This window comes from Colius striatus, chromosome 3, assembly GCF_028858725.1.
Source record: "Colius striatus isolate bColStr4 chromosome 3, bColStr4.1.hap1, whole genome shotgun sequence".
Taxonomy (NCBI): Eukaryota; Metazoa; Chordata; class Aves; order Coliiformes; family Coliidae; genus Colius; species Colius striatus.
Genome location: NC_084761.1, coordinates 22,645,385 through 22,717,473, shown reverse-complemented (window position 1 = coordinate 22,717,473; position 72,089 = coordinate 22,645,385). Strand labels below are relative to the sequence as shown.

Here is a 72,089-nt window from a genome sequence, read left to right as displayed (position 1 = left end):
AAAGGACTTACACGGGCTTAACTTTAAGTATGTGCTTACATCCCCTTGAAATTATGTCATTAAGTACTTTAGTGAATGTAAATTACTCAAAACTCTAGTGGGACAGCTAATAGAGATAGTGTTTTTGCAGGACTAGAAAATGTATATTAACGGTAGATTACAGGTATGTATTTCCTGTCCCCACTGAATTCCTCTTTTGTATATATATTTGTATACTGTAACTGGAGTTCAATGCCAAACCTCACCTGCTGTGCTCTTTCAAAGCTGGATGATTGGTCAATGTGTTTGTTAAAAAAAGCTTTTCCTGAAATCACAGAATTGCTAGATCATTTTGACAATGCACTCATTTTTATCTGAGAACACAGTTTTGGACTTCAGCTCTGAACTTTGGATACTGAATTCCAGAACTTTTGATCTGACAAAATACTCAAAATAATTGGACTTGGGTTCTTCACATGGAATAATTGACATTAACCTCTCTGTGTCAGTAGAGCCACAGAGCTCACAAAATTATAAATATGAGCTGTGGAGCGACAAAGCCTCACTTCTTAATTAATTTTTTTTGCCCTTCAGTACAATGCTTCTGCTATTTTTAGTCTTGAAGTTTTATACTTCTTTCTCTTGCTAATCTGCATCTTCTCCCTGTCAAAATGTCTGTGTTCTACTGTACTTCAAACATTTGTCAACTAAATGAGTGTTTGAAGCTGATTTAATCACATTGGCATGAGATGCCAATTAGATATTTGTATAAAGATTTTGCTGAATGTTATTTCTTGAATAGCTGAAGAAACTACACTGGCCTAAAGTTATTCAATTCCAGCCAGACTAACAATAATGTAAACCAAATCTCTTTCTGCATGGAGTCACTGCACACAAAGAATAAACAGTGGAGGCACTTTAATTCAAGTTGTCTCGTTGTTTTAATCATTAAAAAAGATAAACTTCCAAGAAATGTCCTCATTTAGTTATAATATGCCTTCATTTTTATATGAAGCCTTGGCAGAGAGACCAATTTTAGAGATGAAAATTGGATAACTTAGAGCAAAGGACTTAAATTCTCTTCCAAATAGGCTGTTCATTCAGAAACAATATATCAGAAGCTGTGTTTATTGAAGTTAGACGGAGATAATGAGAAAGTACAGCTCTCGCGAAGGCCAAAAGCATACATTTCCTAGATCATTTCTGGGTTTTATGCGGAGTTTCAAGAATGGAACTGAAAGTCTAACACCCATTCAGGCTGTTGAATGATAGTGCTCTGATTTCAGTAATGGCTTTTCTCCTAGTACTTCCCAATAAATCCCACTCTACATCCCTAAAGGCTACAGGGTGTTCAGCGGGTCTAAAATATTCAACTTTTATTTAGGATGCTGGTTATGAATTTCAAAGTCTACCTGTGGGTGCATATTTATGAAATGTTTCACCACAAGTAATTGTAATGGTACTGTTATTGAAGCAAGGCAGGGCACCCTCTCTATAGTTTCACCATGTCGCTATAGTTCATGTTTACATATTGACCTGTCTCTAAAGGTGCTTGGAATCATATTAAAATTAATGAATTAGAAAGCATTTTGGTAACTAGTATGAAACCGATGGAAGACTTTTGTGTATAGTATTAGGTACTGTAGCTACTGTTATTCTTTGGTGATGGAAAGTTTGTCTTTGGCATTTTGCACTGGAAGAATAAAGAGATTTGCACAAAGGTACAAACCAAGGCAAGATATAAATGTGATATAAATAGCAATGGCCTGTGTGGGTCCTTTGCTGTATTGCTGCTAGAGTGGTTGAAGTAAAAGTTTCTCATCTATGATCTTTTGGCAACACCCTGCAAAGAACCATACTATTGTATTTCACAGCCTGTTGCTATGGAAACGAAAATATTTTTAGTAGAGCCTTTCAGCTGAAAATCTTATATTTCTAACAAAGGCTGACTGAGTCTCGTGGCACCTGAGGGGCAGGTCGGTGCCCCACAAGTGAGAGTGATAAGGGACCAAGGGCTAAATGATTTTCCAGATTCCCAGAGATCTTTCCCCTGAAAGGGAAACCCCTGTTTTTTGGCTCCATCCCTTGCTGTAGCTGCCTTTATGGAGCAACTTTGCCCCATGGATGGGAGCTAATACGCAAGGTAAAAAGACAAGACAGATTTAACTAGTAATGCCATTTATTCATACTAATTTTTTTTAATTTAAAGTAATAATAACTAAGTTAAATGTTTGTCTACGTTGACTGTTCACTTCGGTTTATAGAAATGTGAAAATACAGGATGTCTTCTCATGAGAGAAAAGAAATCATTTCAGGTATGTTATTAGTGGATTAGTCTACTGTTCTTTTAGCCTTTTCTTGGAACAACTTGATCTTTGTTGAAAGTGTATTTTTGCTTCTCAATCCTAGTTCTAATCTAAGTAATTAGTGCCGGTATGAAAACCTGCTTCTGATGGTTCTTCACCCCCCTGTGTGCAATGCCTGGTATTTTTGGTACAATTGGGATGCCTTTCAAAACATATGCCAGTATAATTGCCATTAATATTTAATTTCATCAACAGTCAATAGAGATCATAGAAAACAACCTATGTCTTATTTGAGAACAGCATATGCAAAACAAGGCTTACACAATATATGGCTGAGAAACCTGTGTGGATGCTATGTTTTGTTATTGTTGAGGAGTACATTTAATTTTTAATTAAATTCCTGCAATGCTACCTTTAAAAACGTCTGAATTTTCTCAAAATCAGAAATAACTGCACTCTAGAAGTCATTTTACCCACTTATAAAAACAATTAATGATAGAAGCCCAACAATTCTGACCCTGTTAACAGCTCAAGGAGTGAAATGAGTCCAAAACATAACAAAAAAAGCAGTCACAAAACAGTATTTTGTCTAGAAGCCAGTAAATTTGTTAGCTATTCTGCATTGATACGGTTGTCCTCCAAGAACTGACCTTAAAAAAGAAAAGTGAGAGGATATTAAGGAGTGGAAAAGTGATAATTTTATCTGTCATAGCCAAATTCTGAGGACAGCATATAAATGTTTGCAGAGGCAGAATAAAAGACCTCGCTTGACAATGACCTCATCCAGAAGAAATCTGACTGCCATGTGTTCATTTGGCCTGCATTTGATACCATAACAATATAATAAGATACATGCAAGGAGGAGAGGGAGGTGGTTTCTCTTAGAGGAAGAAATATATAACGAAGTAGTTGTAAATCTGCGTCTTGATTTGTTCATGCTAATTTTTACTCTGCTCCAGAGTCCTGCTGAGATGTAAAACACAATGCACATATCCTATAGCAACACGTTACAGTTCTCCCTCTGCCAACTAGAAACCATCTTATACATAGCAAGCAAAAACCAAAGCACATTTACTCTTCTATAAACTTGGAAAGCAAAAGCAAAATAAATTCACGATCACACAATTTTGGGATATTGTGTAATAGTTTTTCCACTGATTTTTGTGATCACTCTTAATGAGTTATAGGAATATAATTTGTGATGTAATTTTTTTTTTCCTTTGAGTTTCAATCCAAATACTATGAAAACAATGATAAGGGTAATGCAAATTCGGTTCCAAAATATTTTTCTATTATGGGAGAGGCCTCTGCTCCCATATCCTTTCTAAAATGAAATGGCTTATTCAGAAGCAGTGCTGCCGAAGGGCATCCACCCAAAACACATCAGCACTTAATTAAATTGTGGTGCTATCCGAGAAAAGAGGTGCAGCAATTTCAGTGGCCAACAGCTGAATTTACACACATCGATTTCTGTTAGCTGAGGCCTCGTTTTCACGATGCCCAGACTTTGGCGGCAATTGGACTTGGTGGCACTGTGCCCTCGGCACTGTAGCTCGCTGCTCATAACTCGTGACAACACCATCTAATTAGTCTGCAGGCTCTTTTTGTGATATAGACGGGCTGATGTGACTTAAAATCTGTATTTTTATTCCTCAAATGCTTCTCTAAGACAATTCAGAGCACAGCCTTTCAAACTACTGCAGGAAAGGTGCCCTGGACCTGAAGTAAAAAAAAAAGTGCCAGGAGAAAAGCTGAGAATTGCTGCCAAAAGCCTTTCTAACATGAAAATGTAGCCTGAGGATACATATGCTGGTTTGCTTTGTAAATGGGATTGTGCTTGAAGCTGCCTGCCAGTTTGTCAGGGGAGTTTTCATACCTCATTCTATCATTGAACTTAGCTGTCATTGTTCCTTTAAAAAAGAAAAAACCCAAACTACCCTGAAATGCAAACACCATTCTCTGATTTCTTTTAGGATGTGCCAAAGCTTGTCTTGGTGTAGTAACCTAATATTTTCTTTTAATTTGTTGCTTCATTTCCATTTCTCCTTGTTGGTAGACACTAGATTGATTATTAAAAAATTGGATTTTCCCCAGAGATTTCAGGTCAGGGCAGAGGAGTTGTAAGTGGAGATGAATTAATTCAGGGTTCTCAACTTCACGTGATCAAAGGTAACTCACAAACAAAATCCATAAATGTGTCCAGTTTAGGCTTCAGGGCAGGTGATGTTGAACAATGCAGTCCAATAACATAACTCTAGCACTGAAGCTAGTTTGGACCCCAGCAAAAATTAGAGTAGTTATCAGATCCCAGCAGAATTTCTCATGACTTAAATAGTCTTTGCAAGATGCTCCAGTAGCCAGGAGTTGCAGGACTGCTGTCCTACGATATGAAAGGCAACAGAGACAATAATTCTGTTGTACCATGTTTATGCCATCCAACTTGAGGAAAGCTTCAGAGTGTGTTAAAAAATCCTATTTTCATATTTTACCTTTTAAAGCAGAACAGGGTAGTAAGAGGACAAATTATTTCTTCGTGCACACAATGATTGTTTTGTATTGGGATTACACAAGCATTTGGAAAGTTACTAAACAGTTCACCCATAAAGTGAAAGAAAGTTCATTTTATTTGCTAAATAGACTGGAAAAGAATGGTGTGAAAAAAGGGCATATATACCTCTGTTGTAGTAGTCCTGGAACAGCTTATCATGATAATGCTGCAAAATAAATCCTGTAAACAAGGTGTAATGGCCCCTCTTATAGCCTGGCATCTGAAATGGTTGCTTTTCAAATGTCCTTGGAAGAAAAAATGTAGTTATTCTAACATGATCCAGGAGCTATGGGACTAGAACAAGTCCTAGACTTCATGGATTGCTTTCCCTGGGCAGCCAGATCCCTGTGTAATGTAATGTAAAGGCGAGTGACAAAAGTGAGTACAGGAGGAAGGAAGGGTGGCTTGTCCTCACCACAAGGCCATTTTCTCCAGATCTTCTCTGTCTGCCTGAGGCTGCCTGCTTTGCAAATGAATCATAGGCATCTCAGTGACCTGGACTCAAAGAAGGCCTGAGAGCTGCAAAGCTAGGTAACAGCACTTGTGCTCAAAAATTTGAAGTTATTTCCTTGAAAAAATGGAGTCTTCTGTATCTTTTTTTGAAAATGCTTTTGGTATAGGAAAGATGCAGTGAGGATCTAATTCATTAACAATAACAGCATTTTATTTTTATTTTTTTAGTAGATTTACTGCATTCATTCCTTTTCTCCTCAGAGGGTAAAAATATTCAAAATATTCAAAATTTGTTGCAAAAAAGATTCCTGTATCAATCATAAAACACTGAATCATAAAACACTGAATCAATTTAGATAAGCAACCAGACCTGTCCTTTGTATTCTTTTCTTGCTGACAATTTGTTCCTCACTCCTAGTAAAAAATACCATGTCTCCTTAGCAATTGCAAATGCTATTAATTGCAGATCATATTAAAGCAGTGTAATAATACAGTACCTGTATATGTGTTCTCACTCCTGTGCTGTCTCACCCACGTTTAGCAGGCAGACTGGAATGAAAGAAATCCAGAGAGAAGCTCCTCAAATGCTGTTTTGCCAAGTGAGTAAGACTTTTCACATATTCAGGCTGATGAGGTTTTGCATTACAGGATACATATGGCATTCATCACTATACTTCGTGTCCTATATTTAATAGTTTCTTTTCTTCCCAAATTTTAATTTCTTTACATATCAACACGTAGAGGCTCAAGCTTCCTCATTGTTCATGGGGAAATAAAATGTCCTGATATTGACTGCCATAAAGAGAAAAATTATCAAAGGCAATTATCAATTATCAAAGACAATTATCAAAGACAAAAATTCCACAATTCTTGTGGTTTTCAGCTCCAAAGGTTAATTGCCAGAAAACCGGAAAACTCTTTTTTATTCAATCTTACTTATAGGGAAATGTGAAACTGAGAGTAGGTACCCCAGTAAGCAAGGAGCTCTCAGGAAGGGAGCTCTCAGGAGAGATATGTGATTTATCTCCTACAGAGAAAAATGGGTTGCTAATGTTACATAGAAGCATCAAGGTTTTTGACAGCTTAGTGATGGACTTGTTAAGTATGAGGGCCTGTGCATAGAGAAGAAAGAAGGAAATCTGAAGTCTATGGGAAGAGATTATGTCAAGAGGGTTAATCTCACAAACTACATGGGAGTTATTGCATCTGAAAGCAGAATTTGCTGTTTCTGGATGGGACCCAATGAACCTTCCAGTTTCTCTCTCTGCTTGTTTCTGGAGATCTCATCGTTCCTGTTCTTAGCCTCCCTTTCCAGCAGTTACCTCAGTCTCATTCCTTACACATGCTTTGAAACTTTAATTTGAGCCTAGTTGTAGCTTTAAATGTACAGAATGCAACTGGCAGAACCACCTAGTCTTTTTTTCTGTTCTTTTCCCTTCAAAAAAAGATGTGATCACTAGTAAGTTTGCTAAAAGGAAAGGGCAATCACGTCCTAAATGCCCAAGACCCCTTTTCCCAAATGGAAAGGAGGGTTCAGAAAACACTCCTCAGGAAGTATCTTGCAGATTCAGAATGATATTGTGACTCTATGGCTGTTCAAGAGTACTATGACAACTCCAATAAAGAAAGAAATTATTCTTCTTCAAAACATCTCTGGGTCAGTGATCCTCATGCTGTAGCTCACCCACAACAAATTTTAGGTTTGTAAGGCTCATTGTAACTCATTGGATCTCACACAGTGTATTAAATACACATTAAAATGTGACATGATGGAAGGAATGTTTGACATCTATAAAATCAGTCTATCCTACTTTCTTTCGCTTACCCTTGAAAATGAGAAGCAAGTAATTGTGTTTCTAGTAGATTCCCCAAACAGTTTTTAACAAGTAGCAGTACCAGCCAGTACCACTAATTTTTCTCTAGAGGCCTGGAAGTCTCTGCAATTTGTTACTCATTTACTAATTGATTTGGCAAAATAAAAAGCTCTCATTGTTTCCAGAAATCAAACTGTATCAGCTCAAAACTTCCTTTCCTTTATAATTGATCTGCTTTTCCTCCTTCTGTACTCATTAAGCCTGTGTTTCTATCTTTGCCATAATATTTTCTTAGCATCTGAGCATTCTTATGGCTCTTTTTGCTCATTAGCCACCAATTTCCTATAAATTTTGATGGGTTCCCAAGTTATTCTTTCAATCCATGAATATAACCTCTTACTTAAGAATCTCTACTATTTTTTTTCTTGCTTTGGGTTTGCACACCTGTTTGCCTTGTACCACGTTTGAGCATCAGAACTTGTGCCAAATTGCTCTTTCTTCTTATGTGATGCTATTAATTACTTTCAATCTTGATTTCATTTGTAAAATATTTTAGAACTAAGAAATACCTAAGATTTCCTTCACGTGTTTGGGATTTTTTTAGCAGTATCTTTGTGTGGGAGAAAAAAAAAAACCCAAAACAAAAAAGCTTCACATGGTGACACAATCTTGTAGAGTTGCACTATCTAATGGCTGAGAATCATATGAGAAATCTTTAACAGAGCTCTGAAGTTAACCCTTAAACCCCAGTTTTTTCAGCCATATCCTTTCTTTCAGTAGCATGGCCTGGAGAAACTGTTAAAGTAGAAAATAAAAGGGGAGAAACCTGACTGCTTTATAAAGTAAAACACTCCCTTTGCAATTTTTTTACATTCCTTTCTTTCTCACCTTTGCCAAATATAGTCTCCAAGCCCATGATTCTGTTTGGAAAACCTAAAAGAGACCGCATTGCAATGATCTAAGTCTTCCAGAAATGAGAATTAAGAATAGGCTAGTGATTATCCAGTATTTACTTCTGCCTGTGTTAGCCAACTTTGTGTCCATAAAGAAGCAGAAGGAAGTGTGACCTGATCTGCTTTAATTATGCAGTACTAGCTAGATCTTTTCTCCTATTATTTGCTTTCCTATATATTAAACCTTTTTCTGAGAGATCTTTTTTGCTTAGTGAGAGCATTGTCACTGGTATTAGCATTTGTGATTACAGATTCTGCAATTTGTTTTTACCTGATATTCTTCTGTATTGTAAAATGTCAAAGGACCTGACCCATTTCTAACTCATTGGCAACTAGGTGGTAATCCTGAAGGGGCAAGATTTCTCCTTCTGCCATGTGTGTTTCATTTATCTCACACGAGTAGTGAATCTGTTTATGATAGAATTTTTGAGCACGTATGTAAGCATTTGAAGCATCAGGGTCACAGTCTATGTATGCTAAAGGAGATGATGCAGAACACAAAACCAATTCCTCACCCTTCCAGGTACTGTCAGGAGTCAGCAGGGAGAAGGGGTTTCCAAATGCCTTGAGGCAGCACTCACTCGTATATTGTGAAAATCCTTATTATGCTGACAGCCTTACCCTAGGGTTACATATGTACTGAATTACATGTACTTACTACATTTCTGCAAAACAGAAATGTGTTTTATGATTGCATCAGTGTTTCTGCTTCCCTCTGTGTAGATGGTACGCTGGAGAGGCTGTGTTTGTGTGTTGTGTTCCATAGAAATTGTAATGGGTTTCTTCCATGCCTGTAAGAATTTCTACAGAATTGCATGTATGGCATTTACAACCTGTGTGGATGATGACTATAAAGTTGTTTGTCTTCACAATATGGAATTAAACATGTCCATATTACATTTACCAGCTCAAATATGCTGAAGCAATAAAGCAAATTCTGCTCACATTACTCACCACAGCAATTCCCAAATAATTAGTTTGTTATACTGGGTAATAGATCTGTGATGTGTCTCAATCATAAACCACAGAATGGATGGTATGGACATAAAACACCGCTGCTGCTTGAGGAATGCAAAAACAGACATCAAATCGCTTCCATTCAATAAGGAGGCGGCTTCAAACTTACCTGTTTTCAAACTTATTTGTGCAGCTTTTCTTCCACTTCTAGTGTAAGGAAAATCTAGTTTTTAAAGCTGCCACTGGGTATGCTAGAATAACCTCCCTTGAGTGCATTCCCACCATTTGACATTGCCTAATTCAGTCAAAAAAGTGTACCAGCAGTTCTCACTCTAGAGAGAGCATCAAAAAGTACATGACTGTTGTTAGCTGTACTGTTCTGCAAGCAGATTTCTCTTAGGCATTACTTATGTGGATTTACTACTTATTCACTTCAAATTACTTATTTGTTACTAATAAGCAGTTATTTATATGCACACTTGTTAAATTTTCCCCTCTTTACAAACAGGAAATATCAGTGCTTAAAAGCAGGAATATGGGTGTGATGTGTTTTCCCCCTCATTTTATCTTTTGGCTGACATTCTTCTACCCTGGCACTAAAGACTTCCCAGGGTGTAGTTCAGCCTGTAAAGTGTTGTACATAGTGCACACAGTGTTTAGTGAATGTTACATGCATAGGAAATTTACTGTTGGAAAATAAATCATCCTGAATTCATTCCAAAAGCATTCAGCAAGCATGTGTGTGTGTGTTTGCCCTTGTTTTTTTTCTCCTATATGAATTTAGTTTTTGTAACCACAAACTGGTGTTCAATTACCATAGAAACAGCAATATTCATACATCTACTAAAACTAGTACAGTGCATGATATTACAGCAATTTGCATCAGTGTTCAGTTACATTTCTTCCCAAAGAATTTCTAAAACAAAGAAATGTGTCCTTAAGCAAATCTCTATCATCAGTGCAATAACAAAAAAAAAAGGAGACAGATTGCTTGAAGCACATGTCACACAGTAATTTCAAAAATATTGGTGCTGGGTTTACTTTAACTAGTTAGGTTTCATTGAGGGCCACTGTCCTTAGCTGCTGCCCTTAACTTTGTGTAATTACAAAACCACCTGCTGTTTGAAACTGGTTTTACAGTTCACCCTTCTGACAGGCAAATGGCTGGCAAAAAAGAAATCATTAAATAACAACATTTAAAATGTAGAGTGTGGAAAAAAAAAAAGATCGTAAATATAAAACATATTTGGTTTTCTTAAATCTATGGTAATGACCTCACCAGGTTTTCCAAAATGTCAAATAATCTGTATCTGTGAGTCTACTTTGAGTGTTATGGAAGTCTCAGTGAAATCCCACCAGGAAAGTCATCTTTCTAGTTGATATAATACTACAGCCAATGATAACTGGGAAGAGGGCTGCAGGGAGAGGGTGACACTATCCATTTTCACTGCATTGGGACAGAACCATTCATAGGTGTAATTGGCTCTGACTCAGATAAACTTTGTGTGAGGAAACATTTTGGGATCATAGTTTTTAGCTATCATTGGAGTAAGCCTTTAAAGGGTCCCTTCCAATGCAAACCCTTCGTCAAAGCAAGCACTCCATGTCCCTAGTACACAGCTTTCTGTATCATACGTTTTTTGGATTTACATTTCTTAATTGCCTTAGGCAAATTACAAGGTTCCAGGAGCCTAATTGGTGACAGATGTCGGTATGCATCCAAATTGTTTTGGAGCAACCTATATCAAATTATAGTCACTTTCCTCTCAAGTGGCCTCATGGGGAATTGAATCCATGGTAACATTCTAGGGTACAGATTCCATTTTGTTGTCTATCCCTTAGTAGACAGCTCTTGGCATGTGATATATTAGAATTCTGTAGTTCCACAGCTTGTGTGAGCCAACAGGTGAAGAGAAAGTCCTGTACTTTGGAAATCATAGGAATTACACATTCAAACCTTCAGCAACTATATGTTAAATGATGTAAGAGCCTCCACTGACAGTATGTTTCTGGTTATTACAAGTTAGATCTAACCTTGTACACTTCAGTATTTTACCTCCAAAATTTTATCCAAGGGACTCTTTTTCAGAGTATTATGTTGTACATTGTGAACAGTAGACTCAGATCAGGGCTCCAGATCGAAGTCTGATCAGCTGAATAGCTTCAACTTGAGAGTTAATTTGTCCACAGTATTAGTCATAAAACATGGAAAAGAATCAACTTTCCCCGTTTCATGCCACCAAGCATATCTAAGTTACTGTATCTGTGGAACTGGGGCCTATTTGAAATGAGCCTTCTAAGAACAGAGGATTTGGTATATATTGTTAATAATTGTGAAAGGTCTGCACTAACCAAGAGATTGGTCTGGTTTACTGTAAGCCAAGAACTTGAAGCTGATATCTTCATTGGTACAGTTAAAACTAAACAAGAGAGAAACAGGAGTTGGTTGCAAGCAAGGCCATTCTGTAAGGGCCTTCCTAGGTTTTTGGCTCCAGGTTTCTGATGTAACAGGTAATTGTGTTTTCAAGTCACGCTGATACCATTGCCATGTCAGTCTTGAATTGGTGGCAGTGTGTATGTGAGGCAAACACAGATTTCTTTGCTTTCAGTAAAAAAGCACAAACCATAATTTTTCCAGATGAGTTTGAGCATCCAAATAATAATTTTAATAACTAATTTTAATCTATGCTTTCTGCTAATAAAATCTGAGGCAAATATGCATTAAGTGTGTCCAATGTTCATGGTTTACTTTGTTTAGCTCAGTCACAGGTCACCTAGCAAATTACACAGCATTTCTTCCACTTCCCCCTTGATTGCTCTAAAGCTATTATGTTGCTTCTGTGTAAAAGAGGTGTCTATTTTTATCATTAACTGTGGCTATCATATTTGGATTTTGCTTCTGACAAATATTTCTATTAATGAAACTCCAGAGAGGAATGCAAACAGAGGTGAAATACGGCTAAATGCTGGGCTATTAGCTCTTATATTTTTATCACCTGCTGAAAATTTACTTATGGATTCATGAGTATACATATACAAAGACACCGATCTAGCGGAAGATGCAAATTATTTTATTTTTAAGAATAAGTTTTTCCAAATACATACAGTTGAAGTCCATTATCATGGAAGAAATGTAATTTGTAGATCAATTAACTCAAGACTTTAGTAGGTTGATATCAAAACTGCTGACTCTCTGTTGAGGAAATGACAATTTCCCAGGACTTTTTCCTCTTCTTTTTTCTCTGTTGCATGTGATAGTTTCTATTCCACAGCATTTATGAGGCTTATCACTGTGGAATGAGGGAAACAAAAGGAGTAATATTCCTTCTAAACTGTGGCAATTGTTTTAACAACTGCAGAATCCAGAATCCTGATGCTACAGTGGCTTGTGCTAATCCAAGATCTTCATTCATAGCTCACCACAGAAAACAGTTTCCACAGGCTTCAAAGGATTTCACTTCAGAGTTTTTCCTGGACTAGACTAATCAACTGTTTCTTAGTCAAAACCTATTCCTTGTCTTTGCAGGCACTGTGCAATACCAAGTCCTTAGTTTAACACTGCAAAGGGATTTTTTTTAAAGACTGCATGTGGGAAGCTCCCTGAAGTTACCATTATGCCTACCTCTGCTCACACAAGGATAGCTGCCCAAAATGTCAACTCATCTGCAGCCTATGGCACAAACTCAGACATTTATTGTGAACTCTAAGAAAACTGTAAAGAAATAAGAGTTGCCTGTTCTACCTCATGAGCAGAAAGGGAAGGAAAAGGAAACAGTTGCTCACATACACACATACACATACAGACTTTTTAACAATGTATGCTTTGAATGCTCTGCCCATTACTTTTTCTGCACAGGGATAGCCATTTGCTTCCCTATGTAACATGCAACACCACAAAACTCATTAGGTAGCATGGAAGTATTACTGTGTAGTGTATAAAAAGATTTGTCCTTGGTGCAGCTAAGCTTAACGATGCTGTCAGTAGTACAGTCCTGGCAACGAGGTATCTGCTTGGGTAATTCATCCCAACTGGGAAAGCAGGGAGACATGAGGTTTTCATTTCAATTACTCCCTTTCTGTGGTGGAAGAAATGCTAACCCATCTGGGAGAGCAACTTGATTTTATTGCAGGACTGTGTCTGTCTAAAGTCCTCTGACAGAAGCTGGACAGTGTATAAATGAGTCTTGTGCAATGGTGCTTGCTTGGAAAAAAGAATGAAGCAATGAGCAATTAATGAGAACAGATAAAAACTGATCTGTGCTGAGGTTAGAGGGCAAGATAACAGACCATGTTGATGAGTTTTAAGTTTGTTTTGATAGTAAAGAAAAGCTTTCTTTCAGTGATCTTTCCAAAATAGGTTTTAAGTTTTCTTTTTCACCACAGTGTTTGGTTACTTGTGGAGATTTCTCAACAGGCATGCATGTAATTGAAAAGACAGCTTGATGTGAGACATTGAATATGCTTGACACGAATTTGGAGAGAGGGGGGTGGTATTGTTTGAAACAGAGAATCAGTGGGGCTTCATCTACAAGCCTGAGGTGGTAGGGCTGTAGTTAATTAATCCAAGCAGCGATATATGTGATATCACCGGAGCAGAATACTGGAAAGTGTTCTCAGAAAATTCTTAACTTATTACACTTTCAGTTTGTGAAAGTAGGGGATGGCATGTTTTCATAAATTCTGGTACCCATCCAGGCACAGCTGAAATCTTGTTTAACGTATGGAGCTGCTCTTAATTTATATAATGCTCATTAATTCCCAGAGGAAGCACAGAAATCCCCTACCTGCAAAATTTAAGCTCATGGTTACTACTTACACTGTAATATGGCCTCAAGGCTTTAATTTGCATGACACGGTCTTAGACAGCATTTCATCTGGAACTTATTGCCCTCTGGAGAATCCAAGATATCATATTTTATGCTTTTCAATTACTAATTAAACTTAATCAGCAATTTTTGATTGTCCTATTGTTCAGAACACAGTGATGCCTACATATTTTACATTGCTATACTGAATTTCATGCTGGCCAACTTTGGCAGTATAACCTGATGAATGCATTCTTTTTCTTCATTACCTTTTGGTTCCTAAGCAACAGTTATTTTCTGCCAAATTAGTTATCCCTTTACCTGATGGTCTATGACACAAAACATACGGTAGCTCTGCTGAATACCTTAAGTGATTTTAGTGTTGCAATGGGGCTTTTTTAAGAAAGTTTCCAGACTTGGACCCGAATCAATATAAAAAATGGTTAGATGGGACTTATATGTGTAGCTGCTGTATTAATTTTGGAGAATTGATGATTTCTTCCTAGATATTAGGACAAAAAAAGAACCTGTATCAAAAAAGACACATGCAGCCATTATTCATAACAAGCAATAGACCTTGCAAGTGGAGATTAGTAAAACAGTAACTCCTGTCCACGAAGGAGTTCCATTCCTGTGGGCTGTAAACTGAGAGCTCACAGGGCTCTGTCTACACTGTAACATTAATGATGATTATATGTACCATATATATCTCCGGTTATATCATGTCTCTATGCCCTAGATGGTCAGTGTAGTTATAAGAAAGACAGGTAATAATGTTTCAGCTGCATGGAAGAATTGGCCAAGAAAAGACAAACACTATTTTTACACACCAGTTCAAATGCTGTAAACGGTACCCAGGTCAGACAGATGGAGACTGGATCTTGAAGGCATTCCCTCCAGTTCAGCTCTGAAACGTGTTGCTTCAACCATTTTACAGAAAAGACTTCAGGTGGCCTTGCTGCTATTCCAGCTATAGCATTTCTGTGGAGAAATGAAGAGGATGTTTCTTCTAAAAAGCTTTCTAAGGAGCAATAGAACCTAATTGATAAATATCAGAATAAAAATCCCAGGAAATTCACATCACAAAACAACACACATTTTCATACTCACAATAAATAACATTTCTTTCTGACACTTCTTTTTTCACACACACTTAGATAATTTACCGAACTTTCACAGTGCTATTCTATTTAAATAGCAAAAAGACATTTATAGTACACTTCTTAAAAGCTTTGTGGAGTTTTTTTTTCTCTTCTATTATTCTTTTTCTTAAACAGAGAGTTTATGAATGGGTGAGGCATACAAGTAATTGCCTCATGGATTGGGTAGTATCAAACTCAGACTAGAAATAAAATATGGAATTTTGAGTGATACTGGTTAACAACTGGAATAGTGCATCAAAGCTATGGTGGATACTCTATAATTCTAACTTTTAAATTAAGTCTGGGTTCATTTCTAAAATATTTGCTCAGATGTCCATCAGAGCTTCAATTTGGGTAAGTTCTGTAGTTTCTATGACATTACCTGCTACATAGATTGGCACAGATTGGTTCTTCCAGCTTTTAAATCTATATAGAAATCTAATTCTTACTGTCTTCACTAAATGCAGCTATGACTGCTTTGAAAACTTCAATATTAAACTTACGGGAAACAGAGCGAATGAAAGTTCTTATGGTATGTACTTGCACAAAGCCAAATAGCGTTGCTAGAATGTCCTAGTGTTCTTACACTGTCAAATAAACAGTAATTAATAATATGTGCACCTATTAGCAATATAACAAGGGAGCATGTGCCCTGAAAGGCATGTTTTTACTTTAAAAAAAAAAAACCCTAAACTTTTAAACAACTTAATTTTCTTATTAAGAATATGGAACAATTTATCTGAGTGGAGAGACTAAAGAGGTTCAAACTTTTCAGTAGCAGTCTCTTAAAGACTGAGTAACCATTATACTCTTCCATAAAGTCCTGACTCTTGTGGGGAAGATATATACTGAACTGTCATTCATCCTCTTATACAGTATAAGAAAAAGGGATGCAAAGCAGTCCAGCTGGTAGAGCTTTTAAAATAACTAGAAAAGAGTATTTCTCACAGTGCATTAGCCAAATTGTGACACTCGCACCAAAGGTGACCATAAGATCAAAAATATCAACAGGCTTAATATAAAACTATATCATTTGCATTTCAGTTATTGATGGTGACAGAACTTCTACCTCGGGAAATCCCCAAACTGCTGGTTGCTGGAAGGAGCCCATTACTCAGACAAGAGGCATTTGTTCCCAGCTGTAGGTGCACAAGGACTACACCAGGCCAAACTCTCTTGCTTTTCCCAGTGCATACAGAAAGAATGCAGTTCCCCTTTTACTTATTTGATTAGTGAGTTCTGCTTTTAATGTTAGTCCTATTGTTTGGCTTGTGAATAGCACCAATTGCTGAAATGCAGAGATGACATTTATGATCTATTACTTAACACTTTTCTACAGTAATGACATTCTAGCAGTTAATAATTCTGAACTAGAAAGCAGTTGAGCTAAGTAGCCTACTCAAGGTTGAATGAGTGAGGTGTTGGGGAGGGATTGGGGTTTTTTTGTTGGCAGGGAAGGCTGGGTGTTTGGGGGGTTTTTGTTGGGTTTTTCTTTTTGTTTGGTTTGCTTTGGTTTTTTTTTTTAACTGAAAAAGAAAAAAAATATATTAGCAAGTCAAGAGCATTTTTCTGTAAAACCTGTGGTCTCTTTGTATTTGATTGACCTTTTGCCCTAAATTTACAGTTAGCAATGTCAGCTGTTAGATGTTGAAATACACAAACAAAATCTTGGAACAACAGCAATTGTCCTGTTCAATACATCTATCAATTTCATTTAGCAGCTGAATGTATTGCCTAAGAGACCTCTTCGGCAGGAGTGTGGTGAGGTGATTGTTCCACCTGTCCTTGAAGAACAGGGATGAGACAAGAAGTGGCAAGAAATTTTAAGCATTTGCACCACTGGCTCTCAGAGAAAACCCCCAAAAAAACCTCAATGAGAAATGTACTATTGTTTTTAGCTTTCTACCTTTGTAGTCTTAACTGATGGCCAGAATACAGTGTAGATGTTTTTGTTGCATGAATAATTGTGACCCATAATTAATCACGTTTTCAAAAGATAAGACTCTGAAGAACTGCAGGATTTCAATGGGTTTGAGTAATACTCTCCTGCTAACCTGTGTGAATCCTAACTGTCAAGAATAAAAAAGAGGATTTTTTTAACCTCTACTTACACCAACTCTGTTAAAAGAATTGCAGAGTAAATGAAAGGAAGCACTTGATCAGCATTGCTGATGTGAGTAATACATCCTGGGAGTAAGAGTCCAGTAACTGTTCTGTCATGCTTTTTTAGCATACTCTCTGAGAATCTTTTGCTTAGTCTTCCACATAGATGAAATAAAAATTCATCTGTAGTGTTGTTCAGAAGTTACTTGCCTATATATGCTCATCCCATCAACAATATGGAAGCAGGAACACCAATTCAAAATAAATTCTTTCTTATATCAGATTGGCTCAGAACTCTTTAGAGATTTGTGTAGAAAGCAAAGAACCATTCTGGTGTTGTGCAGAGCTACTTTCCAGATCAAAAAAAAACCCAACCCATAAGCCAAAGAAACTGTATGATCAGTATTATGAAATAGAAAGGCAGGTAATTTCAGACCGGTGTGAAAAACCATGGTTGTGAGAGTACAAATCTGAAGAAAAGAATTGTTGTTATTGCTTTAAGCTTTTGAAAAGAGCATACTTTAAATTCCATGCAGGTGTTACTGGCTTGCTGTATATTGTGTTAGCATAAAGTGAGTGTAAACATAGGCAACTGCTTATGCTTCAGTCTCCCATTTAGGATTTTTGTCAGTGAATGTATTTTCCTCTGTTAGCCTAGAGTTAAGGAACTCCATGCAAATCAACCCGACTCCTGTGTTTTTAACAGTCTACATTGTACAAAACAAGGCCTAGCACAACTCTGATAGTTCCAACTGGATCTTTAATATGCAGTTTTCCACACTGGTTTTTCACAGTCAGAGAAACCAATAATAAAAAAAAAGAAAAGAAAAATGAAACTGATAGTATACAGAATTTCAAGCAGACCTGTATTTAATAACAATCTCTCTAGTTCCTTGTGCTGTTATACAAACGTTCAGCATCTCCTAAGACATCTGCACACCTGCTGTCAGACCTTGTCAAGCCACTAGATATGGCTTTGCCATGTACTGAAGTTCAGCTGTCTCTGTTAATGACTACTGTCTTTTTGCATGCCTGTGACCACTAAGTGTATGTCATCTTTCTTATGGCATTTTTCTTGGTATAAAACTCTATTCTGCAACTTCTGTCAAGTAAGTAGTGAATATTTCCAGAAACATTTACTGGCAAATCCTGAATCTCCCCAGTCAAGCACAGCTTTTTTGTTTTCTCTGTGATTGGTTTTCAAGCAGCTCTGCTCTCTCAATGACACTGAAATAATTTTCTAACAGCATATGTTTCACTTGTGGCACTAATTTTTTTTAATTTTTCACCAAATAAAATGACAGCACTGGACACTTTGTTCACCACTGAATTTTTTGTGTGATAGAGCAATAATCTCTATTAGAAATGCTCTTTGAGGGGCAGTAGGGCGTAAGAACAATAAAGATGTAGGGATAGTTGGAGTGATAGAGGCATAAGAGAAAATAAATTTAAATATGTTCATCTTTGGCTCTAAGTCTATAGTCCAATAGATGATCCGTAACAGATATCCAGGAGTTCTCTATTTATAAATTTGTTTATAGGCTTTACTCAATTATTAAAATTCAGCTGAGCAATCCTGTCCTACCGCATTGTTTATGACACTTTAAAAGCTCCATCTGTGAAATTCCGTTTCCACTGCCATTGTCCTGCTCTAGTTGCAGCAAAATGTTGCATCCACTGATTTGTCACATTCTAGCCATCATTTGCCCTCCCAAACTGCAGCAGCACAAACTAAATTGCCTTCCTTCCCTTTAGCAAACATACTAGGAACCATTATCATTCCATTTGTGCATGCCTCTCTTGGAACTTCTTTGATGGATCATTTTGAATTAAATAGAAAAGAGGAAAAAATTCTGCACCTTGAATACTGAGGTGCTGAAGCAGGCAACAGAGCCAGGGAAGGGTCTGGAGCACAAGTGTAATGGAGAGCAGCTGAGGGACCTGGGGATGTTCAGCCTGCAGAAAAGGAGGCCAAAGGGAGACCTTCTTACTTATTGCAGCTCCCTGACAGGTTGTGCCCAGGCCAGGAGGTAGGTGGAGGGGAATTGGTCTCTGCTACCAAGATACAAGCGACAAGACAAGAGGAAACAACCTCAAGTTGTGCCAGGGTAGGGTTAGACTGATGTTTAGGAATAATTTCATCATCGAAAAGCTTGTCAAGCCCTGGCACAGGCTGCCCAGGTTCCTGGTGGAGTCCCCATCCCTGGATGGATTCCAAACCCATACAGCCACAGGGCTGAGGGTCATGGTTTAGTAGTGGCCATGGCAGTGCAGGGGGAATGGTTGGGCTCAATGACCTAAACAGTTCTATCATCAGTTCTGTCAATTAATATCAGCAGCCAAGGAAGAGAGGGAGGAAAGAAGGAAAATTCTCATGCAGAAGTGAACGGGACAAGCAGTACTGACATACTAGGGTGGCAGTCAGCATGCATGGAATTCCAGGGTGACCACCATAAATGCTGTCTCCTGGTTTATCAGAAACTGTAGTGATTAAGCTGGAGGAGAGAAGAGTGCTCTAAAAAACAAACAACATAAGGTTGTATTAGCACTGGACAAACAAAACAATTTGACTAGTTCAACATGCAGCGATCCCCCTAGTATGAAACAGCAGCAGAAGAAAAAAGCATTGCACTGGTGTGTACTTATGACATCAGAAATTGCAGAAAATATATACTTCTCACATTTTGTGGCCACTCCTCACAGAAAAGAAACAATTCCAGAGGCTCTGAAGCCAATTGCTTCTTGAATAGGAGTTCAAAAGGTTGCATAGCCTGAAAAATTTGTAGATTCCTAAGAGGCCAACAACCACTAAAAAATTTGGGGGCAGGACAAAACTCTAAATATCAAAGTAGGTGCGGGTTGTGCTAGAATTTTTGTTGCTATATTAAAATGTATATCTGAAAGGATGAAACTATTGTTGGCCACATTTCCAAAAGAACTAAGAAGGACAACTGCCAGAAGTGTAACATTAGACTATGGAAGTGAAGAATGAAGACTGTGATAAACATATGTGAAAAATCTTTCCCATTGCCCTCCAAGTGAGTACAGGACAGTAACTATAGAAAGCACAAAACATACTCATATGTGCTTGGTTTAATTATGTTGTAACCTCCCTTTTGGTCAGACACAGCTGGTTGAACTATGGGACCTTCTGAAATTGTATTTAGATTTAATTGCTAATCATTATAAAGTATCATTAAAACTTATTACTGAAGTAATCTCTGACATTACAATATCTAACGTTCCATATACGTGACCTGAAGCTTGAGTTGGATATAGAAGTGAGTCATCCAAATGTCATTTCTAGTATCTATCAACTATTTAAAACATCCTGACCCTTAGGAGCACTTCATTAGCATTCTTCCTTCTGAAGATCATGCACCATTCCAAGTTAAAAGCATCCCTTCTCCTTAGACCTCACATTAGAAAGGGGCAGCTTTGTTGCAGCTGTGCACACGTAATCAAATATCTCATGAGGCCAAAAGCAATATTTGGAATTCTATTTTGCTAGAGTTGTATGTACCCTTTTGATGAACCTCTATTTTCAACTTTACTGTTGTCTGGAAAAAAGTGTTCTGTTTTGCGAATGACAGGCAGGTGGTAAAACACCTGCTGTGGTATTATCCCTCATAAACTGGAAAGGTTTGCTCTTTTTCTTTACAATAAGAAATATTTCTCTTCCACTGTAAAACCGTAGTTATTCTGTTCAACTTTTCTAGATCTATGTTGCACTGAAAGGTCATTCCTTGCCCCAGTTCTCTTGCTCTGGGCTTATAAACTGTACTAATATTAAGACAAGTTTTAAACAAGACAGGTGACCTTGTGTATAAACACCCATGACCTAACAATGAGTGAGACCTTGGCAAAAAAACTCTGATGGAGAATGATTGCTGTTCTCTGACAAAGAGATTTGAACAACAGCATGCCAAAGCCTCAAAGCGGCTATGGCAGCCTCTAAATGTGTACTGTATTCAGTATATTCAGTATATTCACATTATTTGGCTCTTAAGAAACACAGTAAAGCCAGAAAAATGTCCACACCCTTTAAGTGCTAACATCCAGACTGGAGCATTGAAAAAAAAAATCAAAGACAATTTGTGTGTACATTTCTATCTGAGGTTAAGAGCACACTTAACCGAGAACTAGCATTGCTGCAGCAGAAACCCACCAAGACTGCTTGTAAGTCAAAGAGTCTCTGTCCACGACTCTTCCTGTGGACTTACACATGTTGATGATAGTATCAGAGATGTGGGTCCACAGCCAAATGGAGGCACAGATGTGACAGACCTCCAAGCATGGTCTATAAATCTTGCTCACTTTTCAGTCCCCAGAGGTGCCTGGGATAGCGTTCAGAAGCATGAATAAGGGAGTTACTCCATTGCCCATACAAAATAAAGGACTTTGTCCTCGGCTCTGGGGTGGTAAAATTCTATTTTGCTGTTACAACTGCAAATGCAGCTCCTTTGCTTCACAATTCGTGAGTAAACGAGCCATGTAGTGGCACAGCCGCTTCATTTGAGAGAGGTTATATCATCTCTAAGGTCACTGAGAACTGTGTGACCCTTTGCTCAGTAAGAACTTTCCCTGGCATCTGCTGCTAAAATGTTCCTTTTTCCTCAGGAAGTGCACCAGGCAGTGTATCATCCAGTTTCTCTTTCCAGAAACAGCTGTTTCAGTAGGATTGTACAAATTTAAAGATTTGTTTCTGTTTCATTTGGGAACATGAGCCTTACCAAAGTGGGAAATTGAAGGGTTCTCCAGGAAGGCAATCACCATCTCAAAGGTTTTATTGTTTCTTTCATTACAGTGATGGAAATGAGAGGTATATCTAAGGTCAAGTCCCAAATTTCCAGTTATTACTGTATCAGCATCAGTTGCTTGAGTGCACATTTACATCACTGAAGGCAGCTGAGATCAGAATCTGGACCTTTGCCTATGAAACACAGCAGGGAATTGAGGAAAATCTGTGTTAAATATAGAGTAAGTTAACAGCAAAGTTCTGGTTATGTCATCATAAAGAAGGGAATAAGCCATGGGTGGAATCCGATAATTCACAAGTAGCACATCTGTAAATTAATTACCGGAGTCCACCAATGAAGTCAAAGGCAATGACGTCAGTCCCATGACTCACCAGGTTTTTCTTGGTGTTTCTAATATGCTGTTCCCAGTGATGAGTGCCTGGCAAGAGTTCTGCCTCCACCTGGGATGCAGAGTGCAGAGATGTCCTGCTTTTTCCCTTCTCCATTAGGAAAGTTCACTGAGGGCAGGGGGGTGTAAAAATTAATCAGAGTAAAAGGAAATGCCTAGTTCCATTTTCTGCTCTTGGAAATGTGAATATTGACCCTGTGTGTAGGCCAAAGCCTGCTTTGCTCTTACTATAGTTGTAGCTATTAAGCTAAAAATAAGAGTTCAAAAAGCTGTTCTTGAAGCAAAGTCTTCTGGCCTCAAGCATAATCAGGAAGAGTGCTAGAATGCACATCCTGAATGCACAGCCTTCTTGCTCCTGACAGCTTTGATTGGAAGGTAAGAAGAAACATGTAGTCTCCAAGAAGTAAGAATCACCTAAGACTGAACTACATGTTAGAAGAATAGTTATAACATTATCATGGGAATGTTACCACTTGAATATATTTTTTCATACTAAGTGTCTTCCCAAGGCCTCACTTACTGTTATTATTCTTGCTTCTCTTGAGCTCAGAGCGAGACTCCCTCTCAGGATGTGTACTGGCACAAGACAGTGCATTTTCCAGCCTTGACATGCTCCTCACATCTCCCACTGGAGCTGTGTGCCAGTCTCCTCTTGCACCAAAGGATTGCCTCATTTCTGAAGCAGCTGGCAGAAAAGGCTAGTTAGGGCAGAGAAAGAAACATACAATGTGTTATCATTTTTGGAAAACATGTTTATCTGTGTTCATCAAGGTGTGTCTCACTTTAAAAGGGATTTTTTTTTGCTTTTTTTTCCCCCCACAAAACCACCCTTTAGATTTCCTGTTCTTTGAACGTGACCCAGTCCAGCATCAAGCAGCTTGGTAGCTGGAGGGCAAAGGAGCAGAGCTGTTACTCAGAGCCATTTCTCTGAGTCAGTCACACTTCCCCAGGCCATTCCTCAGAACTCAGGCTTGGGACAGAAAACTCTTCAACAAGACTAAATCTTTTCCATCCATGCTTGCACACACTCTTCACTATCTGTCGTGATTGGCTTTGAAGGAAGAGTCTCCTTTAAATTTTCAGCTGCACTTCACTTGATAAAGCTACTATCTTCTTGGGCTTATATTTGTGTGCCAAATACGTATGTCTGTAGAACGGAAAGGTTAGATGTCAACCTGATCAGAAACTACTAAAGACGGTCATGTTTAACAGTTCCTATCTGGACTGAAAGTAACTGCAGATGAGCCTTCAATGAAAGTCATCCTCTCTGCACATGTTAATTAAATTAATTTTCTGATCTCAGTACACCCAGAGCCTATATAACAGGTACTAAAAATATATCATTTCCTAATGGTATCTAAAATTCAATTTTAACTACTGTATATTTGAATTAATATATTCACTGCATTCCAGTTGAAATACCCATGAAGGTTCTGGTTTGTTGGGTTTTTTTTTTTCCCTAAGGGAAAAAGACTTCCTCCAGCTTTCACAACTCAGTGCCTTTTGATGAGCAGGGTTGTATAAACCAGTTTGCAACTTCTGAGTGTCTACAAATATTTTAAGTGGAATATTAATAGCACGTTATCTTCCAAGGCTTCTTGATACTTGAAGGTCAGCAGAGTATTTTGCTGACAATAAGCCAATTTTTGTTTTTATATGGGGGACAGGGGAAGGGAAGGGGGGGAAGGGGCAGGGGAAAGTTTTGTCAAGCCTGTGAAGAAAGAAGGCCAAGTTTATAGATGTCTGACAGAGATTGCTCTCAACATTTTCATTTGCAGGTGAGTAGTGGCTAACAGGGTTTGATCTCGCTAACAGGGAGGCAGCACAGGAAAATGGAAGGCAGTGTTCTCCTGGCTGCTCATATCTATGCTCTTTAGGGAAGTAAAGCATTTGCCTAATAATACAGGTTTTTATTCTATTCTTCAAACAATCTTAATTCCAAACTCTCTTTTAAATGAGTCTGTAGTTCTGCTTCTTGATGTTGGTAACTTACTCGGGAATGATCCCCTTTAGTGTCCTGACAATTGGAATATTTTGGATGTGTTGGAAATACTTTGATTATATCAGAAGAATCATACATGGCTGGTTAGAAATAACTATATGTACATATTTTAATGCATGGGTTGTGTAATAGGTGTGCAGTGATAGTGAGTGTTTCATATTTTTAAAACAAACAATGAAAAATGTATGTAACTACCAGAAAATATGTATACATTTGATCAGATACTTAGTGTGATGAATGCGTGTCTGGGTCCATGCTGCTATTACAGCTTCTATTAAAATGACATCATATGTTATTTGCCATTTTACAGTAGATGGGTTAAAGGCAAAATAGCATTACTAATCCAATTTGTGTTTTACCATTTATCGTTTTAGGTTTCTTACATACATTGTTTTGGTCTTGTAAATGTGGGGGGAATGCAGGAGTAAAAAAAAAAAATGAATACAGATTCTTTTAAAGGGAATGTCACAGCAGTATATGAAAATGTAAGAGTTTCTTCAGTTTAAGGTTTTGGATGGTTGTAGGTTTGTTTCAGTTTTTTTGGAAAAGACCTTGAGTTTATGTGCTGGGAAATTCAGAAGATGTTCTATGTCAGGAGTTAAACTTTGTAGGCTTTGCAATGCAGATGTAATTTTATCAATACCACTTTCGAGTATGGACAAGCCCTTAGGTAGCTCATAAAAACCATTAAATTCACTTTGACTTCCATGTTCTCCCTGCTGCAGCACTGTAAATTCCACCACAACACTTAGTTATAGTTCTTTTTCAGTGTAAATTTTAGATTAGTGACATTCCTGTTCACATTAGGTTGCACAAAATAAGTTAGATTTGGCCCAAATTAAAGTTCCCTCAAGACAGCATTACCTTTTTTCTCCAGAACAAGAACGGTAAGTGCTTTTATGAACTGAATTACTTTCATGCAGACATCTAGGCAGGCAAAATCCAGACAAGGTTACGAAGGTAATTAAAGTGTGTGAGCTGACATTCAACATCTAATGTGCACACTATGGGTATTGGTTAAGAAGCCACTTCTTATGCCTGCTCCGTTTATGTAGTGCACAGAAGCTTCTTGGAAGCCTCCACTGGAAGGTGTCCTTGGAAGAAATATATGAACTCTGGGGACGATTCAGTTGTCTTTCGTGCTGTCGCTTGTGTTTCAAAGCTGGTAGTAGGAACTTTGCATTAGAGACACTACTCCAGCTCCTGAGGGCTGCCGGCACCAAGGTGCAGGAACTACAAGGTTTTGTCCAAGCAGCTCTTTAAGAGTTAATGCTGAATAAAATCTAGTTTGAGTGAAAGTTGTTCATGTCATGATGACTCATGTTAGACAGGTCAGACCTGCACATTTGCTTCAGTTTAGTCTAATCATGCATGAATGTAAGTTTCTGCTTGCTTCAGTGTCTTTCAGGACCGGGATGAAGTTGTACTTTGCAGCTGCAGCACATTCATACTTTAACCCAATTTTCAAAAAATGATAGTACTTTAAAAAGGCACATTCCTTGCATTTGCCACAACCCTACCAGAACTGGAGGGTTTGGGATTTGTAACTGGTTTGTGGCCGAAAACAAATCCGGTACGTTCATACCTTCCAGATGTTTGTGGCAGTTTCAGAAATCCTTGAAACAATCAAGGGGGAGGGGCGACAAAAATGCCCACCTAACTTTGGGACGGGGACGTGGAACCGGCTGCCCTTCGCAGCCGGGGGAGATGTCAGCAGGCGCTGTCTCGGAGGGGCACCTTCGCCTCCGAAATGCGGGAGGCAGCGGTGGCTGGGAGCCGGGCGAGGAAGGGGAGGAGGTGCGGTGAGAGGGGAGGAGGGAAGGAGGAGAGGGCGGGAGGGAGGGAAGAAAGAAGTTGCCGGGGGGAAGGCGCGGGCAGGAGATGAGTTTGCAGAGGGGGCGCGCAGGGGAGCTGGGTCCCCCCGTGCTCCTGGGGGGGCGGCGGAGGGGCGGGAAGAGGCGGGCTCGGGCGGGCCGGGGGCGCGGGGGAGGCGGCCCGGCCCGGCCCGGCCCGGCGGCCGCGGCGGCGGGACGCTCTGCCTCGGCCCGCCATGGTCACCGGCCTCGGGAGCGCCAGGCGGCGGCGGCCGGAGGCGGGCCGAGGATGCTGTGACCTCCGGCGGGGCCCTGCCCACCCGGCCGGCACCGGCAGCGGGACCGGCTCCAGCACCGGGACAGGCCCCGGGCGGGGCGGTCCCCCCCGCCTCTCCCGCGGCGGCTGCTCGAGGTGGTGAAGTTGGCGGTGGCCGCGATAGCCCCGCGGTAGCGGGGCTCCTCTCCACCTCCCCGTCCGGCCGAACCCCCGACGGCACCCGCCCCCACCTCAGAGACTGGGTCGGTCTCTTGTTTTGGGGGTGGGTTTCTTCTCTTTTTTTGGTTTGTTTTCTTTTTATTATTATTTTTCTCTTCCGTCTTGCTCTCGCTGCAGCCAAAGTGAATGGCCCGCGGTGGGTGCAGCTGGCCCCAGCGCCTCAGCAAGGGGAAAATGGTGGCCGTGGGGGTGCTGGCCGCCCTCTCCGTGCTTAGCCTCCTGACTTACGGCTACCTGTCCTGGGACAGCCTCGGACGTGGCCCTGGAGAGGCGGAGGCGACGAGGACCGGGCTGGGAGAGATGCTGGGGACTGATGCCCCCAGCTCGCAGCCGCACATCATCTTCATCCTGGCAGACGATCAGGGATTCAGAGACGTAGGGTACCACGGATCGGAGATCAGGACTCCCACTCTGGACAAGCTAGCAGCCGAAGGGGTTAAACTGGAGAATTATTATGTTCAGCCTATGTGCACACCATCCAGAAGCCAATTTATCACTGGAAAGTAAGTTTACTGCTACTTCATCATTCACCTCGCCAGAGCTTTAACACTGTCCCTGTTGAAAAGAGCCTGAGTCAAACTTGGCTAGGTACACCTCTGCTTTATCTTGTAGGCAGGGAGGTGCCTTTCCAATTCACTTAAAAGCCTTGAACAAAACGAACTTTTTAATATGTTTGAAATAGTGAAATAAAACTTAGAGCTCTGAGAGCCAATAAGGGTCCAGCACTGTGAGCTACTCCCGAAGAGTGCTATGGCACATTTACATTTACTGCCTTACTAACCTACGTGCTAGTTGTCAAGTAATGTTGCCGTTACTGGGAAGAGATCAACCTAGGTTTTCTGTGCATTTTCAGCGTGACTCACGGGAGGAGTCAGCGTTAAGGAGCTGGGAGCTCTGCGTTTGCTCCAGCACATGCATCGCTGCCGGCACGCCGGATCACAGCTTTCACTGAACATCTGAGGTTCTCTCTCTGGTTTATATTGAATCTAGGAGATGATTCCCTGGCATGTCACATGTGGACGAGCACAGGGAAACTGGACTCTCAGGATCCTCTGAGCTGCAGTATTGCTCTTGTCATGATGCAATTGTCACTTTCCAAATGATTAGAAACTTCTAAGCCTCTAAAAGAGATACCTCACCAAAATGGTAAAAAGCAATAGGTTAGTATTGTGTGCTTTAATTTCTCTGGTAAATTGTGTTTTATTGTAGTCTATTAAGTAAATAACCAGTTACTTAACCTAAAAGCCTTCTTACATTTGAAAGTTAACAAGGATTAAGGCAGGGGGATATGCATTTGAACTGTAAGAACAGTTAGTTCCCAACTAACTCCAAGTGTGGACACATTTACTCTGAACAAAAATGCCTTGTTTCTGTTTGGCTTAACTCACTTTGACAGGAACAGGCAACTCTTAAAAAGGCAAAACAAAATGAAAGAAAGTTACATAGTTTATTTTCTCCTTTCCTTAAGTATAAACAGGAACAAGGCAATGTTAATATTGCTGGTAAAAGAAACACATGTTTAAATAAAACATGCAACTGGCCTTGTGTCTTGCATCTCCATATGGCAGAGCTGGAGGTAGTTCCTGATCCTGGTCTAATTCCCAGACTTGCTGGAGCAGGATGATGTACATGGAGAGCTGACACGTTATCTAGAGCAAAACTTCCCCACATGGGTTTTTAGTTTGGATCGTGGTTTGGGGTTTTTAACTTTTTTTTTCCCTTCATATGCACTGTGTCTTAGAAGTTATTTTGAGACACCTACTCACTCATTCACAAGAACGTAGTTGACTTGCAGCAACTAAAGTAGCAGTTCACAAGGGAAATGTGTATCAGGATATCATTGAATGCGTCTTGGTTGTCTTTAAAACCATGCAGCAGTTGGAAGCCAGGACCTGTGCCAGCAGGATGTAGCCAGCCAGCTTTCTGAGGATGGTGGTTTGGGAACCAGCACTTTACAAAGGGAATGTCATGCTGCACAATAATGACTCACTCAGTGGCTGGAGGAATGAGATGACTGGGTTCCAGGGGAACCAGGGGGCTGCTTTGGCTCCTGGAGACTGAAGAGGTTGTCTAAACACCAAAAAGCATAAAAGTAAAGGAATAACAGTAACTCAGTTTAACTATTTTAATCCTTCATTAAATACGGAGCAGTTCATATGTAAATATATACCCATAGTAAAAGGTAGGCATGTTCTGAGGAACCCTGCTCTTTTCATCAGCTCGTCAGGCGGAAATCATTCTGCAAATCTGCCTACTTTGGTTTTGGAACCTTTTATAGGAAAAAAAGAAATTTGCTTATACTTCATTTTTATTTTCTTAGTCTGCTACTCTAAAACCTTAGAACATTTTTTTTTTCATGTTCTACTTTGGGGAAAGAGAAGCAGCAAAAACTGAGAACTAAGGGAGGGAATGGTGAGGGGTTAATAGACTTTGATAGGGTATTAACAAGGCAGATTTGGAGGATACTGTTATCCGTTCTGTCTGAAGAAAAGTGTTAGTAGTAACTGTTTTTAATGTTTTCTTAGTAGAGGCACCTTAATTAAAATGCCAGGATGTAGAAATTTCTAGTCCAGGAGAAATGCTGTGATTTCAAATTCCAACATGACTCAGTTCAAGAGTGAAAGCCTCTTGGTCCTCTGAAGGATCACCTGGATGCTCAATGCAGCCCAATATACATACCATGCTTAACATGTTCCAGACATTGCCTGATTGATCTGTGAAAAACAGAGGGACTTGTGTAAACCAGGCTCATTAGGGAGCACTGACTCACTTTGCCAAGAGGAGGTTAGACTTCAGGCAATGAGACTTGAAACACTCCAAATTCTTCATAGGTCTCCAGACAGACCCTCTAAGGCTTGTGCTAGTTAAGAGACCCTTCTTTTGGTAGCTGTCCTGTGCTAGTGAATGAGTATGGAAACAGGTTGGAAGTGACCTGGTAAAAGGAAGAGGTAGAATTAGATCTTTTTTCCCCTCCATGCCGTACCACAGTGTAACAGCTGTTGAGCCTGGATCTGACAACCTCTGCTTCCCTCTCTTTGCTTTCTCATGTCCTGCACTTGAGGCTTTGGTATTTCCTCCATCCAAAGCTGTTGCTTTTAGGCTAATAGTATGGCTGTCTTCCACAGCTTTTTATTTTGGGCTTTATTTATGGGTGTGGGGAAGGGGTTGCAGCTGAGCTGAATCTTGAGAGCAGAGAAGAAGAGTGTGAGCCAGCAGGGCGGGTGCCAAATGTGATGTTCTCTGCCGTCCATCCACATCGGGGTTGAGGCGGGGAGGTGAGAGTCAGCTCTTGGGAAGCAGCTCAGCCTGTGCTCCACAGCTGCCTGGCTGCAATGGCAGAACTCGTCAGGGCCAGAGGGTTTGCTCTGGCTTGTGTGCTCCTGGGAACACTGCAGTTCCTGCCACAGCTCCTGCAGCTGGAATGAAAATTTGAATCATCGGTGGGTTTTGGAGGCTTATGCTTAGTGTTGCTTTGTGCTGGTTTGGCCAGGACAGTGACCTGCGTATACTCAAGAGGTTATTGAGAAATTGTAGAAAAACAATAGATGTATTTGGCTTTTTTTTTTCCGCCTAAAGGGTGTGAGTGGACATAAGTTATCCTCTGGACCAATTGTATTACACGGTACAGCAGGGTTTTTTTGTTTTCTCCTTGAAATTAATTGGTATACCTCAATAAACAAAATAATTTAAGCAGAATAGCTCAGGATACCTAGGTTTCGCCTCAGCACTATCTTAAAGCTATCCTACAAAGGCACTGAGTTACATGAGAAGGAATTTACCTGCATGTGTACATCGGCTGTGTCAGAGCATCCGTAAGATACAGAGAAACGTGAATGTGTACTGAACACAGCTAAAGTAAAAGACTACTTTTTAACTCATCCATGACAGAAATAAAAAAGTAAACACATTGTTGTTTTTTATGTTATTGTCATTTACATAGAAGAACATAAAAAATAGTGGCACAGGCTTGGAGACTTCAAGTTCTCCCTCGCTGAAAAGAGCATTAAGAACACAGGAGGATATTCAGCCTGTGCCCAGCACCCAGCTGACTGAGCACTTACTGAGTTAGCTTTGGGTCTGTGTGCTTAATAGCCTTGATGATTTTTCATTGCATGAATAATCTTATCATACAACCATTTGGGTTTGAAAAGTTCTTTAAGCTTATTGAGTCCAACCACTAACCACCACTAACCCATGTCCCTCAGCACCTCGTCTACACAACTTTTAAATATCTCCAGGAATGGGGACTCCACCACCTTCCTGGGCAGCCTGTGCCAGTATTTAATTGTTCCTGTACACCAGTTTGATAGTACAGTTTGCGAATATCTTGATTTATGGAACAATACAGGTCACATAATGTACTAAGAAAATCTAAGATAATTAGTGTGTGAAGTTTTATGCACATGTGTGTATGAGAGTAGATTGAGATGAGGTCATGATGGAATTGTTACAGTCACATGTGGTATTGCTTATGTAGATAATTTGTTAAGTTACATTATCATGAAGAGTCATCTCCTTTTAAATTAAGAATTATTGAAGCATAGTTAGTGTATGGACAATTTTCCAGAGTTTTAAAAGAAATTTTGAAAGATTATGACCAAAAAAAAAGAGTATTCCTTTGAGCTGGTGAGGCAAAAAGACTATAAGCCTAGCTGAACATCTATTGAGCTGACCTAATTCTGTAGAAGGTATTATGCAGTGTAGTTGTATTTGCTGGCACAATATTTCATTTAGCAAACCAATTTGACAAGTAAGACTGACTTAAAAGGAAAGAAGGAATCTAGATGTAATATACCATAATAATATTTTTTGGCATTCTGCAGGCAGTAGACAGCTACATCTTATTCCAGGCTCCTAGTTTTCTGCTGACCATAATACTTGTAACCTTAAGACCATTTTGTGTACTGGAGTCCCTTTGGGCCACAGGAAGTTTCCTGACCTATGCAAGAGTAGGAATCTCTGTTTGCAGAAACTGGTGCACAGCTGGGGTTACAGATCACCGAGAATCCTGAACTCCCTTTTACAGTCAATGTCTATGAGTCATCAAAGATCTACACTAATCTCAAGAAAGAGCTTTTCATGGTAGATGGAATATGGAGATGGAAGATGCTGAGAAATGTTGAAGGTCTGGGGAAATAAATCCCTTTTTTTCCCTTGGTTAAAACGAAATGAGAATTTGCTCATCCAAAGCAGACAGGAATGGATTGTATAATTAGTAAGCATAATTTAAGTATTATTTTAATATAAATATCTGTTATATAATTATAGAAATATTACACATTTGCAAATATATATAGCTACTTAGTATGTATTCTCTTGTAGGCATCCCTGTGTAGCAACACATAGGTCACCTTTGAAAATTATAATGTCTCAGCTGCCTAAGAGGTATTTTGACAAACTGAAGTAGGGCAGAGGAAAGTTTAAGTACTGTTTAAGTGCTGTTGACTTGTATGCAAAAAGAGATACTGTATTCTATGATGTATTCACTACAATGGGGTGTGACCGAGAAGTTCAATCCTATGCATTGAGTTGAAATGAAGGGTCTCAAGAGACTTGATAGAAATACTGGGAAATGTATGTAACACTCCATTATATATAAGTATTCCCTATTTTGTAGTTAACATGAAGAACTGCAGAATATCAGCTAGTAAGGATGAAGAGATGGTCTGATACTTTGCTCTGAAGTAAAAAGACTTGGCAGTCATTGGTCCTAAGTTAAATTCTGATCAGTGTGTCCATTAAAAACTTAGATGACGAAGTAAAGTGTTCTGATTAAATACACCACTAAGACAGGAGGGGCTGCCAGCATTAAGGGACTGTACTGATACTAAAAATCATTTTGACAAATTAGAGAAATAACCTGAAAAAAGTCGAAGTCAAGTCAGCAGATAAATAGAAGATACTATGCTGAAGCAGGAATAACTTTGCAAGCAGAGGATGGTGAGCCACTGCTTAGGCAGCATTTCTTTAGAAAAGTAGCTGGAATCGTAGTGAATCATGCACTGAATATAAAGTGAGCAATGTCGTGCTGTTATTAAAAAAAGGCAAACATCATACCAGTTTGTATAAACAGGGAAACCTAGTAGATACGTGAAGCAGCCTTTCTGCTCTGCAGCTAGAGCACTTATGTCCAAACTTGGGCATCACTGTCTTAGAGCAACATGCATAATTGGAGGGTGTCCAGATAGGGGTGATCAGATATCTCAGAAAGATAACTGTGGAGGAAAGATCAGAAGAAATGGAGTTGTTTAGTCTAAAGAAGAGAAAAATGAGAAGGGACATGGTAAGTCTTGGGTATTTTAAGAGCTCTATGAGGAGAAAGGGCATACTGTTTTCAGTGTCATGATGGACAGAATAAGAAATGGGGGGCTTTCCTGACTAGAGAAAAACATTCAGGTTAGATAATAGGCAAGGCTTTCAAATGCTACAGATTGTGAAACACTGGAAGAGCTGGCTTGGGGAAATTGCTGAGTTTCTTCTTTGGCAGTCATTAAGAACAGACAAGACAAATATGTCAGGAATGACATAATGCAATTGAATCTGTCGTGGGGAAAAGGGTTGAACTGGATGGCTTCTCTTCCAACTCGTATTCTTCTGTGGCTCATTTGAAGTACATATTAACTACAGAAGGCATTCATTCTGAGAGAAAATGGTCTGTGTGTTTTCTCTTAGAAATTCCTGTTTCCCGTATCCTCCTTTTTCTGAAAAATTTCAAGATTTTTTCCCCCTAGGCCTTCATAACTCTTGCAGTATGTAATTATTTATATCTGCTGACTTCTTCCAGTACAATTTGTGGGACTGCTGCCAAAGATGTTGAGGTATCTTTTTCCATGTTCTTGTTATGTCTTTCACTTTGGATGACATTGTCCATATATATATACATATATATATATATATGCAACGTACACCAAGAGCAAATAAGTAAAGGACTTCTTTTCTTCTTTTGTTCTGCCTCTGTATTCTCCTTAGTTCATTCTGCAGAAAATTAGATCCAGGTACTGAACTGCTCTGCGGTCCTAAGCTATAAGATGTCTGTTCATATCACCATAACTACTATTGCTGTGTACAGAGAAGCATTTGGAGGAAAGAGTTAGAAAGGAAACTACATGCAAATAATAAAGGTTAAAAACAAATAACATGGAGGAAGAAGCAAAATGTAGGACATCTTGTGATAACTTTTTCTTACATCACTTTCTTCTGACATTTGAGAATGTTGTTTGATAGTGTAGGTCCGCTGCTTATAAGACAAACGTGGCCTTACCTGACATATGTAACTAACTTGATAGTGGACATGGATTCACTTTTTTTTTCATTGTCCAATTTATACAAAATGCATTAAGTTAATGATATGCTTGCTTTGTAATTGATGGTGAATGTTGCTAACTGTAACAATAACTTGAATGAACGGTAGTGATGGACTCCTATTATAACAACTCTCACTTTTCAATGTTCTTTTTCACTCTTCATTCATGAGACCCTTTAAGTGAATCAAGATGGGAAACTGAGATGGGTTTCTGGAAATAAAACTATGGAGTAAAACCATGAGGTTTACTTCCATGTCAAAGGATTTAGACCAAGACAAATTAAAGTCATGTTTTCATTAAAATATTTTATATTTCATAGAAAGATTTTAAAGATTTATGAGCTGAAGGTCAGAAGAAGGGAAAGATCTATCTATATATATTTTTTGTCTTTGTGACACTTTTGTTAGTGATAATATCAGACCCAGGGTTTTGTTTTCATAATTCTGTGTATCTTAGTTCTGGGTTTGTGTTTTTCTGCACTTTTGATTTTGCATCAATTTTCTATTTGTTTTGTTGAACCAGGGCTTCAGCACGCAGGAATACAATAATGTTTTAAGATAATGGAGACTGTTAAACTTACAAAATGTTGGATCATTGTGACCTGATCTAGGTGAACCTGCTTCTGCAGGGGATTGGACTAGATGATCTCTTAAGGTCCTTTCCAACCCCTACCATTCTGTGATTCTATGATTCTTGAATTCATTTAAAATGTGCCTTTTTCTTGTTCCCATGATGTGTGCCTAGCAAAACAGTCCTCATAGAACTGAATACATTCTTATTGTAATATTTTGTATCCTTAGAGTAATACTTTATGAATATGGGCACAGGCAAATAAAAATCATCATAAAATATGGTAAATGAAAAAGTATAAGCATTTGGTTTTTATCAGTATGTGTCAAGAAAGATGACCGGATGAAAACTAAGCCATTAGATTTATGGAACTTGTGATTATCTTTTGACATTTTTTTTTCTTTATCACAAACTAATCCAAGAATCTATTTCAAATTTCAGAGGAGTTAATGATGGGATTTTGCTTATAGTAATTGGCATGAATTGATTGTTGAATGAAGAGTTTATAATATCTTGCAGAATCTGGTAATTTCCATTAAAAATCTAAAATGTTAATGTTTAGTAATGGATACTATCTGACTCACATGAGCAAACACTTTTTTGATGTTCTGTTCCAGAGTAGGACAGTTTCTTGCAGTGTCAGGAGCTAGAACTTTCTCAGTAATTCTTCACTGTAAGTCTTTAAGATTTCCTATTACTCTATATTCCTTTTTGCCTTGTTTTGTATTGATTCATAGTCAGATTTTTCTATCCTGAGGTGAGTTTGCTTAGTTCTATCATGTATGCTTAAGAATGAATGAGGTAATTACACCAGCCTTAATTCATTAGATTAATATAAATAGTACAAAGTAACCAAAGTTTGTGCCTATGTGAGTGATCCTCTGTAGGATGTTTGCTTTCACTGTATCATTATTCTTTTTATAGTAGCTGCCCAATTTATTAGTTTTCTTACTTAAAAGACGGTAGATCTGACTGATGACCTCAGCTTGCCTCTGTAAATGTAAATTGATAGGCTGAAATGCAATATGAAGAGTTCAGAAAGAAATCAAGATAACACTAATGGATAATGAATTTAAAATATTGATATAAAAGATGTTTTAGCCATTGAGGTTTGACTAAAATAGCTTTTGACTATTGTAGTCTGTGATGAAATTGAAAAAATTTTAATTGAGAACTTTATTGTACCTGCTGGCTCATAATAAGAAGTTAAACATAGTTCATAATTCTGGTTCAACTGTGATTGTAATACATTCATTAACTGTGTCAGGCATCACTTCCTTATTAATTCAGGCTGTTATCACCATATTATCAAGCTCAAGGTGGCAGGGGACACAGGATGTTGCTAGAGTAAGAAAACAAATCTGAGGTAATTAAATACTTTTCTCATATGCTTCAAATACAAAATTTTCTTCCCAAATGCATGTATGAAGAGAATGTATTAGATAACAAACATTAAATTAGATATTATTAATATCATAAGTAAGCTGTGGCCCCAGAGCCTTTATCAATATATAGGAACCAAACCTATACCTTATTTTTCTCACACTTAGCACCTGATTAAAGAAGACATTGTGCCATGACAGCTTTCTGACTGTCATGGTATATCTTTGTAGGTGGCTGGTTGTGATCTGCAGCTGAACTGCATCTTGCATGTGGGCAGTGATATGGAAGTGGGAAGGCATCGATGAGAGGGTGGCCTGGGAGGTCCTCATGTGAGAAGGAAGGAGCAACTAACTTGATAGAGAGCATGGAGCTCATCATGGTTTACACCTGAGGCGCCAAACATGCATTTCCCATCCCATGAGTTGGAGGAAAAGGCAGTCCAATGCCTCTTTTAAAGAGACATGATAAATTGGTTATCAAGATTTATAAGCATAAGTATAGTAGAGTTTATTCCAATATTTGGAGGCTTTTAATGATATTAAAAATGGTACAAAAGGAGATCCCACAAATCTTAACCATGCCAAAAGCCACAATCCTCAGCAGTGATGTAGAATCAGACTTCAACTCTCTTTTCCTGTGTCAGTTTGCTTGTGATGCTAAAACAGACTTTGCAGTGCATCTTGCTAGGGTATCAGTTTTCAGCTTCTGTTAGACACACTGCATGATTCGATTATCATTTTATGATAAAGATATTTCAAAATATGATTTATTAATGCTATCAAGTTCTCTGTCTCTGAAGTGTTTGTTGTATTATTGCATAAAGTGATAAAATACAGACAGTTTCCAGGATGAACAGTGGAAAACCAAAATTTCCCATTGTTTAACATGAGAATATTCAAAAGAATCAAACGCATTTCTCCTAATAATTAAAAATACCTAGTATTTAGTACTAAATACAAAACAAGGTCTTTTTGGATTACATTTTCATTCCAATACATCCATTTATCAGAATATTAGATGTTTTCTAGATAAACCTCTTTCATCCCATTTCAGAATCAGTCCATCTTTCTCTTCATTTGTATATTTTAAAGTTTCTTCCCTGATGGACAATATTGTACCATTATGAGGTAACATTATGCAATTTTTCTTAACATTTATGGAATATAAGTGGGTACCAATGTGCTACTGTAAATGCAATCTCTGTGATAATAAGCTTTCATAAGAAATGAGTTCCCGTCTGCTTTGAAGAAGGAGAAAATTACAAATCCGAAGAAACATTACGATTTGAGGAAAATGCAAAGAGCTGGAGGGAGTGCAGAAAATTAGTCTCGGCCCAGGGGGAAGCAATGTAGTATCTTCAGTCTAAATATACTGTAATAGGTATACAGTTACCTGACTAATTGCGCCTCTCTGAATTTAATAAAACTTTGTCAAAGTAATACCATCACAGGTTATACACTTGGCTTTACTTGTCATGTGTTCTAGTTCATGGAATCCTAGAAGACTGAGTTTGAGGGGACCTTGGCAGATTGTCTCATTAGGCCACTTGCCAGCTTATATTACACAGCAGGGACACACTGACTTTATAAACTATTTTTTATTGTTTGTTTTCCTGGAATTAAGAAAATTTTGCAAAGTATTCAAGAAATTGGAATCTAGACTGTTGTTAGGAAATTCCCTAGCTTTACCAAGTTACTGATTTTAGTGAACTGAAGAAAACTGCTTTGTGAACTGAAAAAAACTGTTTCATGAACTTTTTCATGTTTCCATGCATCTCTTAAAAAAAATTTTCTTTATTTTTTTAAGAGCCAAGTGATGAAATTAGTTTGGTGAGTTTGTAATGGCTGCAACATAATGGCATTTCCTTCCTTACCTGTTCTATGGCACACTTTTGAAGAGGCTTTTGAAAAGCTGTTCTACTATGTTTGCTGATTTCTCTTCAAGCAGAGCTTGTTGACTTTTTTTTTTACCTGACTACCACGATTTCAAATTCAGTCTGATTTGCAGTCTGCTTCTCGAATTTACTCTCCTACAGGATTGTTTTTTTCCTTTTTCTCTTCACCTGGCACACAAAACATGGCTTTGCAAACTGTTACTCTGCCAAAGGGAGGGCCGAGGGGAACCTCATCCCTGCCTCCAGCTACCTCCTGGGAGGAGCAGAGGAGGCACAAGCGGGTTTTTTCAGAGATGTGTAGGGAAAGGAAGAGAGGCAGTAGGCACTGGTTGCATCAAGGCTAGATCAGGCTACTCAGAGAGGTTGTGCCATTTCCGTTAAAGTCAACTGGAGAGTGTCCTAAGCAGCCTGGTTTAGCTTGGAATTAGTCCTGCTTTTGTAGGGGATTGGACTAAACAACTCCAGCTGAAATTATTTTATGGTTCTAATTTGTCATAATAAAATTCTTGGCAGAGGAGAGGAAGGAGCAGCTTCTGAGTTGTTTCTCCCTCTTTAGAAGCAGTCTAGGCAAAAAATAAAGCATTTGAAGTGTTTGCCTGCTTGATTTCTGGACCCTCTTACTCTCCTGAGTCAGTGTAATTACAGCCTAATTAAAGTCTTGTTTCTTTAAGAACACAGCATACCAGTGAGAATATAACACCACTAAATTTAGCATTATATCTCAAATGCTGAAGTCATCTGTACTTTTACCAGATCTATGTAGGAAGTATATGCATTACTGAAGTTGGAGAGACTGAAGTGTGTCATGTATGTACTTCACTCAAGTGGTTATCCAATTTGTGAAATTTATTTCTGCCTTCTTTCTTCTTAACTTTGTTGTTGTTGTCCTTACAATATGGAATTAATTTTAATAGGGAGATGAGAATTCAATCCTGTACACAATGCAGAAGGAAATAATATTTCCTTAGTTCTTCATTTTGTAGCTGTACAGCCTTGGTTCTTTTACGTTGCAAAAGTTCTAAGGCTTCATTCAATATTAAAATAATGAGCCTTTGTGATAAACTGAGGAATATTTGGCCATCTTGGTAATACTAGGTATATATGTTGTGATACAGTCTCAGATAATGACTAAGAGCTTTACTCTGTCACAGATTTCATTTAATAACCTTTGGCAGTAATGTGCTCCCCACAGTGAAGGTGCATGTACCATCTTGCAGAGTTTTACTGTTCTTTGCTGCTGTCAGTGTTTTGTATGGTTTTGCCACCGTGTTTCCATTGTTTCCTGCTTATGTTTGCCTGTTCCTTGTATTGATTTGAAATTGGGAGACTGCTTTATGAAGCTGCGATGAGGTTTTGCAGAATGAACCTTGCCAGGGCCAAGTTGACTGTAGAGGGGAGCTTAGCAGCATCAGGCTTTTTAGCCTCCATCAGGAGGAGTCAAAGATTTTAATAGATATTTTCAGTAGAAATGCTTCTGCTTGTTTTGAGCTCAAAGCTTTCTGTAGAGTACATTATATTTCCACTATGCAAAACGTTGACTATTTTCCACAGGAGAAATGTAGCTCAAGTAGTGTGTTAATGTCTTCTCTATTACCCTCAAGGTTCTTATCTGTGTTGCTACCAAAAGCCAAATAAATGGCTTTCTTTAGCATCCTTTTGATGGTCTGCCTGCTGCTACTAAGTGTGACCGTGAAGTTTAATAGTCTGAATTCTAGCTGTTCTGTCTGAGTGCCATTTGTTAACTAGGTGGGATCATTACCAATAAGGTGATTTAACAGGGTTTTTTTGTATAGATGTAGCTTTTTGTGAAAGTCCTTATAGTGCTTTTGAATCTGAAAAGGATGTCATCATGTCAAGATGACACCTTATTATTCAACATCTTTCCTTCCTCTCTGTAACTGAGTCATACCTGCTCACCTCAGTAACAAAAACATGTATTTTGCTATCATTCATTAGCTATAGTGAGTCAGCTTAGGTAAGGCAAAATTTTGTGAGCTATTTTACTTTGTTTTTCTTAATAAACAAGTCACAGACTGAGACACCTTGAAGAAACTCGGAGTAACATGTTTCTGTGTGAAATGATTTCATGTCAATGTTAGGTTTTTGTGAAGGCTGAGAGGAGTATATATGCTCCTTTGAAAAGTATTGATCTTAAATGTATTTAGAGTGAGAAGCAGATACAGGAGAAAAAGAAAAAAGTAGGCAGACAGATGACAAAGATTTTACTTTCTGACCTTGGGATCATTTGTCCAGGTACCTGTCTTGGAAGCCTTCCCTGTAGGGTGAAGGTCTCTGTCACACAAGAGGACAATCCCTTTTCCTTCCCAGTTAGCTAGGAGAAAACTGTTTCCCAGTTTGTGTTTGTCTTGTGTGTGTTTTAAAAAAATGTGGGTAGCATAGGTATGAAGGTAGAGACGCATATGTGAGAAGAGGTATTTTTTTTTAATTAACACTGAATGCAGTTAAGTTGACAGTAACTGTAAATAAGAATAAGTTCCTAAGGTAGAAGCATTGTTTTAAATTATTGTGTGGAATAGACAAATTAACATACACCCAAACATTTTTAATGCTTTCAAACTCAGGTATTCATGCCATTTGGTATTCATAATGCAAAGTTTTAGGCAAGAAAAGCAGCAGTAGTTGAAAATAATACAGATGGCTCCACAAAAAGCAGGTTTTTGTGCAAGTTCACCCTTTAGGGAGTAATAGCATAGCATTACACACATCCTACTCCTGGCATCTAACTTATATGCAAAAGAAAGCACCAAAGCTGGGGCTCTGTATAGCCATATATATAGTCAGTGGAGGTAAATGGGCATCTCTGAGAAGGTGAGTCAAGACACCTTAGTTACATACTTAAAGTATATGACTGCTCCCCCTATGTGTAAAATGTGCTGAATAAAATTCTTTGAGCCTTACCATGTGTGTTTTCTGACAGTTAGAGAAATAAATAACAAATTAAGACCATATCCAGCAGACTTCTGCTGGATAAAGTTCTTTCAAGAAGGACAATGACAGGTATATTTACTGGGGCTGGGAAGAAGTGGTATAGTAGCTGGAGCATAGTATGAGGATTACCGCGTCTGTCTTGGTGTAAATCCTCTCTTGGATTGTCTTTATGGCCTCAGGCAGACAACATAACTCATCCAAGCTTCAGTGTGCACGTCTGCATAAGTGAACCTTCTTATCACATTGCTGTTACAGGTTTTGAGCAGGGAATGTTTCTGAAAATTAATCAACATTTATTAACTTGACCCAGCTGCCAGTTCCTTCCACAGTCTCCCATCTTTCTAGCGGAAAAGCACAGGAAATTATTACATCCATAATAATGCCGGTTCTCTGTGTAACACTTCCCTCTCATCCTTCAGGATGTCTCTTTGACCTTTTTCACGCTATACCCTAAAACTATTTAAGCCTTTCAGATTTTTCCAGAATCAGTTTTAAACCTTTTCAACCTCCCTAACATCTTCCAGGTTTTCCTGGACACTAGTCTACCAGGTTGTCCTTTTGGAGTCTTCTGTCTGTTTCCAATTCAACTTCTCAGATTTAAATCAATTTTCTTAATTTTGTCCTTATTCCTGTCTCCAGCACCAAACAAAGCAGGATTCAGCCCAAGTCTTCTCCACAAGAAAGAATCATATCACCCTGTCCTTGAGTTCTCTAATTCTTCAGGTATTTTTTGGCTGAACAGGAAGCTTGATGAATCTTTCAGGCACAGTCAGAATTTGTATTCATGTTAATCAGTTACCAGCATGCATGCAGGTTTTGTATCTGTAAAGTAAGAATATTTATACTTGTCTTATCAACGTATTTTAAGTCTGGAATTAATTATAGTTGATGACAGCAGTAAATACACTTTAAGGAGTATCATAGCTAATAGTCCTTGCACAGTTCTGAAAATATTTTAATACAGTTTAAAAGCCTACTTGCAAAGGAGATTTTCTACTAAGTGCTGGATTTTTACCCTGTAGCTCTCTGTCAGCGTAGTGTTTTAAATCTGAGAGAGAAAAGATTATACTAACAGGGAGAAGAGGAGCTTTATAAGGATTTTGCTACTCCTAAGAATGTTTGAAAAAGAAAACAAACCTAAGGCACTTGGAAACAGTTCAGGGGTTTCTAATTAGATATGACATGATATGATGTGTGATGTGATATGATCTATAGGCAAGATTATTCACCTTTTAAGTTCACCCTTCTTTATCTAAACCAAACCATGCTTCACTGATTTACCAGAAGTCCTGGGATTTAGCTCTCTTCTTCTGCCAGCTTGTCTTAGCATAGGGAATCTTTTACACTTTGGTTTGCCATCTGATACAAGAACAAGGTGTTTTCCATAAAGCAGATGTTCATTTTACAACTGCAGCACTCTGGGTTCAGCTCTTCCATGATGGCTGGCTTTGTTGGCCCAGGCTCCTGCAGGAGACAGTTCCAAGCCTTCCAGTAGCGGGGAGGAACTGACCATCTTTGTGCTAGAGGAACAAATTAAACACTGTGCTGCTCAGGCTGTTATTTTTCTCAACTGTTGTCTGTGGATCTCATTGCTTGTGCTGCACAGCAAAATGGGCTATGTTTAAAAGAATTTCAGCTGGACTGGCTGGCTCAGGCACAGATAGTGCTCTCTGGATGGTTTTCTTTATGGCTCCTGAACTGCAGCTGGTTTGCTTCTGGCCTGAATGGAGAGAACAAAATGACATTTGCTGTTTTGTATCCATACAGGTACCTCTAGAAAACAAGGATTTAAGAAATCATAACAAGTTAACTAGTTTAGGAAATGTTAACAACAGTATTATTAAAATACATGGAAATAAACTGTTTCTGAAAGCCTTCAACAAAGATTTCCACACTTTTCTCAGGCAGTCTTAGCTATGATTTCAGTTCTCTGCCTTTTAAATTGTTTAACTTCCATCTTTCTTGCTGCAGTTAAACCCTATGATCTGTTGGCAGTTCCCAAGTGAAGAACTTACTTTGCTACAAAAAGGCAGTAAATCTTCTGTGTGTCTGAAGTCTATTATCATGTCTCTGCTCCCCCTTTCTCTAGCCTGAGTAAAAGCAGCTCTTTACATCTTTCCAGTTAGATCTTGGTTTATACACCTCTGATGACTCTTAATTTCTTCCCTGGACTGTAATATTTCGGCCTGTATTTCAGTAAAAGTGATACCCAGAGCAGGACACAATGTTCCAGTTGAAGTTTTACCTGTGCTGCCTCAATATTTTGTTCTAAATCCCAAAGTTTCTAAACTATTTTTACTGTTGAGTAATTAGAAAGCAGTGCATCAACTCCTTCACTGACATGAGTTTACCTCAGCAGAAAATCTAGCCAAAGTATCTGTGTATCAAAGACTGTATGACTTTCTACTGCTGATGGGTAGGAAATGTCACAAGAATAACAGATCTTGTGCTATTTTTACCAGCTAAGCTGTGATCTGCAAATTAAACAAAGATGATTATCCCTTATGGGTTTGTTCCTGCTAGAACACCCGCATTCTGGTGCAGTGCAAGTCCAAATGCATTCAAGCCAAACCAAACCATAAGAAGATAACAGCCAAGTTTGAAGTATGTCCCCTATCTGCTCTGAATCTTTGGATATGAATCAAATGCATTTCCTTTTCCTTTATGAGACCTGAAAAACCTTTGCCAGCTGTTTTATTGTCCTACTTTAAACAGGATATCATATGTTTTACTTAACTGATCACTTTTCTACATCTTGATAAAATGATGCTGTGAAAAAAAAGCCATTGCTGATTCATCTTTAGGTTGGGTTCTTTCTTCCTAAAAGGACTACTTTGCAGTTTAATTGAATTGCCTTCTGTTTAGTTCAGACTATTCCTCTAGTTCAAGTTTATTTTGAGTTTCAACTGTCCTCTCCCAAAGGCAATGCAGCAATTCTACTACTGCAAATCTGCAATCTGCACAGATAATGAAAGGTACTATGTATAAATTTCACATGAAAAATTATTCATAACCCACGTGAAAATAATCACTATAAATGCAATTAAACAAAATGCTTTTACTTACTCCTCACAGATTTATTTTTAAAGTGAAAATGCCTGTAGCTCAAATATTCTTTTTCCAAATTCTTCATCTTAGAAGTTGAAACTGAATTTGTCAAATACATTGCTAGGATTAGTTAAGGAAATCATATGGACATCTCATGATGTGTTTTTCAGCCTTGGGCTTTTGGAGTCTTGGATGTTCATTTTGGTTTGGTTTTGAAGTGTTTCTGTTCCCTCTTTTCTGTGATTCTTAGTTCAACAACCAAAATAATTCTCTCAGGTTTTAGCATTCTAATGTCAATGAGCCATGCCATTGTCAATGCATCCTGCTATGCTAGAGTATTCATGGGTATCATCTCCAGGAATTAAGAACAGGTTGTTTGTTCAATCTTAATTTGTTCCTGTATCTTTCTGGAGAAATGAGGCAAACAATTACCAAAATGAATGGACAGAACCTTCTCTGTAGCGATGTTGCTGTGCTGAAGTTTACAGAACAAGGCTGGTATAAGCTGGAAAACCAGGCTGTCCTAGTCTGAAATCTCAGTTATGTAGCAAGAAGGGATTTGTCTTACAAGTTGTAATTTCTACATACATGAGACTGAGTCTTGTGGTTCATAGACCTTCAAGGTAAGGTTTATTGAGTATATTTCTTCACAAAACAATTGCCTGTATTGCAGATCGAGGTAATCATAAATTGTATGGAGGGCCACAAAGCCAATATGCAGGTACAGTTCCTGTATTCAACTATACAAGTGCACTTGTGCTCTTCAAGATTCTCACTGCTTTGTTTCTCTATGAGGAAAGACCCACTTCATGAAGTAACCATTTGAAGCTTTCAGAACTTTTGAACTAGACATACATAGCAAGGACATTTTCTACAAAATCACTGTTGTGGCCTTATTAGGTTTTAAAGATTAGAGATGACCAACCAGGCATGCTCTAGGTGTTTCCTCTACTATAGCTAATACCCGGTTTTATTAGAAGTATGATCTTTATTTGCTTCTGAATTGTGTCCAGCAAAATGGAATTGTCACATATTATCAGCGAATTGGATTTTGGTTTTAGGAATAAATCATGCACGTTCTTAATTGTGCATAAGAATTTCTTCTCTTCCTCTCCAAAGAGCATAACAGGAAAAAGAATCTGTTACTAGATTGAAATTATCAATATTATATCGCAAAAAATAAAAGAAAATTGTCAGTTACTTTATTTAAATCAGCATTGCTGGAGACGGAAAGATCTGTCACTCTGCCAGGGATTCTTGGTTTTTTCTATATCAACAGTTTTTATTGTCTTTTTTTTCTTTAACATTAATAAAACAACTTTGGGAATTGGCTGGATTATGTGCATAGCACATACGTAGTTTAGTAAAATGCAGTGTTAAAATTTTCAGAAGAGAGCGCTGAAGATTTTAACCTTCACCTTTCAATATAACGGATGATAAAGAAGCACGTAACCTTTTAAAAAGGCTTCCTAGAAGAAAAACTTCCGTGCTCAAAAATGCATTGCTCCTAAAAAGAACTGCTGTCATCTCCCTGCAGGGATGATAGAACAGTCTGTAAAATAGATGTCTGTCGGCCTTCTTAATGTATTGCCTGACCTAATTTTTGTAAAGTACAACTACTGTATTAGGAATCATCATCCAAATTAAAATTATGGCAGAAGGGTTCTAGTTTTAAAATGATTTATACCAAATGACTGTGTACGTAATTAGAAGCAGTTTTTAAAAGAACTGCCTTATGTCCAATAAAAGGGAAAATAATGGATTACTGAATGCCAAGTAAAGATTCAGTATCTAGAAGAAGATTTAGCAAGAGAGGCATAAAAGTTTTCATTTTCTCTACCACCATTCTTCTGTGGAAAAGAAATTTGCAATCTCACTTGAACTTTCCATCTTCTAGCAACAAAGGTACATGGCCATAGTAGTTGGCTTTAAAAAAATCTACACAAAACCCCAGCTCTTGTCTAGCCTCATTCCCTTGGCTTGCACGTGGGAAATTTTGAATTTAGCAAATGGAACAAGTGCAGTCTGAATCTGCTCTGTTTTGTTGCAGTTGATAAGTTGTGTCAAAACAGTCCTGCGTACTTGGAATGAAATTCTGCACATTTTTTAAGGAAACACTTACAAATATTACCATGCTGCAAAAGTGTCTGAAACAGTTGGTGCTGGTACAAAACTGGCCAGGCAGGAATGAAATTAAAATATTTCCCCTCCGCCGTCTGCTCTAGGCTTATCAGCTGCTAATGCCATACAGAAACTGTGACTGTCTGTAGTACACTGATCCATGCTAAAAATATTTTCCCGCATAAACAGTTTTCTTAAAAACCCTGCATCAGTTTGAGTTTTAAAACCCACGCTTTAACTGCAGTCAATTCGTCTTGCCCCCAAACCTCCAGTGCATCAAAATCTCCTGCCTTTCACAATTAACGACTTTAGTAGCATTGATGTGAATGGAAACGCTCCAGGTTTACAGTGGTCCAGTGCAGACTAGTTAGTGACTTCATATTGGAAAGTATTCCAATTCAGAGCCGAAATGGACTAGACATAGAGCATAACTTTATCTTTGGATCCTTAAAAGGATACTAAAATGTTTTGTGCAAGTGGCCCAAACAGCACGGACTTCATGTCATAAATGTCAATCATTGCTTTTAGGAAACCATAGCAAAGGAAAGAGAACACATAGAAATATTTACTGTAAATATAAATCAGGTTCTTGCAAGTTGGAAAATGCAATTTTTGACATTTATTTTAATCTTTTTGCCACAGTCAATGAGTGACTATACATCATCTCCCACCTCTGTGCTGAGTGTATGGGTCATGCTGAGTCAACATATGTAGTTTACATGGGACAGTGTGCTTCATGTTTTCCTCTCCATTCCCATTTTGTCAAGCAAGTGATGCTCAAATCAGTGTCAAAGACTAAGAAGGCAACATACTCAGACTGTGCCATTCCTCGCTGAGGCAATGTCCTCTCTATGCCTGCAAAAGGAAGGGCAAAAAAGGTGGTGTACAACCGTACAGGAGATTTTTTTTTTTTACACTCATTGTGATTCTTCACATGCCAGGACAGCCTTACAAAGCTGGTCCAGAGCCAGAGATAGAGTGTGATATGCTGATAATGTCAAGTACATGGCTCCATCCCAAGTGTGGTACACACAAAGCAAGCAAAAGACCTTAGCCAGAGAGAAAACTTCATACCACTCTAATTCTCCCCCTCTACTCTGCCCTGGTGAGGCCTCATCTGGAGTACTGTGTCCAGGCTCAAGAGGGACTGGAACATCTTTCATAGAGAGAAAGACTGCAGGAACTGGGGCTGTTTAGTCTGGAGAAGAGGAGACTGAGTGGGAATCTTATTAATATTTACAAATATCTAAATGGTGGATGTCAAGAGGTTGGAGTGTCCCTTTTTTCTATAGTAGGTAGCAACAGGACAAGGGGTAATGGGATGAAGCTGGAACACAAAAAGTTCCATTTAAATATAAGAAAAAACTATTTTACTGTGAGGGGCGAGGGAGCCCTGGCACAGGCTGCCCAGAGGGGGTGTGGAGTCTCCTTCCTTGGAGGTCTTCAAGGCCTGCCTGAACATGTTCACGCGACCTGATCTAGGTGAACCTACTTCTGCAGGGGGGTTGGACTAGATGATCTCTAAAGGTCCCTTCCAATCCCCACCATTCTATGATTTCTATGATCCATCTCCAGAGATGAAGTCCCAATTAGATGATTTACTACTTCACTTAATTGTTAATGACTGCACTCTTCCTTGTATTTAACATACATTTCAGAAGCATTATTTGTCCATTCCTGTATTTTTACATTAACACATTTTTTGTTAGCTAGATGAACCTACATTTAAGAGTCAGTGAAGCTGTTATTTACAAGATTTTATTTAATATGTGCATGCAGTTTTGCCATGGTTAATGAAAAGAGACAACTTAGTAAAATAGAAGTAATTTGTTGAACATAAAATGTCATTCTCTTTAAGCTATTATTTGATATACTGTTTAGAAAGAACAATGTGGATTTCCTTGAACTAGTTGTTTAGTTAAATCTAAATAAACCTAGATCAATCTAAATAAAAGCAGGTGAGTGGCAGGCACTTGAAAACAGGTAATACAGAAAACTCAGAGAAAAGCATACACACAAACACACGAAAACACAAAAACCTGAATGCAGCTTAGCTGTATATCCCCTCCTACTTTCTGCCCCATTGGCACTAAGGATCGTGGTGAAAAAACTGAGTGTTCCATGTTTACGTGGTTCAACCAGAGATTGGCATGCCAGAAAACATGACCGAGAGAGAACAGATTGCTTCTCTTCACAGAAATAGATGATTTAACCTATTTACAGCACACAATCGTTAGTCTTTAAGAAAAAAAAAAACAACTAAAAATGGTCACAGGCTACTGTGAGTTTGCTGATATCACTTGCTTCTAAATCTACACTTCATCAATTCATTATTTAAGGAAGCGAGGAAAGAAAGAAATCAGGTCTTAATCTGTGTAGGTGGATGGTAATGCAAGAGCCAGTGAAGCAAACCTTTTTCTAGGAGGGTGTGTAGCTTCCCTCGTGCTGCCTGTGCTTAGGCAGGGCAAAGTAGAGCCAGGAGCAACAAAACACTTGAGTATTGGTGATGTGAGTCAATGACAAAAGGCAAGAAATAGGAGAGATGGGCCTGATTTCCCCTTCTTTTTGTTATCCTTTTCTCACCCTGGACTTGCACTAGGAATTTTCAAAAGCCATTTTCAGAGCAATAAAGGATCATAGAATGGTAGGGTTGGAAGAGACCTTTAGAGATCGTCTAGTCCAACCCCCAAAAAGGGGAAGAAATTCATCATTTGTAATTATCATCGCAGACGCTTGAGAAAATCATTGAATCATGGAAACTGCTGCTTTGGCCCTCCATAGCTGCCTCTCTCAAAGGATTTCATGCAGCCATAGAGACATGAATAAGGCTGGCTTCACAGTGTTCTGAGAGGAGGTTAACTGAATTGTTATTCTGGTTTGATAAAACCAAGAGCTGTGATAAGCAGATTCATTTCAGCTTAGCTATCTGGCTTAAGATACTCTGGCCTTGCTCATATCCGACTCCTTTTCAAGGTCAGAGGTTACTGCTCAGGTGCTGAGGGAGCAAACAGAAACAACATTTTGGCTTTGCCAACTCAGACCACAGCATTAGCTTAAACTGTCAGTGAAAGTAGATTTGTGCCAAGACCAAGGCAAATTTTCTCTGTAGTTGGCAACCTCTGAGAGAGTGTGGAGAAAACAAGGTCTCAAGAGGATGCTACTATTTAATAAAGCGTTGGAGTCCTATGTAGTTTGTCCTATGTTTCAAAGGAAGTGTGAGACAAATCAGTAGAGTAGAGAGATTCCACATTTCTTGAATCTTTATTCTCTTCTTTAGCTGCTAGTTTATGGATGGAAAACTGCAATGTGCAGTTAAATTGTGTTTAATGTTTGTTGTTCTTTCTTTTCTAGAAAATAAACTATCTGCAGGTAATAAAAGGCCATCAAACACCTTTTAAACAAGCAGCTGAAAACATGGCCATAATTGGGAAGAATTTTGCAGTGGACTTACTGAGTCAGGAGAAGTGGAATTTTGTAAGCACATTCCTGAGGGAGTGAGTGGGAGAAATCATTCTTCCTAGTGCAAGCATGAAATAGTGTGTAAGTGTTTTGTTAAAAGATTTAGTATGCTTCACATGATACCACTTGTTCAGCAAGCTAATTTAAATCTATCTTTTTCATCTGTAGGCTAATCGAGAGCTCCATAATAGTTATTCACTTAAAATTTTTAACATAATGAGGTCTGTTGTTTTGTTTCATTTTTCTGCCCCAGTAACACACCTTGGAAACTGCAGATTACAGGAGAGAATTTTCTTCTTTTTTTCCATCCCAAGAGATTATAGCAAAAAAGATTTTTTTTCTTTTCAGATAGAAAAGTGAAAGAAAAACAAGTGGATGAGCAAAATACAGTACTTTTTATTTTGTTGGCTCCAGGATTCTGTTTCTTATATAATGAGAATTCTTATATATTAGAGGTTATGTGTATGTCTGAACTGTCCTTTCATTGACTGAAATCCTGTTTTGCTGTTTCTGTTTATGTCCTACTGGCATAGTAGAACTAGAGGTATTTTTCTTATTTTTCTGAGATTTGAAAGGTGTCCCACGTTGTATTGATGCATGAGATGAAGAGATAAACAAGAACTTCTGGTGGTTGGGTGGTTCTGGGCTTTTTTTCTTCTCTCTCTCTTTGGCAAAAGATATTACAAACTCTTAGTTTCGTAGAATCATAGAATGGTAGGGATTGGAAGGGACCTTTAGAGATCATCTAGTCCAACCCCTGTGCAGAAGCAGGGTCACCTAGATCGGGTTGCATAGGAACATGTCCAGGTGAGTCTTGAAGACCTCCAAGGAAGGAAACTCCACACCCTCCCTGGGCAGCCTGTGCCAGTGCTCTGTTACCTTCACAGTAAAACAGTCTTTTCTCATGTTTAAATGGAACTTTTTGTATTCCAGCTTCATCCCATTACCCCTTGTCCTGTTGCTAGATACCATAGAAAAAAGGGCCCCAACCTCCTGACACCCACCATTTAGATACTTGTAAATATTAATAAGATCCCCCCTCAGTTTCCTCTAGACTAAACAGCCCCAGCTCCCACAGCCTTTCCTCATTAAGGAAGATGCTCCAGTCACCTGATCGTCTTGGTAGCCCTGTGCTGGACTCTCTCCAGAAGTTCTCTGTCCCTCTTGAGCTGGGGGGCCCAGAACTGGACACAGTACTCCAGATGAGGCCTCACCAGGGCAGAGTAGAGGGGGAGCAGAAACTCCCTCGACCTGCTAATGCTTTCTAATACTAAAAAAAAATGGTTTTGAGTCTGTGATCATAATCAGGAACCTGAATGCAGGAACTTGACCCTATCTGTCCAGTATCCCTTAGACAGTCCTCTAGCTGCCATTAAAGCTGCTGCACTATTTTTTGACTTGGAGACCAAGTCTGTAGTGTGACAGGAGTCTCATCAGTTTATGATCCTATCCAGTGAACAGATTAAAAAGAGCAACTGATAGAGTTGTCCGCTTCTCCAGATCTCAGGCCATGGTGCTAACAATAAAGGCTGATATGCCTGTATCTTCAAAGACTTTTTTTTTTTTAGTGGAAATATTATTTCACCAGGAAGCGGGCCAGATCTAATTACTCTTGAATTTTCAAAAGTGCTTTTACTGTGCTGGAGAAGTCTAACATACAGTAGAAAAAGATAGCAACATGAGCATTCATCCTGAGTGTATACGAATAGGCTATTTGAAATGTAAGAAAGCTCTAGAAGATGCACGTATTCCTGGAGCCTTGCAAAGAGATTAATAGGTGAACTTGGGCAAAACAGTGACATTAATGCGGAAGAAAACTATAGAGACCAAAGCAGAAGGCAAAATCAGAGCTTCTTGTGGGTGAATCTGTGAAGCTCATATTGGTTTGGTCCCAGTGACCCTAGTAAAGAACCCCAGCGAGGCTTTTATTCCAGCACATAAAATCCTTAAATGTAGCTGAGGCAAAGGATATTTATATGCTCAGAAGGAATACTGCTGAGAGATTTGTCTGGCACAAATGAAATAAAAAGGACATTTATCCATAAGCAAGTGCTCTAAATCATAATGAAGCTAACATCTTAATTCAGAGGTCAACCGAGAAACAGTTCTAACAGCTATTTCAGATCTTGTACAGAGAATGCAGGTAGTCTCGGAAGAAAAACAGATATTTCCTTGTCAAATCAATCATTCTAGAATTGCAATTGACTGTAATTTCAAGCATGGCGTTTTTCCTAATCCCACAGGAATGAGAATGAAGACAGATGGGGAAAAGTGGAGGGGGAAAAAGACACTTATTCTGAACTGGAAATGTTTGGAAGATTCTAGAGAGTAAAGTTAATGCAGACCTCTGTAGCTATGCTGGACTGAGATACTTTGATGGGCTGTATAACATACCTTGTATTAGATAATTATTTTTCCATAATACCACAAAACCTTGTGGACTTTATGAAGCATTGAACATTGGCTTGGAATAGCCTCACAACAGCCTGTGTATCATTGTCATCTGTGATCCCAGATACGCAATAAGATACAGAGACATTTACAGCCATGGTTTTATTTTTCCAGTAGAAATCAGGTTTTGCATTATTCCACACTGAGAGAGAAGAGATTCTTCCCTTATTCCTTTTTTAATTGTATCTTTGGGAGTGGCTAAATTAAAGTATATAAAGAATTAATTAAAAGCTCCTTGGCCTCTATTTTTACTAATATATCACAATACAATTGTCTCCATACAACCTTGATATTAGTGTTAAGTGGAAATTTATTGTCCTTCAAGTTGACTTGTTGTGTTGGCAACAAGCAGAATTACTGTTGGAGATTTTTTGTTGAGATGTTTTTTATTTTGATGGACAAAGATGATGAATTTCTCTCATAAATATTTATAAAATATTTATGAGAGAAAAATATATTAATATAAATATAATCTATATTATATTTCTATTTAAAATTTATAAAATATTTATGTCCTGTTATGAAAATAAGGGGAAAGGCAGTTTATGTAACATACCAAAGAACTGAAGAGACAGTGTAAAACTTCCTTTTGCATCCCACAAATGAACTTGACTTACATATTTCAAGAAAAAGTGTGTTCAGCCATGGCTTTTCTGCAACTGTGCCGGGAGTATGTATTTCCAAAGATATTATTGCTGTTATGCTGATGGATCATTTCCAAACTATGCTTGTTGTGACCAAGTGCAGAAAACTAGTTTTCCACAAGATTCTTCTTCAGCATAATAAATAATAATATTTTTTCTTCAGAAATCTGCAAATGAAAAAGGAGCAGGAGGGAAGCAACATCTGATAATTTACTGGGTGGTTTAAACTTTAATAACATTACAAAAAAAACCACCAAACCCAAACCCTACCACCAGTCCATCACCTAAACCAGAAAAAAAATCTTAACTTGCAGACAATAAAAGCCTGGGAAGTAATTATGTTGCCTATTAGCTAGCTCATGATGTGCTTTACAATATTATTACATATTGTTGTGTCTAGATTAGACACTTTTCAAATTTCTTTTGATTTTGGAAAAAGTAGCTATTTGTTTTTAAAATATTGCACTTACAGAACAATACCTACTACTAGCTTTATGTTGAAAATATTTTGTACTGAAAGTTGTAAAGGAAAGTGTACAAGTAATGAAAGGTTTAATCTAAAGTTTCAGATAAAGTTAATAACTGGATCTAGCCCTAATGAAATTACTCAGTTTCACTCTGATTATAATATGTTTTCCATGGGTTTTTCATCTTTCCCTTCTTTCTTCTGAATATTGTGCAACAGTCACCATTCTTAGCAGTAGAGATTGATGCAGTTTCCCCAAATGACCATTAGTGATGCTTCCCAGTTGGTTAAATAGATTATATCAAAAAGATAGAAGAAACTTCGTTTTTCCTAAGTCAGAGCCAAAATGCATGTTTAGCCCAGACTCTAGCTTGCCAAGGAATGTGAGCTAAGGCTTTACAGATCTTTTGCTGCTATCCTATTTTGTTGCTGCTGACTCTTTAGCCACCTCTCTTGTTCTTTGAACACACATACGTAAGCCTGGTTTTGAAAAACAGATACTTGATTGTAACACAAATCAAAACTAGGAACTTGGTTCTGCAATTTATAGAGTGCTGCTCATGAAAACCTGTTGAGAAATGTTGCCGTCATGCAGCCAGATTACTGCAATACAAAATATATTATATGCTGATTATTGAACAACTGGGGCAGTTAGTGAAGAACTGGTGCATTTAGGCAGCATGGTTTAAGTTGCATGGGCACATTGGCAGAACAAGTTGAAAATGTGTTTTACAGTGTGCATCTACTTTTGCGATAAACTTGATTAATTGATCTGATAAGCCCATTGCTCTGAGAGTATTTGCAATGTTGGCAATGACTTATTAAGCTTAAGTTGTACATAGTAAGGAAATTCAGCTCAAGAAGTGTCAGGTTTTATTACTCTAGATGGATAAAAACCTGTAGAGAAATTTTTCAAGACATGAACTTGATCTAGTTTGTCACTGAAAATCAGTTTGCACCATGCATTCAACTATGTACTCACTTTTCTAACCCTTTCTTACATGAAACTGCCTTTTAAAGAGCTGTCTTGTTTTCCATCTCTGGGCACTGAACATAATCGTGGACTTTTCTTACTTGCAAAGCTGGGAAGACCAGAGCTCTTTTCTACAGTTATGCCTTTCGCACTGGTTTACTTCTGAGAGATGCTTCATTTTTCCCCATCTCGGAGTGCCTATATTTAAAAGAGGGATGTTGATTTATTTATTTTGTAGAGTTCTTTGTGACTGAAAAGGAAAAGCTGTGTAAATGAGTTATATATTGTTATTACTAATAAGAAAATATAGATAAGGATTGTGTTACTGAGTTAGCTGACAGGCTCCCTGAAGGGTTTACAGCTTCTTCTGGGCTGCTTCCCTCCTATATTACCCACTAGAGCTGTACTCAGAAGACAGATTAGTTTAAGGAATGGAAAAGTCTTGTGTGAACGAAACTGAACAGATGGTATTTGGCAGTTTTATTAACATCTTCACGTTCTCTCAAATGAAGATAACTCTGTGGTATTGTCACAACTCATCAGCTCTGTGTGGTATTGTACAGTTGTGATGCAGACAACACTATATAGTGTTGGCAAACTACTGCGTGTGCATTCAGTTGTGCTGATTTGCTCCTCCTTTAACTCTCTTGGCTCTTTTATCTTCTCGCTTACGACAGATATGAAGCATGCATGGTTCCTCTTTCTTCTCATTCCCTCTTTTCCCTTTACAATCCCCACAATTCCCATATTCCTCTCCCCACACAGAGATGAATGTTGAAAACAAGAACAGACTCATTTGTTTGGCATTACAGCATTTTGTTACTTTTTTGATGTTATTACCATGACTATTAACCACTGAAATCCATAATTTCACAACCTTGAAAGGACAAGTGATTTGGGAACCACAAGTTATTTGCCACTGATTGAGTAATGTTCGATGTAGTTAATTGTACTTGAAAAGGAGTGATGGGTTATGGTCTTACTGTCATCTTTTTGAACAAATGCTTGGCTCCCACAAGAAACCCTAAGGTTGAAGATGAAATAGGTAGGAGTGCCTTTTCTGCAATGATGATCATTTTGGTTTGGAATCTCTGAGAAAACCAGAGTACGCCATTTTAATTTCCCTTTTGCAAAAGAAAAAAAAATGGAGAGGGGATGGAGAGGATTACATCATTCATGTATTTGCTTGCATGATAGCCAGTTCTAGGGGCAAGAGGATTACAAGTCAAAACAGGGAAAAATTTACTCATCTCTTTTTGTCAAAATAAGCATTTTAGATGGTGTACATATTTTAGCCTAATAAAAAAGCTGCTATGCTCCTCTAAGGTCCTAGATGTCATATTAGACCTCCCCATGAGACCTTCCCATGCACACACGAATATACATGAGTTTGTACTCACTTTAATGCAGATTCTGCAAGAGCGGTCTTTTTTTAGTTGCTGACACTTATATTGTTTTGTGGTGATTTAGAGATGTTTTTGAGAATCCCATTAGGCACTTATTTGTGTCTTTAGCTGTAAAATCATTTTTTGACTGGTTTCTAAAATTCTTGTGACGTGCAAAGACTGGAAGTGCACTTGAACATCAGTTCAAAACTAGACAGTTGTTTAAATCCATGCCCTTGAAGAAAACTCTTCTATCTTCAAGGTATTTAAGCAGGTACAAAAGGTCTGTAAAAAAAGGGGGATCTTCCCACATCAGAGCTCTATAGCTATTTAATGAAACAAACGCTTGGATAAATGACAAATATGTTTTCCTTTCCCCTCAAAACTAATGTTTGTGAAGAAATCACTACTTCTACCTTTTTCTTTTTTTTTTTTAAAGGTTATCTTTCTCACAGATCCAAAAGAAATCTTTGGAAAAGTAAATGCCTCACATTCTAAAAGATCACAATTTAAATTACTTTGTTTTTTCTTAATTGTTTTCAATTTATGTTTGTTGTGTTTCAGCTACTGAAGTTAGTGATGGAAATTCATGGGCTATGACAACATATGCAATCAATTAGTAACACAACACTATAATTTATGCTCGTTCTTTCTGTATAATATACACGAGTAGGATGTAGTGAAATATAAGAACAGCAGACAGCTGAAAGAAGTATGAATATTTGAGTATCTTTTGGTTTGACTGTAGAAGAAAATGGATTGCTATCAAGTGTCTTATCTGATAGTGGCCCATTTCATAGAATCATAGAATCATAGAATGGTCGGGGTTAGAAGGGACCTTTAGAGATCATCTAGTCCAACCCCCCTGCAGAAGCAGGTTCACCTAGATCAGATCGCCTGATTTGAGTGCCTGAGAGTGTTCAAAAGGCAGGTAGGTCTGAAGTACCAAAATTAGAGGTCTGAACAAGGACCCTGTGAAGCCAGTGAAAGCTTCATTCTTAGTTTTGATATCTGAGTCTGGTTGATAATCTCATCCATCTGTGACAAGTTACTGTTTGTGTTGACGTTCTTTTATAGTATGGCATAGTATAGAATATTACACATATAGGATTATATACCTCCTACTTTAGTATAAGTGACCTACAATTTTGAGAGGGTTTCTGCCTTTAAATCACTTATCACAGGGTATGTGATGCTAATATCATCTTCTTAAGCAGATGTTTTCAGGTAGGATAAGCCCCATAAAAAGCAGATGTACAATACAGATGGCATCAATACGTAGGTTCCATGAATATACTAGAGTTTAATTGTTTCATGTATTGGATGCTTACTGACAAAACACTGTGTGGCAAATTTACACCTCAGTTATGTTTATCCAACTCAGCCTATTCCATGAGTCATTCCTATGATATTTTGTTTAGGATCAAAATCACCTACTATCGTCTGAAAGAAAGCACCACGGTTTCATTAGTGTCGTTACCTTTTATAGCAAATATCTTATGTAGCCTTTGGTTTTAAACATAATTGCTTTATGTATAAGAAATTTGGTTGATAGATTTTTGTTAGACTAACAATAATTAGGCACCTGTTTCTATTCACCCACTATCTTATACTCCATTTTATTTCTAGGCCTATTACACCGAGGCCTCAGTTTCTCTTAGGCTTTTGGACAGTCCTGCACTGGAAATAATAAATAAAAATGTGACTCAGGAGCAAAGTAAAGGAGATACTACCGATCATTAGAAAGGGTTAGAGAGTGCAGCAGTGACATGCAAGATAGCACTACTTGTTCTGCTAAGCAGGATTTAAGAGGGAAATAGAGAAGCATTTATCCAAATCACTTCATTATTCAGTCACATGGAGGCCTAGAAATAGGCATGCTGTTAACCTCCATCCCTCATTAGTGCTGGTTTCTTCTCTTATGTGATGTAGGAGACTGAAGAGAAGGGGAAGTGCAGTGTGATGGTGGAAGGGGGCTTCATCATGCCCCATGCCCTGTCATCTTGCAACCATCAGACACATGGGCTACCATTCATCACCAAAACAGAGCTTTCTGACTTCACTGATTTTCTGATTTCATTTTCCTAGTCTTTGCCTAATTTTGACAGAGCACAAAGATAGCAACTCACATCCATTTAGGACAGAAGCAGAAAACAACTCAATGAAGTACCAACTTGTTTTGTTCCTTTTGAGTTCTGACATATGAAGCTTTAAAAAAAGAAGCAAACTGATGACCATGGCATTTAAGGATATGTGGGGAAAGAGTTCAATTTGTCTTCGTACTTTTATTGATTTATAGAAATTTGAAAATCCCTAAAGTAAGAAAAATGTGTTGCTGTGAATACAGACATTTTACTTTCCTTATGCAATATTATACAGCATATAGTATCTCTGATGTGTTAGTTAAATGACTGACAGCCCTGAAGCACTGCTCCCCACTCCTTCCTTCACTACAAAAACACACCTACACCTACATCCACTCAGATAATGGCAGCGAAAGCATTTTATTTCCATGTTGATTCTCCCGTGTGAATAAACAAAGATGTTTCATTTACCCGTGTTGTCAAACAGGATCCTTTGATCTGGAGCCCAGGTTAATAAAATATTTTATGATCTTAATACATTATTTCTTTAGGAACTGCACACCAGCCATTGTCTTAATCAAAAATGGACTTGCACGTCGTGGTCAATTATGAAAAATAGATTTTAATACAATATCTCTCAAGTGAATCATGAAGTATAAAAGAAAATCCAGTAGCACTAACAACAGCCTGAATTCATTGAAGAAGTAGGATCTAGTTCATAACTACCAGTAATTGTAAATAAGTAGAGTTTTAAGTGCTGTGAATTAACAAATGCAAATAGAAACAGTTTTTTGCATCAGGGTGAGGCTCCTTTGCATCCCACCAGTGTTTTTGATCAGAAGGCTAAAAACCCTGTTCGGACTGTTAGCTGTGTGATACAACAGAGTACTATCCCTGCTTAAGGAAAGGAGAAACATAAAAGTTTAACAAACTGGTATGAAATTGTCAGGACAACAGAATTAGAGGTCGATTGCAATGCTGAGGCTAAAAACTATGCAGAATCCAGAAGAAAGCATGTCTCTTGGCTCCGAGCCCTCTCTTTCAAGTCAAGGTTATTCCTTTTGCTAATGATTCAGTGCTACTGCTGTTGCCAGTAAATGTCAGCCGAGAAATCTATACATGTTGTTGACAAGTCAAAATGACTTCTTTTTTTTCAACCCAACTAAAACTATTCTTCATATTATCAGGGCTGTAGCTTTTCTTGGAATAATACTTCAGTTCTAGCAGAGACTCTGTAGTGGCATGAAATGATTTTTGGCTTGTGCCTGTCCCAGGATACCTGTAGAGACAATGGTTAAAGGCATCATTTTTTCCAGTTTTTAATAACAGCTTATCACTTAATATGCAACTGCTGTATCAGCAATATCAATTGCAAGAGTCTAGAAATGTGTAATTAAGCTTTAAACAGAAATGCTCAGCTGTATGTCATTGCTCTAGGTGGATATCCTGCTGCATTGAATTGCTGTGGGATATATGAAAGATGAAGAGATAGTAATTTCCTTTTAATGCAAACATACATGTTTTACAATAATGTTACATGATAGACCACATCAAGTAGAATAAATAGAATAGCAAATTTGAAATTACAAAGAAATAATAATCCAAGAATATTTCTTAATTACTTAGTGGTCACCATGAATCTCTGCACTTGAAAAGGCATTTAATGCCTTAATTCAGGGACTCATTTTGATGACATTGAGAAAAAACTTATCTGAAAGAATATTCAATTTAAATTTATGGAATTGATCCTTCTATTTGAGTAGCTACATATTGATTAAGTGGCTAAAATCTGTTCTCTTTTTCCTATAATAGATGCTTTGAGGCAGTTGAGCATGCATTGTACTATAAACAGGATAATAGGAAAATTATAAATACTAAAGAGATATTGTGGCCATTACCACTTGATTAGCCTGTCTAATAATTTAATTTTAAATTAGAGTCTTAAAGACTAATCTAAAATTTCAAAAGAATCTTAATGGCTTATGAAATACTTAAACTCCACAGAGCAATGAAACTGACATTCTCCAATGTCATGCTCAGAAATGGTGTGTTTATGTAGTTGTTAAACAGTTAATAGAACATTATAGCTTTCACAAAGTTTGGATCTTGTGTGAAGGTATCTAAAACACTTGAGATGTCTCAGAAGCTCTGAATAATCCAAATTTTTTCCAGTGTCATAATGTTCTTTAATTATAAAGCAATTATCTCTCTCAAATGACATCTTATAAAACCATGATGTGGTAGTTGTTAAGGTATATTTTACATCTTGCCATTTTGTCCTCAGTCATCCTTGCCATCAATTCAAGGTCATTTATAGCATTTAGATCGATACAGACTCCTAAACACTGGTTAGATGAATAATACACAAGGCCAATATTAATTCAGAAATAGTAATAAATGGTCAAAATAGGTACTTTAATTAAAGAGTAAGGTAAGAAAATAACTGTTTGGCTGCTACCTTAAGGACTTCTATCAAGTACGCCATTTTTATGAAAGGTATCTTCTTATGAAAGACAAGCCTATAATGGACATCTTCCATGTCCCTTAAGTGTGTTCTCTGAATAAATTCTTTGTATATGAAGATGAACTAATTTTCCTTAATTGTCATAGAATTGTGAGTTTCAGCTTTGAGATTTTTAGCTGAAAAGTATTTCACACATTTGCAAGACAAATCTTGTTTTTTCCTGGTCATGTGAAAATGCCTGTGTTATTACCAATCAGTGTAGTCTTTTAGGCAGAGACACATAGAAATTTAGGCAATCTGTATGAATAACTAGCCCAGGATATGAACAGTATTTGAGTTGGTATTCTCTCTGGCACAGCAGCCAACACACAGGTTAAAATAAAGGCTATTTCTACACCCTTTAAATGCTCAGGAGTTAGATGCTGTAGCACAGAGAACCTTTACAAGACAGTACATGCTATGTTCCCATTCTGACATGCTGCTCTTGCTAGTGCCGTGTGTAGTGCTTGCAACAGGGTCTGCAGGCCACTTTTTGAAGTACCTGAGGAAGGAGTTCTTCTGCATGCCAATAACTGGCATTTAGACTCCATTTATGTCATTTTCTTCTGGTTTTCCTTCTGTAAAAATTACTGAAGCAGTACTTAAAAATCCATCTCTTACTACTGAATTGGTTTTCCTTTGCTGTTTGCTTACCTCAACTTCAGACAAACATTCAGGGATAGTCTGTTTATGTGAGTTTCTCTTCTTGCCAGTGCAGCTCCAGTATACTCCTGAACTCACAGGAGCGCATTTCTTTTCCTCTTAACATGTTGATTGGGTGTTATATCCAATGGGTTCTGTATTTACCGAGAGCCCAGAATTTGGTGGTGATGTCCGAATTTGTGGTTGGCATGCAAAGTATTTAGTACCAAATTGTTTTCTTCTCATATCACTTTACATGTAGACATGACACCAAGAGCACTGATTATGAAGTCACACTTCCCCCCCCCCTTTTTTTTTCTGAATGAATAACATTCAGTGATAGATTTGAAAACATTGTGCTCTGTTTCCACAGCTGCAGCTAACTGGGAGCAAAGAAAATAGCTGCATATACACATATGAATTCCAGCTGCTGCCAACTCCCACATTCTCCTTTATCCTTTTTGTCCTCCCATTGGAGCAGATAAATTGTCTCAATGACAGGAAAGGTTAGTAGTGGAGATACTGCCAGTTTAATAATGTTTTGTTTAAAAAACAAACAAACAAACAATTAGTGCATGAAAATACTAATTACAACTTAATTTGTGAGGTGATTTAAGGTTGAAACTTCTTCTTGGGTTTCATTCTGTGATTTTTATTTTTCCATGCCCTAACAACTCTTTGCAAGCAGCAATAATAACCCCAAGGAAACACAGATAAAGCTTTCTGTTTCTTTTCTCTTCCAGCTTGGTTCCAAAATCAGCTATTTTTGCTTTAAAGCTAGCAACTCCAGAGACAAGGGTTTCTTTCCCACTGTTCACCAAGCTCTGCCTCGCTCCTGGGGTGCCAGTTGCATCAGCAGGACCTGGGGAGATAAAAGAGAGCAGAGCAGGTGCATATCCTTGAGTGCCAAATTGGTCAGAAATTAGAGCCACAAAGAGCATTTTCTGGCTTATTTCTCCAGGTTTGGAACAGCGAAGTCTGTGGCTGTACTGGGGCTTCTGAACCATCACAAGGAGTTCACTGGAAGTCTTTCTGTTTCTTGATATTGATAAATGTGGTTTTTTTTTTAATGTAACTCTGGGTGGCATTTCTAGGTGCTAGATGATAAAAATACATTCACAGTAAAAGAGATGTAGTTACGTAAGGACATTATTCAAATGACCAAATGTCAGGGCTTACATGAGATCAGAATTTCCAAGTGACTTGGAATTTGAGTTAATGCATCAAAATTCAAATGGCACTTGGTTAAACAGACACCTCGCCTCCCGTAGGTCCTTGGAAAAAGGTAATTGGATAAAAAATCAGAATGTTAGTAATCCATTAATAAATCACGACTTCCCCCCCTCCGTATTTGATGGAAGAGCCTTAGCTATTTAGAAACACTAAAAAAAACATCACTACCCCCCAAAAACCTGAACGCGGGGTAAGGTCCTTCAAGTGAAATGTTTGCAGTAGAGCTGCCAGAATGATAAAACAGGAAATAATTTGAGTTAGACTTTTTATGTAAACATTTGGTTAGAAGTGGATATTTTTCTGCTCTGATTTATAAGCACATAAAAATTCAAGGAATACAGCTGAAGATTAAATGAATGTGTGTGTACATGTCTGCATGTGAGTACTCCTATTTAGCTTTCTGTGGGCCAACACAGTGAAAGTCTGCAAAGATTTGGAGTTCACAGTCTGTAATGTTGCATTCACTCCTCTGATCCATCTACATTCATAACCTGCCTTCCCCTCACAAATCTTGAAGTTACAAGCTAGAAGATAAAAATGGTTAAATTATACATTCATGGAGGGTTTTTTCTGGCACATATTTAGCATTGACAGAAGACTCAAGCAGAGAAAATGTTCCAAGGGACCTGTTCAGAGTCACTCAAGTTCTACCGCCCATATGCCTCATCACAGAATCACAGTTTCTTTCCTAAGGAAAGCGGGAACCCTGAGTCAATGACACGCACCCACGTCTCATCTGGGCATGCATTCAGCATTCAGTTAGTTGAATAGTTGGGAATGAGGACTATCAGGACCAGAGGGGTTATGACTACTTCAGAAAATGGACTCTTTGCCTCCCTTTAAATTTAAAAAAAAGTTAAGCCGTGTTGGTCAGGCTGTGGCACCATACAGCATGGCATTTGCTGCAGCAGAGCTCATTTGAACCCTCCAGCCATAACTCACATTTCAGTGAAGAACTACCTCTGTACTGTGGTAATCAATCTTTGCTCCCCCTTTTTCTACAAGGAGATTTTCTTCTGAGTCACGTACTCATCTCAGAGAAGTAGCTCCCGAGATATAGTATCATTTGCACATATCAATAGAAGTATTTCATATCTAATTCAAACCACTGGGACAGTATCGTAGATATGTATTATACCTTACCCACAAATCATAGAATCATAGAATGGTAGGGGTTGGGTGTAGAGTAGTTTTGTTTGGAAGGGATCATGTTGTTCTAACATCTTGCCATGGGCAGGGACACCTTCCACTGGCCCAGATTGCTCCAAACCTGATCCAACCTGCCCTTGAACACTTCCAGGGATGGGGCAGGTACAGCCTCTCTGGGCAACCTGTCCCTATCCTCACCACCCGCATAGGGAAGAACTTCTTCCTTACGTCTAACCTAAATCTACTGTCTTTTAATTTGGAGCCATCACCCCTCATCCTTGTAGCCCCATTAGGTATTGGCAGGCTGCTGTGAGCTCTCCTTGGAGCCTTCTCCAGGCCAAACAACTGCCACTCTCCAACCCTGTCTTCATTGGAGATGTGATCCAGCCCTTGTTTTATCTTAATGGCCTCTCAACCCACTCCAACAAGCCCATGTTCTTCTTCTGTTGGTGACCCCGGAGCTGGATGCAGTACTGCAGGGATGTCTCATGAGAGCAGAGTACAGGAGGAGAATTCCCTCCCTCGAGGGAGTGCTACTTGTGCTGGCTGTGCTTCTTGTGATGCAGCCCAGGATGTGGTTGGCTTTCTAGGCTCCACACACACATTGCTGTGTCATATTCAGTTTTTCATCCACCAGTACTGCCAAGTCCGTCTCTGCAGGGCTGCTCTGAAGTGACTCATTGCCCAGCCTGTGTTTCTTCTTGTAAATCTTAAGCAGGTAGAAAAATAGGCTCCATAAGCCAAATCACCCTTTCAAGCCTTAATTTATATTGTTCAGCAAAAAGGTACGTTTTGTGACAGATTATGTTCTAATGCAGAAGGCATTTCCTTCACTCCTTAGTGTTGTTCAGAATTTTAACCAAGACAAAATACCGCATGGCTGACTTATACCCATACCTATCGCGTCACTCATGCTCATGGCACAAACTTCAATTGCTTGCTTTGGTCCTTTTTCAGCCAACTACCTGGCTGAAATCACTTTCTCATTTAAACTATATGTTGAGCCTTAGCTGTAACTTTACTTTGGAACTAAGTATGCAGAACTTAGGACACAAAAGAACTTCTTCTTCTATAGCTTCTAGTTTTAAAAGGTGAACTATATCTTATATGGTATAGGCTAAAGGCTCCTTAAGATTGTTTCTGAGAAGACTAAAGCTTTTATGATAGCCTCTAGAAAATATATCTTGTGGAATAGATTACCATAGACCATCAATACCAAAGAAATGTGATTGATGGAGTTGAGATGACTTGGCCTTGTTTAAAGTAGATACTCCAACTTGCTACCCTAACAAATGCTGGGGTGACTACTGCCTACTTTTGCTCTCACGGAGGCATGATAAGTCAGTAGTAGCAAAGGTAAGTCTTATTGTCTGTCTCTAAAAAAGACATGAAAATTTAGAAAAGTTTTTGCTTATCAGCAGATTTGCTTAATTTAAAACGAGAAAGAAGCACCATGGCTACAGGCTATGGCTTTCGTTGTCATCAGTCTGAAGGGACTATGAACTGATACTTAGTGACTGCTTTACAGCAATTCATGTCAGGCTGTGATAGATTCATTTGCATCTCATTTAAATCAGCTTAGCTCTATCCTCTGCCTCAGTGTCTCCTGTATTAACCTTCCTGTTTGCCAGCTCTACTCTCCGATTTTAGTTCTAAATACTGTTGCAGATTCAGCATAAAACATTTTGGGTTTCGCAGCAAGTGTTTCTGGTGCAAAATCATGTTTGTGTGATGTTTTTCAGATCCGTCTGTGTCTGATCAGGAACTTGGCATATTTCTGCCATGCTCCTCACCAGCCTGTTTGGAGGGCTGAAAGCAGAAGAGCTTCTGGGTAGCTTCTGCTTCCCTCACAAGCATCTTACAGACCTCAAAACAACTTTGAGGTAAATGAGAGTAAATCTATCTGCCAAAAGTAACAGCTTTTTCAAACAATTAGGGTTTGTGGACTCTGCTAAGGCCTCAGTCTGCTATGACAAATTTCTGTCATGTTTACTCATCTGGAATAGCTAGATTTTTAGCTCTTGTGTTGTACAAACATTTTCACGTAAGATGTCAAAGTGTGCTCTTCAGCAGTGCCTAAGCCTGCTTTATAGACTGGTATCTACTTGCTATACTTTATTATTTTTTAACAAGGAAGTGCATTAACCATCAATAATGATCCCATTCATTAATGTAGCATGCATACCTCAGTGCTGTTTACAATTACTTCAGGCTTTCTTTAATTTAAAATTTTCTTTTATAAATCCTAGGCTTGAGTTTATTATTTAAAGAAATGAGAATTTTTTTTTTACATAGCCTGAGCTGTGCAAACATAATAAAATAAATTTTCCACATGTACTGACTAGAAGCATGCTAGCAAAAGTTCCTGAAATGAGAAACTTCAAACTGTGCGTCTTTGTTATTTCAGCGAGCTTTAAAAGAATCTCAGTTTGAAGACAATTAATGCAGTATTTTAAATTTATGAAACCTTGAAATCAATAGTTTTATGCATGCACATTGCAAAATTAGAAACATCCCAGCTCCTTTCCCAGTACAGAACCCACTCTGAAGTTAAGGGGGAAAATATTCAATAGAAAACTCCTTGGGGAAGCTTTTTTTAAGGAAAACTGGTTTGGCCTACATATGTTTAAGACTGCATAAGCACCATGGGGATGTGAGGAATGCCAGGACCTTAATTCTTGCTCTCCGCTTCAGAGGAACAGTAGTGAAAATGTGCAAAGATTACTGTCATTGATCCACTTCTCTACTTTGGTTTGCTGTCCCGATGAGAGCTGGGAAACTAATTTAACTTTACTAAGGACATCAGAAGAGGGAAATTAAGCCTCCAAATGTTAATGCATTCTTCAAGCTCAGGTCAAATTGACTTTAGTATCCCCATGGTGGTTTTCATCCACAAAGACTTTCACCTGAATGTACAGTTGACCTTCAACAACTTAATGGTCTCTGCACTCTGAAGGTAGGAGAAATGTAAAAGCTACTGACTTAGTGTTGTGTCTTTCTAGATTAAAACGAGAAGGGAAATCATGTTGGAAAGCAGTATCCTGAGCTCAGACTCAGGAGGGAGGATTTATTTGTGTATTTATTTATTTTAAGAAACCTCTGAAATATTTCACTCAGCATCCAAGAAGCAAAGGACCTATGAAGTCATCAAGATACTCCCACTGGGAGTCCATTGCTTTAAAGTTTCCTCTGCAAACAAGTAAACAAAGTGGTGTAATGGTCAACTAGCATTAAACAGCTGCCTTAGCTGGAACAGTTAACACAGTGTTTTTACTGTAAACATCTGAACAGCTTCCACACTAATAGAGTGGAAAGGCACAAAGAAGTGCCATTCTCATCCAGTGAGGGTAAATGGTTTTTCAGTATCCATTTTATTAGCTGAATGTATCACATAAGTTTTACCTAGCTCCTTGTCACATTTTGGGTATCTGATGGAGACAGTCAAGATCTAGAGACTTGGAGGGGTAGGATAAAAGGACAATGAGAACACAGTACCTATGTATAAAGTATTTGCAAGTCTTGAATCTCTGTACTTTATACAGAATATTCTCAGTCTGTTGCCTTTACGTAAATACTGTCCATAAAGGTCAATGTCTAAAATAACTATGAAATGAGATTCTGTGCCCTGCCAGCATTTACTTACATTTAACTGGTTACTCGTGTTGTAATTATGAAAATGAGTTCCAGACTATTCATAATCATAATTTTCTTTCTGCACTTGAGATTAAATTCCACCAATATATGCTAAAGAATCTTGTGGTAGAAAGTGATGAAATCTATAGAACATATTTCATAGACATTTTGTGGCACTTAGTGAGCTCATGAGTTTATCTTTCTAGAGAACTAACCCCAAATCAGCATCTGCCTCTTATTTCCTTCATGTTTTGCTGTGTTCCATTTTTCTTTATCTTACACAGTCTAAATACCGTTTCAAAACATTAATGCTGAGACACTTTTTGCATTGCTATTATTGCCATTTACTTTCATATAACCGCCATCTTCTGCTCACATTGTTTTGTTTTCCCATAAATGATCAGCAAGTCCTTTGAAAACACTTTCACTGAAAAAGTAGCATCAACACATAATTAGGAATGCATGTGGCACAGAAAAGTGAACAAATCTTGGCCATTTATGTAACAGTAAAGAACATTCTGATAATTAGAGCTTGATATGTCTTTGAAACATTTCTACAGTTTAAGTGTTTTTATTTAAAGTTCATTTTATAGAGCCCTTTGTCATGCTTATCTATTTGTATGTGTGTATATATGTGTATCCAGAAGCACGGCCATGCCATAAATAGCATACACATATGGGAAACACACCAAAGTCTCCTGGAAAAAGACTGCAGCAGCAAATTGAATCAGGACTGCAGTATGTGCATTGTAGCCAGCATATTGATTAACTTACTGATGGAACTGCTGAAATAAGATGCTTTGCTGTGTGCCAGATAGCTTCCTAAGAATACGTGTAACTGAGAGTAATTGTCTATATTTTTTTGTTTAGTAGCTGTCAGATTAACAGTGTTGGAATTTCATGCTTGGATATATCACTGAAAAGCCCTAGCTGAGGAATCTGCCTGTTGTTTATGAAATCTTCATCAGAATTAACTTTGTATGAAAATCATACTTTCTGTGTAGGCCTTGTCAAGAGGTAAAGTGTTTGTAATGTGTCACAGATTGTATTGCCTGTTGCCCAGGTTCAGCTTCTGTATTGAGAAGAAGAGTATAACACTACAACAATGTTGCTTTAGAGAAAATTCTGACTGCTAGCAAAATTAGCTTATCAAGGGAGAAACTACCCGTCTGGGACTGGGGGTTTATCTCAAGGTAGAGGAGGCTGTCAGCACTGAAGAAAACAGAAGCTGTCTACTAAAATAGCAGGGTAGGGGCAAAGGCTATTTCAGTTGGATCAAATAAGGGGAATTTGCTGAAAGAGTTTAACAAGGTGAAGGAAAGAGAGGAGGAATATTGAAATGAAATGTATTGTGAACATAGTTCCCTGAGGACTCTCAAAGATGGAGTGAAGTTTGAGGCGCTGACATCAGTCAGCATGATTTCCTTATTGTAGCTTACCTGGTTTAAAAGGAGAAGAACATTTACGCTTGCATCCTGGGAAAGATGTAGATATTTGTATGTGCATGATATTTCTTTTACAAAAGCAAAATATAGATCCCAGAAAGCTGTAAATTGTTGAGTACGTTTTAACTACTGCAGTGTCTTCTGTGTCAGCAGAAGCTTGTGCAGCAGCTTGTGAGTTTGGGGACAACTGGGTGGCAGAGCTCCAGATCCGCAAATGAGTAACAGAAACAATGCTCTGAAAAATTGCCAGAGAGACAAAGAGCAGCAGCTCTGCAGTGTCCTGAGTACAGGCACAGCTTAAAGCAGAGGAGTGCAACACTCAAAATTCTGCAATAAATTAATTAGACTAGAGCTTGTGGCTCTGGGAAAAAAAGTTCAGGAATAAAACAGAGGTTACACAATTCTTACAGATTGGCAGGCATTAGAGACATCTATACTGTCTTCTAAGATCTTGGCCAAGAAGACATCATATAAAAACAGACTTGAAGTTATTCACAGGCAGGCGGAGACTAATGTTCTTCATTTTCTAGATAGCTTGGGAGGCCAGTCAGATTGGCAGTACTAGCAAAATGTGTCAATAAGTCTCACCTCCTGCTACCACAGATTAATAAAAAAGTGGTTTTGGAGAAGATTTACAGTATTGGTGGACCTAAGTTTTCTATTTATTACTGAGAGTTTAATCTATTCTCACACTCAGGGAGAAGTCTTTGGTTTTACAATGCACTGTTCCATGTTATTTTTTACTGTCAAACTCATATAAGTGGATTTGTCCTTGATTTTTGATACTACTGTCCATGCTGAATTCATTTTCTAATCATATGGAAGCCATGTGTATTCTTTATGCATAGACTGTACTGCACTGCAGAATTTATTATTCTAGCCTTTAAATATGCTGCTATCACATGCTTGAAGTCCAGCATATTTGTACGCTGTAGATATGTTGCCACTGGCAGATTATGAGGCATTGTGAAAAATGTATTTCTGCATGTAGTTTTATATAATCATTGTTAAATGGGGACACATGTAAGCTTTCTGTGAAGGAAAAAAAAATACCTCAAAATATCTGTGTTCCTGTGTATATAATATATATATCGGTATTTTGACAAACTCCGTTCACAGAGGGAAACATTTCATTGAACAGTTAGGCAAGGACAGAACATAGCTGCTGAGCAAGAGCTCCAGTGCTGAAATTCTCACTTCCTTTCACTGTAACTGCATATGTGTGCTTGAGTACTAGGCATCCTCGTGTACTTAATCCTTTTACTCAGGAGAGAAGTACTGGAGCATAGGACTGTAGGTGTTCCAGGAAAGAGTAGAGCCAGGCCCCGTCGTGTGCATGCTGATGATTGACTCAGTTGTTATAATACTATCTCTGCCAAGTCATAGCCCATATGCATATTGCATGATGGATGATCAGAAGTCCCACTGTTGGGCCTTCAGCTCTCAACTCTGTGCTGCAGGACTTGCTTATGCTGAGCAGGGCCAACACAATTGTTCTGCTTTGTAGGGTTTGTATTAAACGTAAAGGATACCAGAAGGGTCTATGAGTCTGACTGCTAGCGCTTTAAAACAGTACTGCCCAAATAATGGTTCACGGGAAACACATTGCCTCTGATGTCCTTTGACATTGCTCACAGCTACAAGGAAATTAAAATGTTAACAATGGGGCCAGCAGGGAGGGAAGTGTGTGATTGTGCTGTGTCATGTTTCTTGTTCAGTATTGTTGCCCACTGGCCAAAGGAGGTGGGGGAACCGCTCTTAAGCACTTGTGAAGCAAAACAGATGCCATTCTCCTGTTTCAGCAGATTTAATATCATGACCTTATTAGATTTTGACGTATGCACTTCCAAATATTTCCAGGAAAAATTGCTGCATGCATAGCAATACATTCTGTTGCAGTTATGCACACAGTGTCCATGCATAAGGGCCTGAGCATTTTATTCGCTATACTTCATCCTGATGCCTGTCTCTTCCCTTCCTCCAGGTACCAGATACACACTGGCCTTCAGCATTCCATCATACGGCCAACCCAGCCCAACTGCTTACCTCTGGATAATGTCACACTACCTCAGAAGCTGAAGGAGGTTGGTTATTCAACGCACATGGTTGGCAAATGGCACCTGGGGTTTTATCGCAGAGAATGCATGCCCACACAGAGAGGCTTTGACACTTTCTTTGGCTCACTGTTAGGCAGTGGTGACTATTACACTCACTTCAAATGTGACAGCCCTGGGATATGTGGCTATGACTTGTACGAGAACGACAATGCAGCTTGGGATCACGACAACGGCATCTATTCAACCCAGATGTACACACAAAAAGTACAACAAATCTTAGCTTCTCATAATCCCAGGAAACCTTTATTCTTATATATTGCTTACCAAGCTGTTCATTCACCTCTTCAGGCACCAGGCAAGTATTTTGAACATTATCGATCGATAAATAATATCAACAGGCGAAGGTATGCTGCGATGCTGGCGTGTTTGGATGAAGCCATAAACAACGTAACCCTCGCTTTAAAGAGTTACGGTTACTATGAGAATAGCATTATCATATATTCTTCAGATAATGGTGGGCAACCAATGGCTGGAGGAAGTAACTGGCCTCTCCGAGGAAGCAAAGGGACCTATTGGGAAGGAGGTATCCGTGCTGTTGGGTTTGTCCACAGCCCCCTTCTGAAAAACAAAGGGTCTGTGTGTAAGGAGCTGGTGCACATCACAGACTGGTTCCCCACTTTGATCACACTGGCAGAAGGGCAAATTGATGAAGATATCCAGCTGGATGGCTATGATATATGGGAGACCATCAGCGAAGGCAGACGTTCTCCACGGGTGGACATCTTGCACAACATTGATCCAATTTACACCAAAGCCAAAAACGGGTCCTGGGCAGCTGGGTATGGGATCTGGAACACCGCAATTCAGTCTGCCATCAGAGTGAATCATTGGAAACTACTGACGGGAAATCCAGGCTACAGCGACTGGGTACCTCCCCAGGCCTTCAGTAACACGGGCCCCAACCGCTGGCACAATGAACGCATTTCTTGGTCAGCTGGCAAAACAGTGTGGCTTTTCAACATCACCGCTGATCCCTATGAACGCGTGGACCTCTCCTCAAGGTACCCAGATGTAGTGAAGCAGCTGTTGCGCAGGCTTTCACACTTCAACAAGACTGCAGTTCCTGTTCGATACCCACCCAAGGACCCTCGGAGTAACCCAAAGCTGAATGGAGGAGTTTGGGGTCCATGGTTTAAGGAGGATGAAAAGAAAAAGAAATCAGACAAAAGTAGAGGTGTGAATAAGCAAAAGAAGAATAAGAACAAGAAAAAAACAAACAAGAAAAAAGGGCAATCGTTACATTGCCATTCACGTCTTGCTGGCGGATAGACTCTTAAGTGTGCTGTTTTGCAAAGTCTAAGTCAGCTTGGCCCAGCCTTCTTGAACTCTGACAGAATATACTAGAAATGCAAGTTCTGCACTATGGATGAAAGTTGCCATCTTTTGACTTGTTTTTATGATTTCAGCAGCACAAGATATCTCATCATTCTGCCTTGTGTGCATGTAAACATCCCCATGACAAACTTTCTTCTCAACAAGATGAATGGTGCTCACCCATCGCTGCTACATTCCAGTTAACAACGGCGATCGCACCTCATTTCAGTAAACTCATTTTTGATGAACAAATAGTGGTTCCTGGCCTAAATTAGTTGGGAGATTTGGAGAGTATGGCAATGTTAATGGCAAATGTTCTTAAACTGAGAGATGACTCACAGAAGGGAAAGATGAAATTTGAGAACCTCTGTGGTCAGAAAACATTAGTCATCAATTGATGACAACTTTTTAATATAGCACAGCAAAAATATGAAGCCATCAGAGTAACATTTTAGAGGTGTTGGGGAGACGAGCACGATAGGAGGAAAGCTGCTCTGAATTAGACTCTTTCTGTCTTACATAAAGGAGAGATATTTTTTAAAATTCCCTAGATGTGCTAAGCTCCCCTCATTTGTAGTAAAACCAAAAGGTTACTACTCAGCACACTTGAACAGGTGGCATACACCATGTATAATTTATTATAGGCATAGACAAAAACACATCACCAAAGTGAATGTAATGTTGAAACACTTTAAGATAACTCTACAACCATATGTAAAAGACATAATTTATTTTACAGCACAGTACTTATTTTGCTTCCATTAAAACTAATTACTGGGTGGTGCAAGGTACCCTTTTGGGT

The 72,089-nt window shown here is 38.5% G+C and overlaps 1 protein-coding gene across 1 annotated transcript; it reads left to right on the top strand.

Moving 5' to 3' along the window:
* The first annotated feature begins 26,646 nt into the window (after positions 1-26,646).
* On the top strand, positions 26,647-71,460 carry ARSJ (arylsulfatase family member J). The gene is made up of 2 exons (XM_061993548.1): positions 26,647-27,023; positions 69,841-71,460. The coding sequence occupies exons 1-2, from the start codon at positions 26,647-26,649 to the stop codon at positions 71,240-71,242; spliced, it is 1,779 nt and encodes a 592-aa protein (XP_061849532.1). The 3' UTR covers positions 71,243-71,460.
* The last annotated feature ends 629 nt before the right edge of the window (positions 71,461-72,089 follow it).

What these genes read in the sequence shown, in the direction of transcription:
- ARSJ (XM_061993548.1), top strand. Translation starts at nt 26,647, where the DNA reads ATGGCCCGCGGTGGGTGCAGCTGGCCCCAGCGCCTCAGCAAGGGGAAA. An exon ending in AGCCAATTTATCACTGGAAA is followed by an intron (nt 27,024 to 69,840) that starts GTAAGTTTACTG and finishes CCCTTCCTCCAG; the next exon opens with GTACCAGATACACACTGGCC.